General features: G+C 44.1%; 1 long non-coding RNA gene across 2 annotated transcripts; it reads left to right on the top strand.

The window, feature by feature from the left end:
* The first annotated feature begins 12,108 nt into the window (after window positions 1-12,108).
* Window positions 12,109-35,316, top strand: LOC115296557. 2 transcript variants are annotated; one of them, XR_003910929.1, is made up of 3 exons: window positions 12,109-12,367; window positions 17,978-18,118; window positions 33,397-35,316. It is a non-coding gene; the product is annotated as an uncharacterized LOC115296557 (long non-coding RNA). The 2 variants fall into 2 exon arrangements; XR_003910928.1 differs by having other exon boundaries at window positions 17,978-18,122.
* The last annotated feature ends 26,158 nt before the right edge of the window (window positions 35,317-61,474 follow it).

Here is a 61,474-nt window from a genome sequence, read left to right as displayed (position 1 = left end):
GGTCGGCCCCGGGTCGCGCTCCAGAAGGAAGTTCCAGGGCCAGCGTCCACTCGCGGGGCGCGTCGGGGGTCCCCGAGGGCAGCAAGGGGGCGGGCGGAACGAACGAACGACGCGCGCTCCGGTCCGGCGCCCCGGGCCCCTGGACACTCCCCACCTCCCCCAACGCCGGACCCTCCAGCCCTCGGCGCTCAGAGGCCGCTCCGCGCGACCCGCTGCCGGAGGGAGGCGGGATTGGAGTTTGGCGACGTCTCAGAGATGGTCCAGCTTTCAAAAAGGCAGCTAGCTGGACGGTCTACCGAGTTCAGGCGGCTCGTTCAGGTTCCTCAAGTTCAAAGTGGGAAAGGACCTCGGGCTGCATATCGGTCTCCTTAAGCCGGGGCCTTCGGACCTACTCTCGCTTCCCGAAAGCTCCCGGAGAGGGTGTTGGTTGCTCTGAACGTTTTTACCTTCTTTATTCACGCCCGGAGGTCCGCAGAGCTGTGTCCGCATTGGACCCCGGCCTCCTGGGCCCTGGGCTGCCGGGTCCCGTGCCCGCTGGGGCTTCACGCGCCAGCTTTTCAGACCCCCGCAGGTTGCAGCCTCCGGCGGTGCTGACCACCTGCCCTCACACCCCCCAAGCCACACTGCAGAGACAGTGCGCTCCCTGACCCGGCCTAGCCTCCTCTATCTTGTCATATGTTTTCTGAGAATTTCTCTAGCTCTTCTCCCCAGACTCCCTGCATCCTCAAAAAAAAAAAAAAAAAAGCTTTGTATCCTCATCTTGCTTTTCTGGAAGCTCCCAGAGACTGATAGAACACAGACAGGTTTTGCCTTCCGAGCAAGGACCCTGGAGACAGCATCCTGCCTTCATGCAGCTAGCTTCATCCCCTCACTAGCTCTTGACCTTGGGCAACTCACTGGCCAGCCCAGTATTCTCACCTGTCAAGTGAGGCTGATACCTTCCTAGGGTCTCGGTAAAGACTGAAAAAATATATAAAGTGCCAGGAAAGTGCCTGATGCACAGAGCATACCCTTTCATGTGTTGGCTACTGCTACTGTTCTTTGTGCTGAGTTAAAGCTATGGAGGGTGGGGGGATGTCCTTAGGATGACAGATACTGTGTAGGACAGAGCATCCGTTAGTGGGTAGGGGACCCTGATGGGCGGTTTTTATTGTTCTCATATTCCTTGATCTCAGCTACCAAATAAAGCATTATCTACCACCGAGTTAGCGATGATTTCTGTGCCCACGTGTCTCCTGCTCCAGGCTCTAGCCCATATATATATATATATTTTTTTAAACTAACGTTTATTTATTTTTGAGAAAGAGAGAGAGAGACAGAGTATGAACAGGGGAGGGGAAGAGAGAGAGGGAGACACAGACAGAATCCAAAGCAGGCTCCAGGTTCCAAGCTGTCGGTACAGGGCCCCAGGCAGGGCTTGAACTCAGGAACGGGGAAATTATGACCTGAGCCAAAGTTGGACGCTTAGCCTACTGAACTATCCAGGCGCCCCGCTAGCCGCAGATTTAACCAGCTCCCGGACCCCGACTCAATCTGTCTTCCTCCCACCCAGATCTTCCTTCTAACCTCCTTTTTGGCATGTCCGAGGCCCAGCTCAGACTTTGAATCTCTGGATCACCTCCACACCCCTCACTTTTGCAGGCTTTTCTTCAAATGTCACCTTAGCTCGCTCTGCCCGGGCCATTCAGCCTTGCCCACAACACCCAATACACACGTGTACACGTTCATGGGCAATCCATCCTTCCAGCTTCCTTCCCTGCTTTATCCAGCTAACACATGCATACTTGTATTCCCTTGTCTACGGGAAGCCTCCCCTATTCATTTATCCTGTGTTCCTCTGCTAGACTTGGAGGATAGAAATTTCAGTTTTGTTCCCCCTGTGTCACCACCACCTACAACTGTGCCTGCTTCCCAGTAGGTGTGGGTACCTGGGTGCTTCTAGACAGCATCCCCTTTACACACACAGGTATTTCCTCCTTTCCTCTCCTCCACCACCATCTTTCTCTGCCTGCAGTGGCCCTGGGGTTCCTCGCCTGTGGCCCCGTGCTGTCCTGCGGTCCCACCCATGCTGCCCACCAGCTGCCCACAGTGCAGCTCGAGACCCACCTTTCTTCCAAATCAAATCCTCCTGTCTCGCCCTTCCTTTCAAGGTCCTCACCCATGTTCCTCACCAAGTTGTCCCCTCATGTGACAGCCAACCACAGTTGTCTTGCTAATCCTCAAATCCTTCTTGAACTTTCCTAAACCCATCCTGGTATGCACAAATTTCCCTCTTCCTGGTGGTTCACTCTCCTGCCCCTTCCTGGCCCACTGCTGAGCAAGGCCTGGGCTAAAAGGTGGCCCCAGGTTTGTGCAGCTGTCCCCACCACCATTGTCCCCACCACCATGAATGCCTTCCTTCCCAGGGAATGCCCTCTTCGTTTGTGCCCCTAACACAGCCAAGAAACTTCTTCTGGAATTTCACTACCTTTTTCTGTGTATTGTACTTGGTATTTTAATTTTAAGTTTTTAAATGACATATATAGTCAAGTAGAACTAGAATATTGCTAAGATTAAGGACTTTGGAGTCAGACCTAGTGGATTCAAATCCCCTTCTATTTTTTGCAGTGAGTGGCCTTGGGCAAGCTCTTTAGTTGTCTTCAGCAAAACTGAGTAATAATGAACCTTCTCGTTTTTAATGCAAATCACTTAGAATAGTAATTAAAACATAGTAAGTGCTATATGTGAGTCGACTAATAAAAAAAAAAAAAAGCACTGAATGGGGTGCCTGGGTGGCACAGTCGATTAAGCATCTGACTCTTGATTCCGGCTAAGGTCATGATCTCATGTTTCATGGGATCAAGCCCCACGTCAGGCTCTATGCTAACAGTGCAGAGCCTGCTTGGGATTCTCTCTCTCACTCTCTCTCTGCCCTTAACCCTGCTCTCTCTCTTTCCCTCTTTCAAAATAAATAAATAAACTTAAAAAAAAGGTTTTTAGAAAAAGAACAATGAAAAAAATACCACCCACCCTGAGAATTAGCAAATATCATGTGGTTATGTTTGTTTTAGGTATATTGTTATAAAAAACTAATATTCATAGACACAGTTGAAGTCTCCTTCATATGCCTTCAGATCCTGTTCCCAATCACCTCCCTCCCTCCCCTAGGCAGCCACCAGGTCATTTCTTCAGAAGATGGGCCATAGGAAAAGGCCCACCCAGGCCCAGGAAGAGGACTTAGGACCCTTGGGCAGGGAATCTTAAGTTGCCAGCTCCTAGAGCAGGGGGAACTGGAGAGACAGAGTGGGGATAGGCCTCCGGTGGGTACAATCTCTTGGCCCTGGGGCTGGAGCAGACAGAGGAAGGCCAGAGCTCCTCCCCCAAAGGCACAGACCTTTCTTGCCCAGGTGTAGCCATTGTGAAATTGTTAATATGCATCTTATCCAGTTTTCATCCCTTTAATACACAAGCATTTCATACAAACAGTATCTAGTACTCAGGGTGCTTTGATATTTACATAAGTGGTACCACACTCCACATATTTTTCCGTCACTTCTCTTTCCACTCCACATTATATTTTTGAGACCCATTAGCCTGGATAAACATGGATCTAGCTCGTTTACTCCAGATGCTATGGATCATTCTTTCAAATGACCATACTGCGATTTATCCATTCCCCTACCAAGAGACATTTAGCCCATTTTTAATTTTCCATAATTACAAGTAACACTGCAGTGAACGTGCTGTGCACATTCCCTTGTGCAATCTGTGCAAGCGTTGATGGAAGGTAAGTGCCTAGAAATAGATTAGCAGGGCTGTAGAGCATACTAATTTGGAGTACACTCCAAATCCTCTCAGTCTGTTAACTTTGTTTACAATGTCTTGCAAACTATATAAAGTTTAAGTTCAGTTGTAGTAAAATTTACCAACTTTCTTGATAGATTCTGCTTTCTGCCCTTTGCTAAAAAAAAAAAAATCCTTCATGAATTGGCGGGCCCGTCGTTGTGGCCTCCTCCCCTCAGGAGATTACCACAATGAATGTGTTTCTGAGTTCTTCATTCTGTTTTACTGTGCTGGCTCCATATCAATATTTCCTTGTTAATTATGATAGCTCTGTACAAAGTCTTAATATCTGGTAGGGCAAACGCTACCTCCGCTCCCTAACCTTGTTCCTTTTTGGAATTATCTTGGTGATTTGGGGGCTTTTATCTTTCATATAAAATTTATATTTATTAATTTCTGTAAAAATTCAGTTGAAATTTTGATGCAAAATTCTGTATGCATTTCCACTACTTTGTAAGTTTTCAAGAGAAAAGCCAAATCACATTCATTTTCTATCTCAACACATTGATATCTACTTTATATCTGAACATGAGGCTGTTTAAATTTAACTTAATTAAAATTTAGTAAAACAAAGAATCCTGTTCCTCATGAGTCATATTTCAAGTAGTCACTAGTCAATGTGGCTAATGGCTAAGATATTGACTAAGCAGACACAGAACATTTCCATTCTCCACAGGGAATTCTCTTTGTCAGTCTTGATGGAGAAACCGTGATCATTAAATGTTTGCTGAATTGAAATGATAAGAATCAATTGGTTCACAACCTTCGGCCTTTGTAAAACATAATGACTTTATTCTTCCTGAAAAGGTAATTTTTCAGGTTTATTCATCTAAAATTTTATAGCTGGTATTTTTTATTGTATTTAGGGATTGATGTGCCAAGTATTAGGGTATATTCACCACATATTGAGTTACCAAAAGATATCATAGTGACATTTTTGCAGTTTGTAAATCACCAAAAAAGATTAGTTTGCTGGGGAATAAATAATAAACCTTGAAATGTTTCAAAAAGATCCACTGAAAACAAACTGGGCAAGTGAACTGGTGCATGTGCTCAGGCCTTAGGGAAAAAATTAGGAATTGGATTTTCTTCTTTGTTCTTTAATGAATGGGTAAGAATATTCAAAATTCTCATTCTTACCATCTTTGGTATGGAGCAACTATTTTGTCCCTTAGTATATGAATGTAGTAAATGCTACAGGGCACTTTCATCATTAAGTGGCCTAATACTAGACCCTAACATTGAGTTAGACTGGCCAGTATTCATCATCAACTTTTTCTGACCCATTCTCTTGCTAGTTGATTACAATGTGGACTTCCCTTTAGGAAACTTTCTGGTTTTCGGGAGAAACATTATAGATACAATTATCTTTTTGAAATCAATGCTCACTCTATACTTGGAAAATCAAGGAACTTAGACTTAAAGTCATCTTTGGAGAGGGTGTAGCCAAGCAGACAATATGATGAAATATTCCAGAGTTGAATTTTGACAAGGTAGGAAAACTTAGTGATGCTTCTAAGAGCCTTGTAGAGTTCTGTTTACTCTGCTAAAGTATACAGTAGCAAGCTTTTTACTGCTTCTCTTCCAATATTTGTGGGTTTTGTGCTGTTCTAACAAGTGCAAGGTAAAGTGTGTTGCAACTCTTGGAAAGATTTTCCTGGCAAATGGTTTAGGCCAGCAGGTTTCTTCTTATGTCCCACCCTGTGATTTGGCAGAATTTCTCTAGAGGATATCCTTTATCGAGGATAACTTTGAGGTTGAGTCCAAAACAGCCCATGATTGATTAATAATGTCAGATGGGGGGGGCAGCAGGATAAGTGTAAAATAGTGGTCATCCTTCTGTTGGTCAGCACAGCCTGGCCAGTGCCAGATTGCCATACTGTGTCCTCTGGGTCTCCAACACTCAGAACACCAATTACTTTGCAGATTTATAAAGGTCTTGGTGAAAGGCCAGTGTTGCTAAAATATTGCCCAGAGATTGCTGCTATTGGATCTCAATTGTCGATGGAACTGTCTTTTAGTGAGATGCCTTCAATAGTTTGGCAGCGGTTCCCCTGGGCGGAGCATTCAAGAGAGATGTACGTTTCTGAATCTCAGTGCCATTGTACCTAAGTCCCGTTAATGCAGTCTTCGAATGGGAGCCGACAGTCTTGGGAAAGAGGCTGGCATCAATCACAACTTGCGTCACCTCTCAATTCATTGACCATAAAGACTGAAGAATAACACTGTCACTGAAAATTATGTTATAGGGGGTCCTGGGTGGCTCAGTCTATTAAGCATCAACTCTTGATTTTGGCTCAGGTCATGATCTCACAGTCGTGAAATCGAGTCTCGAGACGGGCTCACACTGAGCAGGGAGCCTGCTTGGGATTCTCTGCCTCTCTCTGTGTCTCCTCAGCTTGCATGCTTGTTCATGCTCGCTCTCTCTTTCCCTCTAAAAAAGCAAATAAAATTACGTTATTGACACATAGTTACTGAAATACAAAGATGCTCACTACCTGCTCTGTAAAAGAAACAGGTAACAAAGACTGCATTCGATATCAATGATTCCCAACCAATCTGTGGTAAAGGAGATGAGTTCGTCTGCCCAATTTCTATCAATTGCAGACCAATACGTGGTTTTACTGGGCATGAATATAGCTTGAAGTTCACAACACATACAGCAGCAAGGTGAATTCAACAGCATCGGAACTGGCCTACATCCTACTCAAGGAGACCCGTCTACCAACCCATACTTCATGGTGATGTCAGATTGTATACAAGTTTCTAAAGGCTTACCCCCAATTTCTGCACCTACCTGATTGCAAACAGGGGACAGCAAGTCACAGATCAGCTCTAATAGTGCATCCTATACAACCTAATTTTTTGTATAATAACATATATATTTCCAGACAAATTCTTTATTGTAACCAGGACACAAGTAGATGTAGCAGACCCTCAACAAGTTATGTGTGGAGTGAACGACATCTCCAGAGTCTATATATGTATGACAGGTGGTCTAGAGGGATCATCTCCATGTTAGCAAAGTCACACCGAAGACGTTTGAATGCTTAGTTGATTTTATGAGCTAAAAAGGCTTTCTCTCTTTTTTTTATTAACCATTTTTTAATGTTTATTTTTGAGAGAAAGAGAGAGAGAGAGCATGCGCAAGCAGGGGAGGAGCAGAGAGAGAGAGGGAGACACAAAATTCGAAGCAGGATCCAGGCTCTGAGCTGTCAGCACAGAGCCCAACATGGGGATCAAACTCATGAATCAGGAGATCATGACCTGAGCCAAGTCAGATGCTTAACTGACTGAGCTCTGAAAGGCTTTCTACTTGTAGATTGTTTTCCTTTTGGAATTAATTTTTGTTTGTATTTTGTAAATCAGAGATGTGTACTTTTTCAGTCTACATTGGAGTCAAAGAGTAATTTCTAGTTCTGGTTGGCCAATAAATAATTTCTTTCTAAAAGTATTATAAAATTAAGATTATTAGATAATTTCTTGGCTACAAATGCAATGAGTTCAAGTTCTCTTTTTCTTTAAATACAGAGACAAAATGTATGAAGTTTTACAGTAACTCAGGTCATTTTTATTGTGGTTTGTATATATGTATGAACACAAACTTTCTAATGTGGGTTGTAGAAAGCTGGTAGATGGAATATTCAATTTTGCGAGATTTTTTAAAGCAATGTGTTAGCATGAGGATGTGATAACAATCTAAAAAATTCAAAAGGAACCCTTTTAAAAATGTGGCCTGAAAAAATAGAATAAAATAAAAAATTAAAATGTGACCTGAGGTAATAGTAAAAGGAGTATAAGATTATCCGTTCTGCAATTTTGATATAAATAGCAGTGACCCATGACTGCTGAGCAGGAGTATACATAAATATCCGTGTTTTATTTTTTTCTATAGTTTTATCAAATAAATTGTGGTCTAGATGAATTTACCATTTATCTCGAGTGTAGCCATTGGAAGGCTATGTTTGAGACACCACTATAAATATTAGGAGAAAAGGCCACACAGCAAAGAAGATGTTTATGACCGGAAATGAGGATGCGCAGGAAGATGGGGAGAGAATAATAAATCTTTCTTTCGTTTTCTTAGTAAGATGCCTTGGACTCTGGAACACAGAGTCTAAATCCTAATCTCAAATTTACAGTGAGATCAAAAGTACGTGGGACATGTTTACTTGTCCTGAAAACAGATTCGAACCGTCTGTGTTTCTCACTTCTGCCTCTCTGCCCGTTCGGGGCCACCAAGACCATGAGTCTCTCTTGTGCATCATGGGGGAGGTCACGTCACCTTCCTCAGCACAGCCTGAGGCTTCAGGAAGTGGCCAGGGTGACCAACCCATCTGAGCCCGTTCTCTTCCAGAAGAGTCCTCAGAGAACAGAGGCTCCCCGCTGCAGCTGACTGCTCCTTCCCGCCCTATTGTCTAAATGAAAACTGCCTCCTAGCCTGTCTTGCACACTCCCTTCACCCTGACACTCAGGCTCTCTGGTAATCGTCAGGGACCCAGACCCTGCCTGGGACTCCTGTGTGCTTTACCCACTACCTCCCTTCTAGTCCTCAGAACCACACTTCCCGAAAATATGGTCCTTTTGCAGAGTAGAAGAAACACAGGCTTGGAAAGGTTAACATCATTTGTCCGAATGTCACACGATTTCAGTGGCTTATGGGGAATGCAGACTGTGCTGTTCCTGGCCACCTGCAGGTGGGTCTCCTCATGGCCCCCGATGCCGCCACCATTGCGTTTTCTCTTGTACTTTTCCCATGACCTTCATGCGAGTACAAGACATTTTTTTTGCTTTTGCTTTAGACCTGGGACCATTTTTGGTTTGGTTGTTTTAAATAAAACCGTCTTACACTTTTTATAATGATCTCTATGCAGTACTTTTGACAAAAGCTATAGTAGGACTTCTTTTTTAACCAAAAGACATTTTAGAAGTCATGTAGTCTGGTTCCCTTATTTTGCAATCAAGTAATTAAGGGCCAAAGAGATCAAGTAACTCAGCTAAAAGGGCTTCACTCAGTTCGTGGCACATTGGGAACAGGCCAGCCCACACTATTACCAAGTGTCCACTCATTATCTTGCCAAGTTGTCATTTCATAAGTTATTTTTTTTACTACAAATATAGCATATTCCAGAAACTTTTAAAATCTTTGCCTTTTGCTGTCATTAAAGTAATTTGTATGAATCGAAAGCCTACTTGTTCTTCATGCAAATAACATAGTTATAATTTTTTATAGTAAAGCCTGGGAGATTTTGTTGCAGAAGTAAAGATTTTTAGCATCTGTAACACTGGAGAAATAAGATGATCTAATAAGTCTAAAGCATTATATTTGTCTGGGGGAAAAATGTAACTGGGCAATTCCGAGTAAGCTCCCTAACTGGGTAAAAAGTATCATGACAACATGGTTTCCTGGTATGACAGCACGCCAGGGTTACGTAAGATACGATCACGGGACAGAGCGGGAGAAGGGTGCACAGAAACTCTCTGTACTATTTTTACAACTTCTTGTGAGTCTTAAACTATTTCAAAATAAAAAGTTATTTTTGGAAAAGTATTGATATATCACTATGACAACCAGTCCTGAAAATTTTGTGCCCAAAATCACTGGGCCACTGAGTTCTTCCTTTCAAGGACAGGACAGTCCCACCTCCCTGGACCTGCCCCATCTTCTGTCTCCCAGGTGCCTGGTGATTCTTGGCACCAGCCTCGGACCTCAAGGGGTTAACCAGAGTTTTCCAGGCTGTCCTGAGAGCCGAGCAGCCCTTCTTGTGATTGTGTCCTTGGGGAAATGCTTCAAGTGTTCCAGGAACCAGTTTATAAGTGTACTCTTGGGGCCCCACCCATTTGTAAATTGAGGATTGTTCTCTGTGTGTATGTGTGTGTGTGTGCTGCCTTGAGTGTGACCTTGAGTTTAACAGAGTACAAGTGAAACTAAAGCCACAAGCTATAGATTTCTTCTGCTTTGAAATAAGCATTCATCTTTGGTTGGCAAAGAAAGAAGTTTTACCGTTAAGTGATCAATTATGTTTTTCCAAAGCCAAGGTCTTCTAAGAAGCCTACGATCAAAAGAAAAGAAAAGAAAGGAAAAAAAGAAAGAAGAGAAAAGAAAAGGAAAGAAAAGGTATTTTTGTTTCTTCTACTCTTTTACTGTTTCAGCCATTGGTGTTTGCCATCTTGGTGTCTTGCTTACACGTGCGGTGCATAGGTCTTGTGTGCACATCCCGCACCGCACCTGAATACACACCAGAACAGCTTGTACGTGACACGCTGGCTCTCTTGGGCACCTGCAGCCTGTGCTCACCGAAGCAGCCACTCCGGGATTACTGGGTGAATCTCAGCAGTTTAACGCCCCCATTTCTGCAGAAGGCTGCGTACCCAAGCATTTCTGGGAATCCCTGGGGATTGTCCTTTATGTGTATCCCACAGGCTGTACTAGCAGTTTGGGGACTTGCCCATTCTTGTACCTCCCAAGGATGTCTACGGTAGGATGGGTGGCAGTTCTCCTGTGCATTTACTCATGTGTTTGGTTCTCAAGGCAGAGCACGTGGAGAAAAGAGTGTGTGGTCAGAAATCTGGTGGAGTGACCGGGGGATCACCTTGCTTGAAACTACAGAAGGAGAAAGGGGCCCCTGGGGGGCTTGCCAAGGCCAGGGCAGAGCAGATCTACCGCACTCGTTCGGACTCCCTAGGGGCCTCTGTCCCCTGCATGGGGGTTGGGAGGACTGGATGGGACTCCTCTTCAAGCCTCAGCCCCCAAGTTCCCACTGCTTCCCACCTCTGGTTTATCCCTCGGGTCTGCATGTATTTCACCCCCCAGAACGGTCAGGGTTTCATCTCTTTGCCACAGGTCTCTTATGCTCAGATCGGGGGGCTTGCCCGAGTGGGTGTCCCTAAACATTATGTCCATGTGTCCAAAGCACATGGTGGTGACCTATTTGGGCAGTCAGTGCACCCCTGAATTTCAGTTCCAGACCAGCCCAAACTCCCTGTCACATGCTAACACTGGCCTGCCCACTGTGTCTTCCATAAGCCAACCCCTTATCATCGAACCCTTCCCAAGGTAACCAAGGTAAGCCCTCCTTCCAGTTACTCAGGGAAGTGTCGTCTTTGACCCCTACTCAAACTCATGACAACTACTACTACAGCTGTGCTTAATCCTCCTCTCACCTCTGAAATGCTCTCTCCCAGTGCTGTCTTCTGCCTCTATCACATCCTATATATACATATATGTATATACACACACACACACACTATATATATATATATATGCACAATCCAATATTTATATGCAAGGTGTGTTGTTTATATACATCATGTTCATTTATATCCATATAAATATGTTCCTATCTACATTCGTAGCTTTATCCATTTATCTTTTACAACAACACAGCCAGCTACTATAGCGACGTGGTTAACTTCTGGAAACAGATCTGGAATTCCTCCTCCCTCACTTATTTGCTGGCTGTCTTAGACACATCACAGAACCCCTAGTGAATCTAAGTTTCTTCTTTACTGAAATGACGGTAAATAACAGTATGAAGCCCAGAGAACTGAAGGGAGCAGTAAATAAAACGCTGTAAGTTGACTGGTTGCCACAGTATCAGACGGAAAAGAAGGGTTCAGTGTTAACTGTTCTTCAGAATTGCGTTCCATTTCCGGGCTGCGCTTAATCCCATCTCCCCTGTGCCTTTTCCCCACATTTGTCTCTCTTCACTCTTGAGTATTTATGCCCGTGTCACACCACTTACCCTCGGTCCAAACCACTTAGCAGGAGGTACCTTTTCTAATTGTGCCGTACAAGTTATTAGCGTCTTAGCCTTCCTAACACCCAGGACTGCGTTATGTACTTCTCTTGTATGTCTTTCCCAATATAATGCTGGAAATTTCACAAGATATTTTACAATCAATCCATAGGATCTCTGTGTCACTTTAAGGGGAACTTAATGACTCATGGGGTTAGTAGTTTAAAATATTCATTTTTCTGAAATTTTTTAATGCTTTGGTCTAATAATACATTCCCCTATATACAAATGAGAAAAAGAAATTAAGTCCTCTGTGGCTTCCAGAAACCCATTCTTCACCTTCATCCAAGAGCAGGAACACCATGATCTCACATTATCAAAATGGGCCCAGATGCGTGATGCAGTTGCTAATTATTGTTCCACTGACGTTTTTCTGATGTGCTTCTGATCTGCCTGTCATGAGTTGGTAACGCCAAAAAAGAAGTTACGGAGGAAACTTGGCAGGGCACTGGGTGATTTATGCCTTATCGTCCTTGTAGGTGTGATAGAGACACAATCTAAAAGATGTTCTGCGCTGTTGGTAGAACTTTGCTGAAAGGAGTGCATTTTATGCACCAGAGAGAGTTATAGACAAACTAACTGATTTTGAAAGAAATCTTCCCACTTGGATATTTTATGACTGTGAAATCTCCATTAGAAAACATCAAACAACTTTCCGCAGATGTTTCCCTGAAGTGATTAGCATAATCCTCACTCGGATGTGAAATAGCCTGGGAATCATAATTCTAAGTACTATCTTTCAGACGGTAAGTCCCTTCTTTATGATATTAATTAATCCAAATATTTAGGAGATTTGGCTTGGAAACAAAAAGTGAAATTGAGCTTTTAAATACTGGCTCTGAGATAAGATTTGAGATTCACGCTATCCTTTCAGGAAAAATGGGAGCGGTGGAGAATGTTCCAGATGTTTCGTGAATGAACTGCATGAGTATTCCCTGCTCACAAGGCAGTTCCCTAAACCTCACATAGCGGACAGTCCAAAGTGTTGTGACATTAAAGAAAGATCATTTAACACAGTACAAACTCACTTGTAGAAGTCAACTAGACAAGTGCATGTTTTAAATGATGATGTACTTCTTAACTTTTTAAAAAGTGTATTTATTAATTTAGAGAAAGAGAGAGAGAGAGAGAGAGAGAGAGAGAGAGAGAGAGAGCGCATTACTGGAGGAGGGGCAGAGAAAGAGGGAGAGAGACAGAATCCCAAGTTGGATCTGTGCTGTCAGCCCAGAGCCTGATGCAGGGTTTGAACTCATAAACCATAAGATTGTGACTTGAGCTGAAATCAAGAGTCAGCTGCTTTCTGGTCAGGATCGAATATAGGGAGGGGAAGGAGGAAAGAGAGCTGGGGAGAGGGAGGGACACAAATCATGAGAGACTATTGAATACTGAAAATGAACCATGGACTGAAGGGGGAGGGGGAGGGAGGGAAGGGGGTGATGGTAATGGTGGGGGGCACTTGTGGGGAGAAGCGCTGGGTATTATATGGAAACAATTTGACAATAAACTATTATTAAAAAAAAAAAAGAGTCAGCTGCTTAACCGAGTGAGCTATCCAGGTGCCCCAAGGTACCTTTTAACTTTCAAACAGGAAAAGTATGAATTTCAGTCTAGGAGACATGTGGAGATAGACCCTAAGTTTCTGAAATCTCAAATTTAAAAACATGAAATAATTAGGTTAAAACTCACCATCCAGAGTATGTTCAAAATAATTCTTGCTTTTCTTTATGGAGTCTGGAGTGAAGCTCCAAAGGAAACAAGAACCTTATTTTAACCCAGTTACATTTCAAATAAATCAAAATGGTAACTTTGTATATCTTATTTCATTTAATCCCCAAGCCATTAGGAAGAACAGAAAGTCTTGTACAAAACAAATGCATATCTCATAAGATAAGTGGAATCTTTCAGAGAGGCATTGAGTTTTCTTTCTTTTTGTTTTAGAACCTTCTTAATTGAGGAAGAAGCATTAATTTCTAAAACATGCCATAAACTCAAAATACATTATTATTAGAAAACTGCCATATGCCATTTTGTTTTTGGAAGATGGCACCAAAAATCACTGCACTGGACTCATACAGGACTCAAGTTCACACTTGTTGGAAGAATAACCCTGATGTGTTGGTAAATTGTAAGACTATCTTAGGCAAGCTTTAAAAGATATTAAAACTCTAAGGTATGATTTTAAGGAAAAATGAAGTAAATAAGTCTGGGTAGACTTTTCAACCCGATTTTGCTTTTTTACTATAAAACTCTCAGGTCCTCGAAGTGCATTGTACATTCCCAGACAGGAATGTGGTACACACTGTTTTTGAAAGTTGACCATGGAATCCTTCTCTCACAGCTCATCTTAAAGGACTGAGGTGTCCTGGCAGCACATTTTGGGAAAAATATGCAATGCAGCAAATGATGTCTGTGATGGTCTCCTGTGGGTAGAGAAGTGTGGCTGGATGGTGATGATATGACTTGGTAGTTTTATGTCTAGTTCAAGAACTGAGCCCAAAAAGTGTGACAAGGACTCAGTTCCACAAAATCACGTTTTGCCCTGTCTTCATTTTCATTCATTCATTCATTCATTCATTAATTCATTCAGTCAGTCAGTCAGTCAGTCCTGCTATTGGGCCAGGTGCTGGAGGTATGGAGATTAATACAATACTAACCTTTTCTTTAAAAAGCTTACTCTCTACAGTAGAAAGGGTGAGAGGCATGTGACATCAAACCAGAGGCTGGAACAGAGGTGGTCAGTTCTTCCTGGGAGTCAGGCGACCCCTGGAGCTGGGTCTGATACCTGGGGCAAAGGGTATACAGGACTGAGGAGGATGAAGGGACAAAGGCAATGACAAGGAAGTCACATTTGGAAGACTGCAATGCTCTTCCTACAGCTGGGTTTCAAAATGAAGAAATTCCTTGGAAAGATGAGGTTGCTAAATTGAGGAAATCCCCTTTGAGGATATGAGACATGAGGCAAGGTGGTGGCCATTTGGTCCAAGGAAGAGTGACAACTAGCTGCATGTAGGAGTGACAGTGGGGACAAAGGAGACTGATGGATGGGAGGGATGTTTAGGGGATCGTAGGACGCTGCTGGGGATCCAGGGTGACCACAGGTATCTGACCTGGCTGCTCAGGGGATGGAAGGGGGTGCCAGTAAAGAGCCGACAAAGAGCAGAAAGCTAGGAGTAAAGGGGAAAATCAGTTTTAGGCTTGTTGAACTTCAAGCACCCAGGGAATATCCAGATGGAATTGTTTGAATGGCAACCTGTTGGTTATATGAGAAACTCATCTGGGCAGCAGATAAGAGATCTGGAAGTTGCTTGCCTGTGTCTTCCATTTCTTTTTTCATTATTATTTAAGCATGCTTAAGTCTCTCTACTCAAAGAAGGAAAAGAAGGGAGGGAGATGGGAAGGAACAAAGGGAAGGAGGATTAAAAGAAAGGAAAGAGAGGAGGAAGAAGGAAGAAGCCCAGCTCCCCCATTCTTCCAGGGTGCCCCCCACCCCTTCTCTGGTTACCAGCCTCTCCTCCACCACTATCATTTGACTTGTACTCAATATTCCTCTAAGACTATCATGGCAAGTTCATTAAGGATGACCCTTTGGCTTGCCATTTGCAACAACATGGATAGATCTGGAAAGTATAATGTTAAGCAAAATAAACCAGTCAGAGAAAGACAAACACCATATGCTTTCACTCAGATATAGAATTTAAGAAATGAAACAAATGAACAAATTGGAGGCAGGGAGACAAATCAAGAAAGAGAGTTTTGGGTCACCTGGGTGGCTCAGTTGGCTAAGTGCCTGACTTCAGCTCAGGTCATGATCTCATGGTCTGTGGGTTCGAGCCCTACATTGGGCTCTATGCTGACAGCTTGGAGCCTGGAGTTGTTTCAGATTCTGTGTCTCCCTCTCTCACTGGCCCTCCTACTCTGTCTCTGTCTCTCTCTTTCAAAAATAAATAAACATCTAAAAATTTTTAATAATAATGTTGAAAGTTAAAAAAAAAAAAGTCTTAACTCTAGAGAACAAACAGATGGTTACCAGAGGGGAGGTGGGTGGGGGATGGGAGACATCAGTGACAGGGATGAAGAGGACACTTATCACAAAGAGCACTGAGTAATGTATGCAAGTATTGAATCACTATATTGTACACCTGAAACTAAGATAACACTGTATGTTAACTACACTGGAAATTAAAAAAAAATCTTTTTGGCTAAATCCAATTGATAAGAACTCTGTTCGTCTTAGACTTCCTGGTCACCTGCAATGTTACTGAATTCTTCCTCTTCCCAAAGCACTTCTTTCCCTTGGATTCTGTGAGGCCCCAAAGCCCAACCCTCAGTCCTCTTGGTGGTTTTTTCTTCCTGTCCGCTCCCTCCACATGGGCGTACCACGAGGTTCCTCACAAATTGCTCTCCTCCTATTTTACAAACTTTCCTTGGGCAACCTCAACCACCCAGTAGTTTCAGTTATTCATATTAAAGAGGTAGCTGTCATAGCAAATGTTCCCCAAATATATAATGCCTCAAAGTTACCAGCTGCTTATCTTTGCTCATTCAAGGAGAAACTCAGAGCCTGGTCACCTTGTGTCCTCAAATTTGTCCCTCTCTTACTCTTACCCTCTCTTCCTCCTTCTCCTACCTCATTTCAGGAGGCAGAATTTTTATTTGTTTGTTTGCTTGTTTATACTTCACCTCTTTTGGTGAAATAGAAACTGGAATGTTCCAGACATTTATCACATACTTCATCTCATTTAAACTGTTAAGCTATTTTTTAACAGACATAAACCAAGATTGGAGAGAGTGAATTCACCCCAAATATAGCAAGGACAGAATTAAAATCCAAGCTTGTAAATCTTAAACGGGATGGTTTTCTCACCTGGTCATGCAGCTTTTTTTCTCTTTCAGAAATAGTGAAGTTTAAACAAGAACAAATCAACCGTCAGTAGGAGATTTGAGATTCAGACCTGAGTGTCTAAGCCTGCAATCAGGGCTCAAGTCCTTTTTATATTAGTCTATTCTATATCTTTTCCAACATTGCGATGGATTTCCCAAGTTTCTGACTCTACATCGGCCAAGAAATTGGCATTTGACCAAAAGGCGATACGGTAGAGTGCCAAGGAAAGCCCATGGATCAGGGTAGAGTGCCAAGGAAAGCCCATGGATCACTGCTGGTGTCATCCACGCTCCAGTGGCTCCCAAGTCTGTCTTAGAAAAGCCCTCCTGGTAAATGGCCACTGCCTGAATTCTCGAGTCAGCCTGGCCAGGAATATAGGAAATAGAATTTTCACCCCAAAAAGTGTTGAACAGCATGCACTTCTAGGCATGGGCTTCCCCAGCCTCTGCTGGAAAGGACCATTCGTTTTCGGGTTTGATAGGCACTGTTACATAGCTCCCAAAGAATTAAAATTATGTCCCCAAATCCATCTTTGAAAGCAATTCTCAGTGAAGTGGGAGAGAGAAAATTGGATGGAACCAGATGGAAATGACTATTTTCTGAACAAATTCAAAAGCCTTCTCAAAGCTGAAAACATTCAGGGTCCTCTGGTGTCTTGCAAGCAGATGAATGCTGGCAACGTGCTATGCCCCTTGCTACAGATACCAGTGCTAGTGGTACCTTCTCAAATGAAATCAGGAGCAGCGTAGCTATGCCTGTATAAAAGCATCCCAGATGGTTCAAGTGCTGCTTTCGTCAATCTAAATTTTCCCATTGTTTCTGTCTTCACAGCTTAGTGATTCAGGCCTGGGCTTTGCACAGATGTAGCCTGGAGCTGCCAAAGGTGGCTGTATGAGATGTGGGTTCTCAGGGATGAGCACAACCAGGGGCTCTATGACACTGGAGACCTTCCAAGAATTCTTGAGCCCCTGAGAAGTTGTCCTTTCTGGGGACAGACAACTGATCCCTAGGACTGGGAGGGAGGGCCATGGGGCCTGACTCATGACTGTATTGCCTCTCTTGCCTGACTTTCTTCACTCTCCCCCAACTTCTACCTCGAACATACACTTTAATGCTGGAATATTTTATTTCAAAAAATTTAGTTAAAATAATACATGCACATGAAAAAAACTAAAGATACAGAAGGGAATATGAGTAAACAACAATCTTTCAAGACATGACTCTTCCACATTCCCCAGAACTGACCAGTTTTTAATGGTTTCCATTTTCAGTCCTACTGGACATTACCACTGTAATGTGCAACTATAAGCCTTTGCTTCCATTTCTTGTTTAGCAATTCTTGACATTGCAGAAGGACCCTCTTCTGCAAAAGACAAAGTACTCCTTTCCTATAATCCTCTAAGTAATTTATGACTACAGAATAATTTATAGTTTTCCCTATTTAAATAATATGCATCTCCATTTCTTGTCCTAGAATCCTGGACAGCATCTCCTGGCTCAACCACAGAAGAATACTGGCATCCCTCCATCCCTAATGTTCCACCATTTTTTTTTACCACCCTCTATCAAGAGTGATAAGACCTCCAGTGTGGACGATGAAGTGAACAACTCCTAAGTAGGTAATAAATCTCGCTGACTCTCATGTGCACTCCCTCGCAAGTCCATTGTCAACAGAATCTGTTCTGTGGGCTGCTAGCATTTGAAAATGAGAAAGACTCTCTTATTCCACCTCCAGTAATCATTATTTCACATTCGTATTAGTCTGCTTTGAGGTACAGTCACAAAGGAAGACCTGAGAAGGCTTTTATTTTATTTTTTTAATAGTTTATTTTCACATTAGTTTCCATATAACACTCAGTGCTTCTCCCCACAAGTGCCCTCCACCATGACCATCATCCTCTTCCCTCTCTCCCCCTCCCCCCTCAGTCCATGGTTTGTTTTCAGCATTCAACAGTCTTTCATGATTTGTGTCCCTTACTCTCCCCAGCTCTCTTTCCCCCTTCCTCTTCCTATGGCCCTCTGTTAGGTTTCTCCTGCTAGACCTATGAGTGCAAACATATGGTATCTATCCTTGAGAAGGCTTTTAAACTCTCCCAAACAGTACTAAAAGTCAGAGGTAGAAAGAAGGAAGAGTATATGCTAAACGTAAAGAGGACCCAGTTCCTTTAATGTTGTGTATCAGTTTCTCATGTCTGCTGTAACAATTACCACAAAATGTGTGGCTCAAAACAATGGAAATGTATTCTCATGGCTTTGGAGAGCAGAAGTCCAAAGTCAAAGTGTTGGCAGAGTCATGCTCCCTCGTGAGGCTCTAGGGGAGAATCCAGTCCTACCACATCCATATTCTGGTGGCTGCAGGCATTCTCTGACAGTGGCTGCACCCTTCCATTCTCAGCCTCTGTCTCAACATGACCCTCACCCCTTCTCCCTGTGTGACTCTCCTCTGTGTGTCTCTTGGAAGGACACTTTGTCTGTGGATCTCGGGCCCATCCAGATAATCCAGGATTATCACATCTTGAGATACTTACCTTAATTATCTCTGCCAAGATTCCTTGTTAAATAAGGTTGCATTTACAGCTTCTAAGGGTAGGGTATGGACACATCTTTTGTGGGAGACTATTATTCAACCCACCACGCTGCACCTGGAAAAGTATGTTTTGATATAAAAGTGAAGAAAAGGTCATTTTTCCCCTTTGTCCTCTAAAAATAAGACAAGGAAGTAAGCTGGCCCTGTGGTGGCCATTGACAGAGGCTGACTGGTATCACTTGGCCTAGTCATTCTGTTTCTGTGGTTGCTGGTCCCTCTTCCATGATGGGTACTTTTTAGTGAGCATAAAATGTACAATGTGAAGATATTCATGCTCCCATAGCTGCCTCAGATCTCTTTGTCCCCAGTCTTCCAATTGTTTGCTGACCAGTCAGCGAAGTCATTTGCCACTGTGCATGTGTCTGCTTGTATTCTAACTCAGGGCACTTACCATTCTATACAAATTGCATGACCACGTACTACCTAAAGTTCTCACCACAGCCTTCCGAGCCCCCACTAAGAGGGATTGTGGGTCTATTCCTGCCAACTCACGGCTTGCATTCACATATCAGCCCAGCCTACCCATAAACCAACTTGGGCCCTTTCCTCTTTGGCTGGCCACTGAGGATGCTCCCTACGGCCACAGATGTAAGGCAAGTGACAGCCACTGTGCAACAACGGTGGATCACGTGGCCACAGCCTCTGGCTCAGCTCCTATTCAACCCCAAGTGTACTCATTCCATCACACAAGGGCCCACCGCCTGATCTCGTGGCTTGCCTGGTCTGACAGAACCCAGACTGTGGTGGATGGTTGTCATGCCAGCATCTGGTACCTCACAGACAGGGGTTCTCATCCCAGGCTCAGTAGAATGCCAGTTGTTTTCCAGAAGGCATCTAGTTCTTATTGCAAATGGCATGACCGAGTCCCAGAAATCTAGGGGTCAGTGTTATGAGTCTCTCATTAAAATGTGTGTTTTAAACTCTACATGGCACTTTTTCCCACCACTGACAGCACTAATACCACAATATCAGCCAGGCTGTATGGCCCAAGTGGCAAAGGCTGAACTTGCTCCTGAGCCCTCTCCTGCTTTGGATACCACTCCAACATCACCATCTTTGTGCGACCCAGTGTATGGGTTGACATTATGCTTCTTTCTTTATGGTGGGAGATATAAGACACAATAATTTGTCCTGTTCTTTGGATGGGATGGATGTTACAGCATATCCCTGACCACTGGATCCCTAAAAATTTTACTAACATGGCCAGTCTCTGAATCTTCATGGGGTTTATGTGACATCTCCTGGAATACACATGCCATACCAAAACTTCCAAAGTGCTTGGGACATTTTGTCATCCAGCCACATTAGCATGATGTCATTGACATAGTAGATCAATGTGCAGGATGTTCTAACCATCCAGATTGCCTTGGACTGTATTATGACAGAGAGTGGGAGTTAGCATAAGTCTGCGACAAACTGAAAATTTATACTACGGACCACTTCACATGAATGCAAAAACTTCCTGACCCTCTTTCCTGCAAAGGATGTAAAAGAACCTATTTGCCAAATGAATGGCCGTACACCATGTACCTGTGGCTGTGCAAATTTGTTTCAGCAAATTTTAACAAACATAACACATTTTTCATGGCAGCTGTAAGTTGAGCTACTATTCAATTAAGTTTGTGGTCATCTATTGTCCTTCTTCACCTGGGTTTTTCAGGGCCCAGAGTGGTGAATTAAATAAAGGTATGTTGGAAAACATGGTCACTACACCCCTTAGCTCTTTAAGGGGGGCACTAATATCCAGCACTCTTCCAAAGATACAATATTGTTTTTTATTTACTATCTTCGTGGAGACAAGATGTGGGACAAGAACACTTCAAAGGCTTTTACTTGGGCTCTTACCCCATAATCCAAGGACCTAATGTGGAGGTCATGCCAATCATCAAGGATGTCTATTCCAATTATAATGTCCAATCCAATTCCAAATATAATTATTTGGGGAATAGGAAAATGATCATTGGACTCTGTGAACCTAACCTTGGCCACTACTCAATTTATTACCCACCCCCAATGTGCCCACTCTCTAACATAGGGACCATGATAACGCTTTGAGTTCCTGTGTATCTGTGTCAGCTTTGATTCCATGTTCAACAATCCTTGAAATATTGGGTATTCTCCTTCTCCAGTGCACAGTTACCTGAGTAAATAGCCATAGTCCTTTTGGGGAAAGACTGGGGTAATTGTTATCTTGCACACTTGCTGTGAGGTTACAGAATCCTTCCTCCTGGACACCCAACCATTTTTTAATAGATGAATTTCAGGTCAAAAAATTGGTTCAGGTTCAGCAATTTCTTAAAGGATCATGACAGTTAATATTGTTAGAAAGGCAATACTCCCCAAATTGATCTATAGATTCCATTCAATCCCTATCAGAATTCCAATATATTTTTTGCAGAAATGGGTAGGATGATCCTAAACTTCATGTGGAAATGCAAGTGACCACAAATAGCCAAAAAAAAAAAAAAAAGACCCTTAAAAAAGAGGAACTAAGTAGTAGGACTCACACTTCCCAGTTTCAAAACATATTAAAAAGTTACAGTTTTTAAAAGTGTGGTACTGGGGTGCGTGGGTGGCTTGGTCAGTTAAGCCACTGACTTCAACTCGGGTCATGTTCATGTGTTCGAGCCCACGTCAGGCTCTGTGCTAACAGCTGGGAGCCTGGAGCCTGCTTCAGGTTCTGTGTCTCCCTCTCTCTCTTCCCCTGTTTTGCCACCCCCTTTCTCTACCAGAGAAGGTTTAAATTGTTAGACTATTGCCTTCTACCAGGGACTAGGATGGGTCCTCATTACCAACCAGACTAGTAAGAGTGCCCACTCCAAGCTCCATTTTTTTTGTCTGGTGTTTCAGCACATTCCTGCTACCCGTTATTGCAGACTGGATTCCCCGGGAAAGTCTCTGCGATGGGATTCAGCACGCACAGTGCTTGCTCAGGAGTGCCCTTGGGGCAAAGCCTGGGGAACGGAAGAGAAAGAGGGAGAATGGGCAGAGGGAAAGGTTGACCTGCACTGCATGTCCAACATTAGCCTCAGAAGACCCCACAGAAACTTCTAGAACCATACTGGTTCTTCAGAGTGGTCCTGATTGGGCTGAAATAGCCTGACCTTTATACTTTTAAATTGATCGGTCATTTCCTGTGTGCAGCCCAAGGCAGGGGAGGGAGAGATGGCTGTTTATAGCTCACCTTTGCCAAGAGCCCGTCAAAGGGGCACACAGGAAGCAGAGCTCAGCATCTCTCAGGTCCCGCATTGGATTTCATTCTTCTAGCTGTTCCGGTAGGGATTCCTGTACTAATCCTAAATTCCGCACAGTCTACTCAGAGTCCATATCCCTCCACTTCTCAGAAGGCATAAGAATCTTGCAGCAATATGGTTCCATTCATCACCAGTCTTGATTCTACTGCTGCCACATATCTCTATGCACTTTATAACTCCACCCGCCCACAAACACAGTGTTACACATGTTAAGTCTTTTTTTACTTTATTATTTATTTATTTATTTGAAAAATATAACTTATTGTCAAGTTGGCTAACATACAGTGTATACAGTGTGTTCTCAGTTTTGGGGGTAGAGTCCTATGATTCATCACTTACATACAACACCCAGTGCTCATCCCAACAAGTGCCCTCCTCAGTGCCCATCCTGCATTTTCCTCTTCCCTCCACCCATTCACCCTCAGTTTGTTCTCTGTATTTAAGAGTCTCTTATGTTCTGCTCCCCTCTCTGTTTGAAACTATTTTTCCCCTCCCTTCCCCCATGGTTTTCTGTCAACACACACAGCGTTATACATATTAAGTCTTTTTTTAAAAATTAAGAGAATAAAAACTATGTACTCTTCTATACTTGCCCACATATTTACTATTCTTGATGCTTCCTCAGTCTCTCTCTCTCTCTCTCTCTCTCTCTCTCTCTCTCTCTCCTTCTCCCCCCCCCCTTTTCTTCCCCTGTAGAACTAAATTTTCATTTGGTGTCAGTTTCTTCAGCCTGTAGAACTTTAATTTCTTTTTTTTTTAATGTTTTATTTATTTTTGATACAGAGAGAGACAGAGCATGAGAGAGGGAGGGGCAGAGAGAGAAGGAGACACAGAACCAGAAGTAGGCTCCAGGCTCTGAGCTAGCTGTGAGCACAGAGCCCGACACGGGGCTCGAACCCATGAACGTGAGATCATGACCTGAGCCGAAGCCGGACGCTCAACCGACTGAGCCACCCAGGCGCCCTGAGCTTTTATTTCTAATTATGTGAATCTGTTGGTAACAAGTTCTGTCCATTGTCAGACATCTGGAAAGGTCTTCTCCATTTATGAAGGGTCATAACTCATGCATTCATTCTAGGTTGGCAGATCTTTTTTTTTCTGTACTTTACAGACATTGTTCCATAGTATTCTCATCTCCGTGTTTACTGCTGTGAGGTCAGAAATTTTTCATATTTTTGCCTCTCTGTAGTTATTGTGAGCTTGCTTAGTTTTTGTGTTTTGCCATTTCCAAGATTTTCCCTTTCTCTCTGATTTTCAGCAGTGTGAGTAGGACATGCCGAGGTGTGGGCTTCTTTGTATATATTCATCTTAGGTTCACTGAGCTATTTGGATGTATAAAATTATGCGTTTTCATCAAATTTGGAAAAGTTTAAATCATTAGTTTTTCAAGTAATATTTTTTGCCCCACTTTTCTCCTTCTGAGACTTTAGTCACACGCTTTTAGATCGCTTGATGTTGTCTCACAGATCAATATCTTTTCAAATCATTTCTTCTTGTTTTTCAGAACTGATTATTTCCATTAATCAATCTGCAAGATTATTGACCATTTATTTTGTCATACGTGGTCTGCTGTTAGGCCTATCCAGTTTTCATTTCAGATATTTTACTTTTTAGTTGTATAATGTCTATTTCGTTCTTACGGTTTCCATTACTCTACTGAAATATTATTTTTCTATGTATAGTTCATTGTCAAGTTGGTTTCCGTATAACACCCAGTGCTCTTCCCTACAAGTGCCCTCCTCCATGCCCACCACCCCCCTTCCCCTTTCCCCCTCCTACTGAAATATTATAACTGTCCTTTTATCATAGACATTTTTGCCTTTAATTCCTTAATATCTTTATAAGGCTCTTTAAAATTCCTTGTCTCCTTCTAGTTATCACATTTGGATTTTCAGGGTAATTTTCTGTTGATTTTTCTTATCTGGATTATGGGTCACATTTTCCTGCTTGTCACACGTTCATTGATGGGTGATTTTGTGCCGGAAGTCTGAATGCTGCTTGGTTGAGAGTCCACGTTGTAATGTCTTCATCTAGCAGCCATCTATTTTGTGCCAACAGGCAGTTTCTTCGTACATCAGGCTGCTTCTAATGAGGCTCGATTTTAAACTTCACCAGGGTGAGTCTCGAGACACCCTTACGCTAACCAGAGTAGCTGTGCTTGTAAGTGTGGCCTTTCCCTTATGTGAGCTGAAAGCTGGAGTGTTCAGCGAGGTCTCTCTCTTCTGGCTGGCTGGATGTCCATGACACTGGGCACTGGACACTTTCCATCATCTTCCATCATCTCAGCAGCTGCTCAGCCAGCCTCACAGATTCTACTCTGTTCATAGCAAGTCGTTGTTTGGTCAAAGACTTTGTGGCTCCGAAGGGGTGAAGGCTGCCATATGCCACCCAGAGCCCTGTACACAATGAGCTTCCAAGAGAGGTTCATGGAATGAATACATGTTATTTACATCCATTAGACACTCAGGGCTGACCCAGTTACTATTAGCAAACATCTCCATTCGCTTTAGATACCTCCTTTCCTTTGACCCTCCTTCCCCTCTTTCCTCACATGTCTTGAGTCCTAGGAGAAATATCTGTACTGTGGAATGATTTCTGGAAGGATAGTATTTAAAGTTAAACTAAAGAATAAGGTCACAGGAATCCTATCTTCTCTACTCAAAAGGACAAATTGAAATACTAAGCAGTCCTATCAAGGGACCACTGATTTGATTGTTGGCTGAAGAATCCCCCTCTGTGCCAATAAGGCCACAGGGCAGGAGAGGCCGGCAGGACACTTCTGAAGTGGTGGCAGTATGCACCCCAGGGCTCCTGCAGCCTTCTCTCCCCAGCACCTCCCGCACCCCTCCATGTTCTCCTGAGGCCGAGGCTGGGCAGAGTGGGTCTCAGGCATCAGCAAGAGAAAACTTCTGGGAGACACCCAGGAGGGACATTAGAGGCAGAAGATGGAGACCGAAAAAAGTATCAGGTCATGAAGACCCTGATTATGTCCTTGAGAAAACTGTGGCCTGTAGAGGGGCAGCGCTTGGCAGGACACACCATGCGTCTGTGCTATAGAGTGGACATACCCCGAAATCCTTTGGTCACATCACACAGCCACCTTGTTGCTCTATCTCAGACATCTCCTGGGGCTGCTGGCCCCCTGTGCACTTTACAGAGGCAGAACCTTACCCCCTTTACAGCCATCAGTCCAAGACCTAGAACCCCGTGGGCTAATCCACTTTTAAAAGATCACCCCAACGGCATCTGTCAGCAAAGAGCTAAGAGACACTGGAAGGGTCCTGGGAAGGAAGACCACTAGCCCAGGAGTCCGCAGCACCCCCACCTCACCAATCAGTAGTGTCACGTTGGGTAAATCCCTTTCTCCCTGAGCTGTTTTCTCCTCCGTAAAATCAAGACCACCGGTACCTTCAACTCCCTCCTTCCCTTCCTTCCATGCTTTCTTTCTTTATTCAAGCATTAGCTGAACTCCTCCCAGATACCTGGCCCAGAGACGAGTGAATCTCTCTCCTGGATAGCTTCTACACCTCTGTCACTTCTGTCGGGTCGTTGTGGGGATCAAACAAGAAGGCAGACGTGATGGTGTTTGGTAGAGCAGAGGTACTTTCCATGCACGGGGAGTGACTGCTATTTTTAAAGCGTTCCTACTTTAAAGTTCGGGCTTCCTTTAGCAGCATGCGGTGTGAGTAACAATTGCCAGGCCATGGGGAAGTGGTAGCATGGTCCCCCGGTTCTTGTGAAAGCGCGAAAGCTGCTGGCTGGCTGCGGGCTGGTATGAGCCAGCCGGGCACCCCGGTGGAGCCCCCGGCCTGCCCCCACTGTCCAGAGTCCTCCTCCCGTCCCGGGGGAGCGCACAGCAGGTGAGCTGGAGAGCGTCCAGGCTCCGTGTGCCAACTCCATCAGAAAGTGAGCAAATCACCCTGATATGCGGGAGTTTACTTTAGAGTTCTTCCGCAGACAGCAACGTGCTGCTGGACCAATTTTAAACTATCTCCTGTTTAACGTGTTCCTGCAATAAATGTTCACATAGGAAAGTTCCAATCTGGGGTGCCTCCCCGACCCCACAGCGGGATCACTGGAACCCAGCTGGGTGGTCAGCATACAGCTTGCAGGTTTCCTTGTGGGCCCGTGGGCCCAGCTCCACATCCAGCACGAAGCTGAACCGGGCACAAGTCCCTGTCCGCAGCCTCTGTCTGCTGAACGGGATACAAACCGGACCTGCGAGTCTCGCCTCGCGCCCTTCTATAGTCACACAGTTCTGATGCTAAAGGTTCTGAGTTTATTGCATGCTCGGGGGTTAGAGCTAACAAGACAGTATAAAATCCTGGTTTCTTGCTAAGTCCCTCTCCATGATCCCCTGCAAATAAAAGCAAGACACAACCTTCCTCTGTTTTCAGAGATCTTGCTAAAGTGCTTTGTAAGTTGAGAGGCCATGAAAGTGAAGGTACATCGTGTGTGATTTTATCTCCCAGGCTCAGTTTGTCTGTAAAATGGGTCAGTTACATCACAGTGCTTTCGCTGCTCTGACAGCTTTTGCTGACTTCTGTCAAAATGGTGGAAAGATATGAAAATATAATGTCATTCAGATTTTTTAAAACTACATTTATTCCATTTCTACATTCTGCAGTGGTGCCTATAATTTCTAGTCTCTGTGTGTCCTTTTGTTTTTTAAGTCAGAGCAATAGAAGAAATTTGTTGCTCTTATTGCTTCGGTTTGTGCTTTGCCTTTGAGTTTCTTGCTGGCAGCCCCGTGTCAGTCAATACAGGTTTTAAACGCACTCTCCTGGTCAATAAAGCACAACCAACTAGAACTGAATAGAGTGTGGATTTCTCTTTTAAGTCCACTGTTCTTGTTGCCAAAAAGTCTGCATGTTATATATTTCAGCAAATTAATTAAAGCTTTTCCACCATGATCTCAGTCCCTCAATCTTTCTCTTGTCCCTCAAACCCTAGCGCCCCCTCTTCATTCCAGCGGCTGCTCTTCCAAGGCACCAGATAAGCCAATCTCTGCCTGGAGCATCCGGCACATTCCGGGCTAGGCTCCTCCCGCCCCTCTCTGTTCAAGTGAAGACTTGCCTATTATCACAGACCTTTCCTGAATTGCTCCCCTCTGTTCCAGTCACTGTCCTCTAAGTGATTACAGCCTGAGAACATTAATGCAGAGAAATGGGACCCGCTCATGATGAAAAACAACAACTGTATTGCATATGCGTTTCTCTGGTTCTCATCGGCAATGCCTTTCTCTGCCCAGTACAACTTATCTACCTCCAGAAAGTGGATACATTGGAACATTTACGATGGAAAAAGTCTTGGAGGCTAAGTGACATGCCCCAGGTCACCAAGCTGATTCCGGGAAGAGCAGGGACTGGACCCAGCCGCCTGTCTCGTACTGCCAGTCACATTGGACATGCCCCCCTCCCATCATGATTCCAGATTCCCTGGGAGAAACTTCACTGGTTTCAATGCACCAATTTAACCCCTTCTGGGTGTTTTCAGAGTCTAACCAGGTGACACCTTTTAGGTAAAGACACCTTCCTAGGAAAAAAAAGACTCAGTTGGTTGAACCTCTGACTCTTGATTTCGGTTCAGATCGTGATCCCAGGGTCGTGGGATGAAGCCCTGCATCAGGCTCTGCACTGAGCATTGAACCTGCTTAATATTTTCTCTTTCTCTCTCCTCTGCCCCTCCCCTCTCAATTAAAAAAAATGAAGTTTAATAGTCCTTGTAGAGCCTGGCTACTAGGCATGATAGTTTCCTACAAACTGCCTCTTTCCAGAGGGGCTCAAACTTCCCTGAGCTTGCCATATCTAAGGCAGGTCCTTGACTGGATCCTTGAAGTCACAGCCCCTTACACACACACACACACACACACACACACACACACACACACACACACTCTCTCTCTCACACTTCACATCCGCTAATGGTCTGCACTCTAGATAGAACAGACCTTTGATCTCTAATAATTTCAGGAAGCTCATTAATCATTTCAAACCACAGTACCCCAGGCGTACACACTTCTGAGCCTAAGCCGTTTATCCCTTAATATGCTGTGACTTCCTCCACCAAATTGGACTTTATTTTAGTTATTTCAATTTGAGAGAAAGAGCAACTTCTGTTTCAACTATAAAATGCTGACCATAGAAAGTGGCCTCTCACGATCACCTCTACTGACAAGTTTAGTAACTCTTTCAAAGCAAAGGCCTCAAACCTGCCAGTCGACTCTGTATTGGCAGCACAGGTGGCCTCAGCGGCTGATCAGATGACCACGAGATGCTGGAAGCACAGCAGCTGCCCGCACTGCACAGGGAAGTTTCCAGAACCTGGAGGGGCCCAGCAGTGGGGTTGCTTGTGACCCCAGGCCTCCTCCACTTCGCAGTTCAGAGGTGCACTGAACTGCTTCTGATCTACCTGAAGGTCCCCTGAGCCAAATACTGAAGCCAAACTCCCAGCTCTCAAGAGACAGGGATTAATTACTCAGTTGGCCAATATTTGGTCCCTTCGTGCCTTGGTGGGAAGAGAACCCGTGAAGGAAAAGGGCTGTTTCCTTCCATGGCTGTGCTGTTGCGTTCCCCCCGCCCCCACCACCAGCCCTTCAGATGGAAAGGTGGACAGTGGACCACTGCAAACCACAGAGGCTGGAGGAGGGTCTTGCCTGTGGGTACATATCCCAGCACAGCCTCCGACGGGGTGGAGGGTTCTCGGCGGCGGATGAGGCCTCTGCAACGTCTCCGGGCGGCTGAACCGGGCTGCTCCTTCTCAGCACCCGGCCAGCAGAGCCCAGTACAGCGGCCTGTCAGCGAGCTAGCTAGTTGGGGAGCGGGAACCTGGAACCCGGTCCGCAGCACTGGAGTGCTCCCGTCAGTGAGTCCCACGGGGATTATTTGATAAACACCAAGTGCCCTGCACGGGGGGGGGGCTTGCTGCTCCGGGGTCAAGAGATAAGTATGACTAGCAGCAGCCAGGAAAAGCTTCGCCTGTGAGCTGGGAGCCAAGTCTTTGGAGAGTGGTGTTGTTCGGGAAGAAAGGCCCGGAGGGTGTAGCAGGGAAGACGTGAGGCTGAGGAGCCCGTGCTGCACGGAGTGTCCGGCCAGGCGGGGTGAGATCTGGAGGAGGCAGAGGCCCTCAGCGGAGGGTGTGCACCTTGCTTCCCGCAGAGACACCGCTCCCTCTCACCTGTTTCCTCTGAGGGACACGCCCTGCCTCCCCTTTGCCCAGCTGGTACCTCCCCGACCTTCGGACCAGGGTCATGCGTCACTCTTCTGGGAAGCACTTGCTGGCCTCCCGGCTGGCATCTATATCCTAGTCACTCCGTCCTGTGTCCCCACAGCCTTCTTAGCTCATGTGGGGACAAGGACTGGCTTGCTGGTCAACCTCCCCAGTAGGCAATGAGCATGTAGGTCTGTCCCCCAGTGCCTGGCTCCATGCCCAGCATTCAGTCAGCATTCAAATCACTGTCTGCTGAATGTTGGAAGAGGGGTCACTGTACCCTCTAATGAGGACCTACAAGGATTAGAGGGAGCTTTGGCTGGCTTGGCTGATGGAGAAATTTCCAGTATCTCCAGGCTTATGCACCTGCCAAGGCCCAGTGGCTACTAAGGATCTCAGATGTCTCAGCACGGCCGTTTCCCCACGTGAGAGCCAAAGCCTCAGTTTCTCAGACACTGTCACAGGGTCACCAGACATTATAAAAATCTTCATTTTTGATCCAGAAGTCTTGTCCCCAAAAATAAAAGTACATTTCAATGTGTAAGTCATATACAAGGATGTTTGTTGCAGCTTTGTTCATGGTGGTAAAACACTGGAGACAACGAGAATGCCATCGAGGGGCACACACGTGGCTGTTGTGACATGCTCACACCGTGGAACGTGTGTGCTATTGGGAAGGGGGAACTGCCCACCTCTGCAAAGTGACTGGGAATGATTTGCCAGAGGTCTTGCTGAGTGAGAGCAGCAAGGTGTGGCTCTCCCTTGCCCTGCCCTTCCCATCCTTTCCAGAACAACTCAGCCCTAGGCTAAGCAGGGTGGACAGTCACACATGGGATTAGGGGCCTGGTCAGGGGGAGGACGGCATCCTTGTAAAACAAGTCAGATTCTGAACACGGCGTGGAGGGGGCCTGTGCACAGGGGACCTGGAGCAGAGAGAGGAGGGTAAAAAGGGTGCGGCCCAATGCGATTTCAGAGCCTAAGGGAGTGAGAAGGGAGTCTATTTCTAGAGGTTGCTCTGGCAAGATATGCCAGGGGCTCAGCGGAGGAGACAGGTGTTCAGAGGCCCGGAGGGTAGGGGAGGGGCTCACATGGAGGTGTCCCAGCATGGGGTGACTGGTCCAGGAGGGCTAAGAGGGACTCTTCCTGGGGGAACAGCCCCAGCTGGGTGGGGGGGAGCAGGGGCATAGAGTGGGGTGCAGGCGGCAAGTGAAGAGGGCATCCACATAGGAGATGATGGAAGGCGCAGTGGAAGGCTGTTTGTATGCACGAGGATCCATCACATAAGCAGAATATTAAGAATAATAGAGCCAGATTCCTCCCTGAAAGAGATGGGACTGACAGATAAGAACACTCAAAAACTAGTATAAACTCAGCAATTTTAAATTGGAAGCAGATGTATCAATGTGAGTTCATGGTTGTCATTACATGCGATTATAATATATATGATATATAATAGATATTAAAATGTATGTTACATATACATTAGACTATGTGATATATAGTATATTATATATGTATCTAATCAGATGCACATATATGTGAATACATATATGTGTGTGTGAACATGTATATAAAATCTCTAACTCTGCTGACTGGGGGAGAGAATACTTAAGAAACAGCAGATTCGATGCTGGGGCAGGGAAAATGCATGACAGGCAAGAAGGTGTTCAAATACCGATGGACGCCACAAGGATGCGCGCATGGGCATCAAAATACATAACGATAGTTAATAGAGTATAACCTACTAAATACAACAAACAAGTATGAGTCCATGTGATATAAATAAATGAGCAAATGAAAAATTTGATGAGGAAAAGATATTTGCAGAGAGTTACGATGCCTTCCCAAAAACTCTTAATTATAAAGGGAAAAGGAGTAACTGTATAGCAAAAAAAAAATAAATAAATAAATATCCTGGCAGATACCATCTTGATCAAGGTGAACACCACAAGCTTTGGTAAATGAAACTGTGCACCGCCAATGGGGGTCCACACGAAAAGCCAGCATCCTTTCTGTAATATTCAGGCTAACGATGCCAACCAGTGCGTAGGAAATACAAATCAAAGTACTCAGAGGGAAGGAGGCAGCACGTCCTCACCTTGGCCCACGTAGAACAGGGCTTAAAAACAACAATAAAAACAGGTATTTTGAATTATACTCGCAACTTTTCTGTAAGTTTGAAATTGTTTCAAAATGTAAAATATGTAAAGAGTAGCGCAAAGCAAGAAGTTGAGAACTATGTGAAATATGATCCTAATTATGTAAAACAATGACCTGCCATCACATAAAATATACATGTATGTGGCAAGGGTGGGGAGGGGTAAATGGCTCTTTGATTACATGACGATACAAAGAAATACGGACTTCAGTGTGATGGGTTATATACAGGTGACCTTGGGTGAGAGAGGAGAAGGGGTCAAGCATAAAAATAATTTAAAAAAGACTACATTAAAAATTTTTTAATTTTTATATGTCTTTATTTTATTTAAAAAAATTTTTTTAACATTTATTTTTGAGACAGAGAGACACAGAGTGTGAGCGGGGTAGGGTCAGAGAGAGAGGGAGACACAGAATCTGAAGCAGGCTTCATGCTCTGAGCTAGCTGTCAACACAGAACCCGACGCAGGGCTCAAACCCACAAACAGTGAGATCATGACCTGAGTTGAAGCTGAACGCTTAACCGACTGAGCCACCCAGGTGTCTCAAGACTACATTAAAATTTTGAACTGGGCAGGGTGTCTGGGTGTTTCAGTCGGTTAAGCATCCACCTTCAGCTCAGGTCATGATCTCATGGTTCATGGGTTCGAGCCCTGTGCCAGACTCTGCGCTGAGCAGTGTAGAGCCTGCTTTGGATTCTGTGTCATCCTCTCTCTCTACCCCTCCCTGCTGTGCTCTGCTTCTCTCTCTCTCTCTCTCTCTCAAAAATAAATAAACATAAAAATAAAATAAAATACTCTACTTCCAAATATAATCACATTCTGTACTAAGAGTTAGGACTTCCCAATACAAATTTGAAGACAAGATCCCACCCAAATCAGTATGACTATGTGTGAGTGTGTGTGTGTGAGTGTGTGTGAGTGTGTGTGTGCACGCATGTGCACACACACGCCTTCACCCTGATCATCCCATATGTTCCCCGTCCACACAAACATCCATTATGACTTGTTCTGGACTTCTTGTTGACAAAGATTTGGTGACTTTCGCTCTTCTAAAATAAATGTTTGTATAAGGTTGTGTGTTTCCGGAGTTTTCTTAATTCTGGTTGAAAGCCACAGTGCACCTGCTTCATTTTAGGTAAACCGGGACTTGGTAAATGATGAGGGAGGGGCAGGGTAGTCCTCCCTGATAACTGGGTGTTTATGAAATGACACAGAGAGTGCCCTTTGCTTTGGGGTGGAATGGGCAGAGATCACAATCCTGGATCCACTGGTCCGGACGTTTATACCTTTGCTCCTACCAGGTCTTTGTCTTGTATCACTCTGTGACGTCTTTGAGACAGCTTCATCCTCCCTCCCCTCCGCCAACATAGATTCCTTTCCCGGGCACATTTTGATTCCATCTAATTCAGTTCCATGCCTTTGGAACCGTCTTCTCCCAAAACAAAGTCCTACGTACACTCGTGCTGAAGTCCAACACAACCCAAAGAACAAAAATACACAGTTTCCAAAGCCTGGCTTATTAAAAAAAAAAAAATCTATGTTTTCTTTGGAAGGCTCGTGTGGATCTGGTGTTCTGGCATCTCGATTCCCTGTCTTGCCATGCTCACAGCGACGTGGGAAGTGTTTTGCGTGCTCTAGAAATGCCTCCAGTAAGTCTGCAGATCTCTGCTTTTCCTTCTTGCAGTCTCTCTCACGGGATGTGCGGACCCGAGGTGATGGAAGATGCTCCCCCGCGGAGCTCTGCCAAGTACACCCAGTGGAACCACTTACACGTTGTACCATCCTTCAAACCGAGTGCGGGTTGGAAGGACCAAGGTCTGCCGGCAGCTGGAACGGATGGGTCCTGAGCGCCTCACCTCTGCCCTCCACCGAGTCCAGCAGGGTCTCACCCTGCGGTTTACTCGCTGCATGACCTCACCTGACCAGCTCCTCCACTGTGTCGGGGACAGGACATTCCCGCTTATGTCTCCACCAGACGACCAGCTAGGCTGTGGACCACACACGAACCTGCCCGTCGATGGCGGAGCCCCGTGCCAACAGGAGGGGAGAGGCGGTGTCAGTGTGACGGGGATGTGACGGCTGCCTTGCGGGCAGGGGTCTGAGTGCAGGTCTCTCCCTCGGCACTTTCCTCTGACCCTTAGATGACTCACTGGGAAGACAAGGCTACGAGAGCCACCCTCTCGGCTGTCCATTCCACAGCCAGACTCTCCAGGGGACATCAGATAGCATTTTCCCAGGACGAGTTACTATCCTGTTTGAACGGGTCCCTAAGGACACCGCTCTGTGAGCAGGGGGCGGGGGGGCAGAGCCCACAACTCCTGGGAGCTCCTCCTCGAGGGTCTTCCTCCCTGGGAAGCGGGTCGGTGAGTGGCCGGGCGCTGTGTGTGTGTGGCTGGCTCAGCAGCTGGCCTCTGCTGGCTTCCTGTCGGGTTCCTGAGGACTCGGGAAACACCACAAGGTGGAGTCAACAGCCCAGCCTCCCACGAAAGAGCATAGCTGTGGAGCTCTGCCCCAGATCGGAGCGCGATCTCCCTGCTGGGGGTGACCATCTCCCTCGAGCACACTGCAGAGAGTGGGGTGTCAGGGACCCCCGCCCTGCTCCCCCATCAGCCCGGACCGCCCTCGTAAAGCTACCCCAACAAGCACTGCCCGGTCCTCACCAGCTCACAATAGACAAGAACTTGCCATATGTTTCTTCTATTTTCTCCTCCTGCTAGGGGCTCATTCACTCACTCATACCTTTATGGAAACCTATCGTTTTCCAGGCACAGTGTTAGGGACAGAGCACACGCACGTGAACGGCATCATCCTTGCGCAGTTCACGATCTAGCAAGAGGTGAGCAGACAGGAGGCGTGGGCATTCAACAAATACTTGATCGGTGCATAAATATAAAACCACCGCCCACACTTTAGATGTCCCTCCACATTCATGTGGAATATTAACATATGCATCGCAAATATTTTGAGGTACAGGCTAAGGAACAGTTTGATCTAACGGACCCAGATGAGGAGACAGTTCTTGATTTTGAGCCCTGAAGGCCAGGTCTCTGATCATCCATGAAACAAGTTACTGAAGTTTTGAAATTTGTAAGTAAGAAGGGTTACATACCAGTAGTGACTAATAATCACGCTTGGGGTTCCCTGTTTTCATCGGAAAACACTTTTCTTCCTCCTTCCTAAATGAAGACAGTGATGGCCCAGTACCTGTAGCTTTAAAGGGGATCTGTTTTTCCCATGTCCATGGAATGAATCGTCACCAGGACACTGACTCATCTTAGAGTGCCAAGGGCACTGTTACCCCAAGAACAAAGTAGAAAAGCTCCTGGTGAGAGTATGTGTGGCTCAGGCTTCCTCCTGGCTCTGTCCCCTTTCGGCAATGCCAGAAACCGCTTCTCCCGGCCAGTCTTCCTGACTCATCCTACTTACATAACCCACTTGAAGCCTCTTGGCACATACAGTTTGTATATGCTTTTACAGACATCCGCCAACCTCCAAATTAATCACTTTTCCCCTCTAAGCCCTCAAATCAAAGGTTTACCCAACTGATATGTGCTCTTTTGGGGAAATTGTTATTTAGCCTGCAGAATAAAGGTTATATATATATACACGCTCCAGGCTTGTGAAATAAACATGTATTTAATCATAATCTTATTCTGTGGTTAGAAAAATAGACTGTCACGAACGTTCATGATACTAATTGCTCATTGTACATTTCCATTAGCTTCACTATGGTATTAGCACTGTGGTCGCAAATGTTGATGAATTTGAACTAAACTTTCTACCAAAACCTACCACCCAAAGCTATATTTGTGGAGGACTTTCTATTTACAAAAATCTTACACACACGTTTTCTCAACAAATGTCTCCACAGCATTATGACATAGATACAACTATTTCCATCTTTCAGGAAATAGACATTTGGGGCACTCCAGACCGCAGAGGTGATAAGAGCACAGAGGGGAGCCCCGGGTTCTGATATAACTATTTTACCCATTACAACTCCCCCAAGTGATACGCATCTACAAGAGCCACTGAACTCACTGACGACCTACTCCCTTCTAACTATTCCTTGCCTTGTGTGTCTGGCTCAGTCCCTGACACTTACAGGGGAGAGGAATAATCCCCTGTAGTTGACTGTGGAGGTCCCTCCCGACTTCCTGCCCACACTTCAGTAATGATTTCCCCAATGCCCGTGACCAGATTGTCTGCATTCTCTGTAACCCAGTCTTGGGCACATAATAACAAGCTCTCTCTGGATCTGTTGAAGAAGTTAATGAGTGTTTTCTAGGGAGCTAGAGATCCAGTTCCCATCCCTTTTTTGGCGAACATCAGAGGTTATGCTGCAGAAAATTAGTTGTCCTCAGCTCTCTGGGAACCTGGCTCCACCTGACCCTTGGGGTCAAGCTCATTTCTCCCTCCAGGGAATTTTTTTCACAGGGCTTTCAAGCCAAGACAGGAGGAAAGAGTTGCGAATCACTTTGAAAAGCTGGCCCCCTCCAGGGGATCCGAATAGCCGTGTCTTTCAGGGTGTGTGCTTGCAGAGCTTTTTAAAGCCTTTTTCGTGGTTTTAAGGATGCAAGTTCCCGTCGGGGTATCTATTCCTGGGGCGCCGCCCTGAGTGCCAGCACCCCCTCAACCTCCCAGATAAACGTGACTCTAGAGCAGCGACTTTCTATTTGAAAGTTCACAGTTTGTTTGGATTGGCCGTGACAGACACTCCCTGAGATACGGCCAGTGCCATACTGTAACCCGCGGCATGCTGCTTACTTAGAAAACAGCCTAGAAGAGCAGTTGGGGAGCTCGTGGAATCTTCCTTTCTGTTTCTGTTCTGAAATAAAGTGCATCATTTTGAGACAAAAGGGGACTATGCTGAAATCTCTTGCTGAGAAAAATACAGGTAGCATTAAAAGTGTAACTTTACTAGGATGTGTCGGAACCTTGATGTCTGCTCATTACAAGGAGGTCGCTAATGTTTCTTTCTCCGCCCTGCCCCCAGCACCTGACGGTACAACAGTTACGTATCAGTGACTCTTTTATTCTCTGAAAAAGAGTTTGGTGTGTTATACCTAAAGTTCTATTGATCCCTAAGGAATTCTAGGAATTTTATAGCAAAATACACCATAGAATAAGGGGGTTTCCAAAAGTTTGCTGTTAGTAGTCCCCCCTCTCCAACTCAGCGTTTCATAGAGCTTTCTCGTGTCGTTACACAGACTCTAAGTAAGAGAATATTAGGAATTGCAGTACCCAAAGGATACAAAAATGAAGATTTGAAGAGCTACATGCACCCCAGTATTTATGGCAGCATTATCAACAACAGCCAAACTATGGAGAGAGTCAAAATACCCATCAACTGATTAATGGATAAAGATGAGGTATGGATATATCTGCTGGTGGGAATGCACACTGGTGCCGCCACTCTGGAAAACATTATGGAGGTTCCTCCAAAAATTAACAATAGAACTACCCTATGATCCAGCAATTGCACTACTAGGTATTTATCCAAGGGATACAGGTGTGCTGTTTCAAAGGGGCACATGCACCCCAATGTTTATAGCAACACTATCAGCAATAGCCAAAGTATGGAAAGAGCCCAAATGTCCATCGACAGATGAATGGATAAAGAAAATGTGGTATGTGTATACAGTGGAGTATTACTCAGCGATCAAAAAGAATGAAATCTTGCCATTTGCAACTATGTGGATGGAACTAGAGAGTATTATGCTAAAGATATTATGGAAATCTTACCATTTACATATCAAATAAGTCAGTCAGAGAAAGACAAATATCATGACTTTACTTATATGAGAACTTTAAGATACAAAACAGATGAACATAAAAGAAGGAAAGCAAAAATAATATAAAAACAGGGAGGGGGACAAAACCTAAGAGACTCTTAAATATGGAGAACAAACAGAGGGTTGTAGAAGGGATTGTGGGGGGATGGGCTAAATGGGTAAGGGGCTTTAAGGAATCTACTCCTTTTTTAAAAAAACATTTATTTATTATTGAGAAACAAAGAGAGATAGAGCATGAGCATGGGAAAGGCAGAGAGAGGGGGAGACACAGAATCCAAAGCAGGCTCCAGGCTCTGAGCTGTCAGTGCAGAGCCTGATGCAGGGCTTGAACTCATGAGCAGTGAGATCATGACCTGAGCTAAAGTCGGGCGCTCAACTGACTTAGCCACCCAGGTGCCCCGGAATCTACTCCTGAAATCATTATTGCACCATGCGCTAACTTCAGTGTAAATTAAAAAAAAATGAGGTGATACACACACACACACACACACACACACACACACACACAATGGAATACTACTCAGCGATCAAAATGAATGAAATCTTGTCATTTGCAACAATGTGAATGGAGGTAGAATGTATTATGCTAAGTGAAATAAGTCAACTAGAAAAAGACAAATACCATATGATTTCACTCATGTGGAGTTTAGGAAGCAAAACAGATGAACATAGGGGGAAGAGGGGAAGAGAAAAGAAGGAAACAAACCGCAAGAGATTCTTAATGATAGAGAACAAACCGATGGTTGATGGAGGGGAGGTAGATGGAAGATGGGCTAAGTTGGGGATGGGCATTCAGGAGGGCGCTTGTTGTGATGAGCATTGGGTGATGTATGCACATGATGAATCACTGAATTCTGCTCCTGGAACCAATATTACGCTCTATGTTAACTAATTAAAATGTACTTAAAATAAATAAAAATTAAAAAAAGAGTTGCCAAGTAACCTGTTCATTAAGAAAAACATCATACAAAACCTACTGAAATTTAGAGGAAACTATTAAAGTAGTTGGATGGAAAATGTCCAAACATCAAGATCTTTCTTTCCTATCAACCAGCAAAAATAAGTTAGAAAGCCCAAAATTCCCAACCACAATATCAATAATAAAAAAACAACATGAGAAAAAATTATTAAAAAATGGACAAGAAATATACTCAGATCTCAGTAAATATAAAGATATTTTTTGATATTTTTGTAACTGAGTTGCACAAATTCCGAGAGAAAATACTTCTGAATGGAATGATTGAGAAGATTAAAGTACTGTCAAATGACAGTTCTTCTAAAGAGTTGAAGTGTTCTATTTAATCCCAAGGAAAATTTAGTGGTGGTTTGTTTTTTGAGCCTTAAAAAGCTAACAAAATTTTATGTGGAGGGTAGATTTGAAGGAATAAGAATAATCAGTGAATAAGAAGAATACAGGTCTTTTCTACAGAAGACCTTTTCTATAATTTAGAGTAGCATTATACTTGTAGAAGACAGAAAAAGAAATAGAGCTGAGAGTCCACAAACATATCTTAGTATATATATAAGAAGTCTATATTTTACAAAAATGGCATTGCAAATCAACAAGGATGAGTAGTTTTAAAGAAATGGTGCTGGGAAAATTTCTTGACATTTTGGAAAATATAATATTGTTTTCTTATCTCACACCCCTAATAAAAGAACATGACATAAAAGCAATGGAAGAAATAAAAGAAAAATACCTATTTAAATTTCAATCTCCTTTGGAAGTTAAAACTCCTTAAGACAAAAAGACCAAACTGGGAAAAAATCATTGGCACAAAGTTTCAGCTTCCTAAAATGTACTGACTTTGCCTTGCTCTCCATTTCTGCAGAGAACAGGCTATTTCTATGCTGGTAGAGACTGTCTTGCTACTATTTCTGCTTTTAAGATCTCAGTGCCTGTGTACCCTCTGGAGACACAGGTGCACCTTGCTTGGAAATCTAACCATTTACACATCAACTATTTACTTGTTGAACATCTTTGTAAAATATTGAGGCATTTCCATGCCTGAGGATTTCATCATGGTACCTATATTTTTAGAAGTTGTATTACTTTAGGCTTAGATTTTTAAAACTAGAAATGTGCTCTGATCCCTTTAGGAGAAGTCAGTTCATAAAATTCTCAAGAGAGCAAAAACTGAGATTTGAAAGAGTGAATGTAACTGGACTTCAAGTGGGTAGTTAATAGGACCAAAGACCTTCACTGAGAAGGGAATAATTCCCTTTATGTGAAAAGAGGTTTCTGAAAGCAAATCAGTGACAGGCAGATACATGAGGGCAGGAAGACTCTAAGGCAGTCAGTTCCTGGAAGGAGTAATTTATCTAGCAAGCAAAACCCATGATCTGTTCAGTTCCAGTATAAAACTAGGATCAAACTTGCTTAAGATAATAGCTATTAAATACATCCCCAGTGTAGCCACATGCATACATGTTCGTAAGAAGAAAGTAAAAATTGGCTTCTTTGTACCTTCTGCTTCTGACAAACAGACTGCCTCCTGAAACAATCATACACACCAAAGGGAATATATCAAACAGCAGGTTTCAAGACACTGGACACCAGACAATGAGGGACAGTGATCCTGGGAGATGGGAAATAGACCAGGTGAGTCCTACGATCACCCCAGCTCACTGTCATGAGAGTTTCCAGAACACCGTACAGGGATGGGGAATCAAGGTGGTGCCTGGTTGACTCCCTGGGTAAACAGAGTGATACTAAACAAACAGAGCTGGAAGTGTAAGAGATCAAGGTGCCTCGAGTTTGCAGAATAAAGTGCTAGAGAGGAGAGAGCTGCATGGAGAGAGAATTCCTGAGAACTGTGGAGGGAACCCCTCAGGAATCCAGCAGAATAGTGGTAGGCACATACACTTGAGGATACCCTGAGGCATGAGAAAGAACTGTCTGAGAGGCTAGAGAGAAGAGGGCAAGCACTCACACAGGACCAGAAGAAGTGCCTGTCCCCACAGCAAGAGGCAAGCTTCATAATTAATGGTCATTGGATAGGGTACTCAAAGTAGTCTTTTATCAGTAGTGTCGAATAATTAGCCTGAGACTGAATGCTGCTCTGTTCCAGCTAATTCTTAAAAGAAAGATCCAGAAGGATCAAACTTTTCCAGGCAGTTTAACTTCATCCCAAAACAAAGCTTAAGAATGTTTATAAATGTACTGCATACTCAGCACCAAAGTAAATTTCACCAAGCAGGCAAAGAAACAGGAAGCAAACTATAATGATGAGAAAAGCCAACTGGTCCAAACCAACCCAGACTTGATCAAATGTTAGAATTCACAGACAAGGACATAAAACATTATGACAACTACATAACTACATTTGAGATGTTCGAAAAGTTAAGTAGACCCAAATCAGGCTTCTGGAGATGAAAACTACAAATTATTCAATGAAAAATATACTAGATGTGATTAACAGATGATTAGATATAGCAAAAGAAAAAGAGAAGTGACTAAAAGCATAGCAATAGACACTATCTAACATAAAATACAAAGAAAAAAAGAACTTAAAAAATTATAAATTCAGTGAACTACAGTCAACTTCAAATAGCCCAATATACATATATTTGGAGTTCCTAAAGAAGAGAGGGGGACAACAGAAAAACTATTTCAAAAAATAATAGATAAAAATTTTCCTAATTTGGTGAAAAGTATAAATCCACAGATTCAATATGCTTATCTAATCCTGAGAGTGAGAAACGTTTAAAAATCATACAAAGACACTTCATATTCAAATAGTACAAACCACTGATAAAATCTGAAGAGCAACCAAAGAAGGACACAATAGGTATTCAGGAGCAAAGATAAGGATGACAGCAGATTTCTTTTTGGAAATAATGTAAACAAGAAGATAGTGGAATATATCGTTAGAGTACTAAGATTTAAAAAAATATAATCTAAAATTCTATGCAGTATTTTTAAAAATGAAGCCCAAATAAAGACCAAATTCTGAACAAGGTGAAAGAATTTCCCACCAGCAGAGCCACATTATAAAAAATGTTAAAGGAAGCCTTTTAGGCTAAAGAAAAGTGAAACCAAATGAAAATATGGATTCACACCAGCATTTTTTCAAGCTTGCCGCTGGTGATGTTGGGAGCTGGACAACTCTTTATCCAGACACTGCCGAATGTCTCCAGTGGTCAAAATCACACCCAGCTGAGAATCACATTCAGCCAAGAATCACTGATATACACACAGAAATAAAAGGCACCCTGAGTGCTATTACATTTGTAAGTATGTCAGATTTTTTTTCTTATCATTAGTGCCCAGGTGGTTCAGTAGGTTGAGTGTCCAACACTTGATTTCAACATGAGGTCATGATCTGACATTTTGTGAGTTCAAGCCCCATGCCGGGCTCTGTGCTGACAATGTGGAGACTGCTTGAGATGCTTTCTCCCTCTCCTGCTCTTTCCCCACTCACACTCGCTCTCTCTGTTTCAAAATAAATATTTAAATTAAAAAATTAAAATTAAATAAACAATAGCTAACTTTTGGGGGTACCTGGCTGGCTCAGTTGGAAGAGGATGTGACTCTTGATCTTGGAGTGGTGAGTTTGAGCCAGACGTTGGGCATAGAGATTACTTAAAATGAAAAAAAGAAGTATCCTAAAAAATAGCCAACTTTTTAGGCAAAAATATTTTAAACTTTAGGTTTTCAAGTTTTTAAACAAAAATCTTTTTAACTTTTAAAGCTTTTTAACAATAACCAAAAAGACTGTTTTTATTTTATTTAATGTTTGTGAGGATTTAGTAAAAAGGTATGTTAACAATACCATGAAAGCAAGAAGAAAATAGAGTTTTACTACTGTATATATATTATATATGTAATATATATACACACACACATATACAGTATATACAATAGTATACAGTGTAGGATATATGGAAGTCACATAATACCTCTTGAAGTATGATAACTGTAAACTCTAAAGCAACATAGCAAAACAAACAGTTTTAGGTAAGAAGTCAACAAAAGAGACTAAATGGAATAATAATAAATAATCCAGAAGAAGAAAGAACATAGGAAAAAAAGAACAAAAAGATAAGTAGCAAGATGAAAGACTTAAATCTAACCTTGTAAATCTTCACATTAAATGTAAATGATCTAAAGAGCTCAGTTAAGAGTTTTAAAAGGCACATGTTGTCAGAGTGTATAAAGGAAGCAACATCCAACTAAACGCTGCTTACAAGAAACACACTATACATAAGAAACCAGAACGTGAAACAAAAGGGATGAAAAATGATATGACTTGCTATCAGGAGTCAAAAGAAAGCTACAGTGGATTCTAATATCAAACAAAGTAAATTATAGAGCAAATAATATTTCCAGAGATTAAAGGTTATTTCAATAAGATAAATGATTAATTTATCAAGAGGATATAATAATCCTAAATGTTTATATAACTGACAACAGAACTTTGAGAAACATGAATAAAAAACTGATAGATATAGAAGGAGAAATGGATGAATTGATATTTATAGTCAGAGATATAAATATCCCTCTCTCAATAACCAATTAAACAAGCAGTCAGAAAAGACAGGCTATATAGACATGAAAACACTACCAGCCAAAATGACCTAATTGCCATTTATTGAACCCTCTACCCAACAATAGCAGAATACACATGCCTGTCAAGTGTATACCAAACATTTACCAAGACTGTCATAGTCTAGTCCATAAAATATGTCTCAACGACTTTAAAAAGATTCAAGTCACACAAAATATGTTCTTTGACCAAAATGAAATTAAATTGGAAATCAATAACAGAAAGATCACTGGAAAATCCTCAAATATTTAGAAATTAAATAAGATATTTTTGAATAATCCATGGAACAGTAAGGAAATTGAAAGGAAAATTAGAAACAACTTTGAATTTAATAAAAATTAACACATCAGAAGCCAAATTCTGTGGAATAACACCAAAGCTATAGTTAGAGGAAAATTTATAACACTAAATTCCTATATTTGAAAGGACAAAAGTCCCAAGTCAATAACCTCAGACCTCATCTTAAGAGACTAGGAAAACTAACCCAAACTAAACTCAACATAAGCCAAGGAAATAAAATACACTAATCAGAACAATAACAACAACAACAAAAACCCAATGAATATAGAACAGTCAAAAAAATAGGGAAAATTAATGAAACCAAATCTGGTCTTTTGATTTCCGCTCAAGTCATGATCTTGGGGTTGTGAGAACAAACCCTGCATCAAACTCCATGCTGAGTGTGGAGCCTGATCGGGATTCTCTCTCTCCCTGTCTCCCTACCCCCGCTACATCTCAAAATAAATTAAGTAAACAGTTAAAAAAGTTGACCATATACCTACTGTATGACCCAGCCACCTCCCTCCTACGTATTTACCCAGAAGAAATGAAACCACATGTTCACACAAAGACTCACGCATGACTGTTGACAACAGCTTTCTTAGTCATAACCCCAGATTGGAAATCACCCAAGGGTCTGTCAACAGCTGTAAAAAGGAAAGAAGTACTGATCTACACAACATAGACGGTTCTCAAAATAATACGCTGAGTGAACAATGCTGGAAAAAGAACAGAATGTGTGATCTCATTTACACAAAGCTCTAGAAAATGTAGACTACCTCTAGTGACAGCAGATGGGTGGCTGTATGGAGAGGGGTGGGGCTGGACCACCAGGGATGATTGCAAATGGCAGGAGGAAATTTGGGGAGATGAGCGATGCCTTCATTATCTTGACTGTAGTAACGGTTTTGCAGGTGAGCATGTCAAACTTTACACTTGAAGTACGTGCAGTTTATGGTACACCAATTATACCTAAATAAACAAATTAATTAAATAAAGAAGGTCCTACAATATTAAGTTTGAGAAACTCCTTCCACGGTTGCAGGGTTGGGAGGCTGCTGGAGCCAAGGTTTGATTTATGTATCTATGTTAGGGACAGTCACTTCAAAGCAAGCCAATTTCTACAGCAAAGTACAGAATGTGGGTACTACCCCGGGGAAGACTCATTCGTGAGTGGGGGCCAGGGCGAGGCGCTCCTCTGGGCAGGTGACAGAGCAGGGAGCGAGGGACATAAATCCCCAACCTCAGGAATCTGCACTGTGATGGGAGAGATAAAAATGAAACATAGGAACTATGTAAAATATGCTTTAAAGAGCAAAGGAAAGGAAAGGAAAACTAGATAGAGCAGGAGCTGTGTGTCTGCACCCTGCGTTGGGGTGGGGGAGGCTCTGACAAGGTGAGCACCCACTGAGTCCTGAAGGAGGTGGGGAGGGGTTATAAGGAGGCGGGTCCTGCGGGAGAGGCTGGCCTATAGGCAAGAGGCCAGGGTGCCAGAGACCGGGGGAGGGGAGATGACACACATCTTCTTCTAGAGTCAGTAACGAGACCCTAGTGGAGAAATGCTGGGCTGGAAATCAAGGTCTTTATCCTGAGCTACTGGAAGAATGGAGTTGCTATTAATCCACAGTTCAGGAGTCTCGTCTTGCAAACTTGGCCGCTTCATTTTTTTCCCCAAAAGTTGAAAATATGAACTCAGGTTTTTTTGTTTGTTTGTTTAAAGGCTATTAACAGAAATATTTCTAGCTTAAAAATAAAATGAATTCATTCGCTACTAGATCAGCTGCCCACTTGAATATTGGGAACAGCCATATGAGTCAAAGAAAAAAAATGTGCTAGAGAAAAAATCTGACATTGAGAAGCTCTTTTCTGGTCATTCACAGAGAGGCGGGTGAGAGACAGAATCTGGTTTTAACTGCAGCTGAAACGAATCCAGTTCGGGCCAGCACTGTACTTTGCAGGAATATATTTTGAGGGGCCCTGCATCGTATAACTGAATATTAACTCGCTTATGGCTTCTGCCACGGAAGACCGATCAGCAGAGCTGCAAAGGAAAATAGGCTCTACCATCTCTGGGATCGGATGGGAGCAGCTGAGAGAGGGAGCAAGGCGGGGGGTTGGGCGGGGGGGGGGGGAAGAGCACCTGCCTTCGAGGGGGAGGGGCAAGGACTGTCGGACTCAGGGTGCTTCCCTGCACTGTGGACATTCAGGTAGGCCGAGGGCCTCTCTTTAGCAGATGGAGGAGAGAGAGGTGTTGCAGCAGATTTTCTGCCTGTCGAGGATTAGTAAAGGCAGTGGCAGAGGGCTAGTGGTCCACAGTCCCGGCCGCTTGCACCTAGTCCCGCGGTAACCGGGTTGTGTGTGCGTGTGCGCGTGCGTGCCGGGGGACTGAAGGAGTCGGAAATGGGCGCCCAGATGGGTGAGCAGACACCGAGACTGAAGCCTGCACAACCTACAGGAGCGGCCCGCGGTCTTCAGGGCTGGACCAGGACGTGGGGTTTTCAGTTAAGAGCCCCAGAATGCGGGGCGCCTGAGTCGCTCAGTCAGTTGAGCATCTGACTTCAGCTCAGGTTATGAGCTGGCGTTCATGGGTTCGAGCCCCGCGTGCTGACAGCTCAGAGCCTGGAGCCTGCTTCGGATTCTGTGTCTCCCTGTCTCTCTGCCCCTCTCCCTCTCATGCTCTGTCTCTCTCTGTCTTAAAAATAAAAACATTAAAAAAAAAAAAAAAAAGGAGTTCCAGGCTTGGGGCACCTGGATGGCTCAGTCAGTTAAGCAGCCAGCTCTTGATTACGGCTCAGGTCATGATCTCGGGGTTGTGAGTTTGAGCCCTGCATCTGGCTCTATGCTGACAGCTCGGATCCTCCCTCTCAGAATAAATAAATGTAAAAAACAAACAAAAAAAGAGCTCCAGGCTTGAGTCAGCTGACAACTGCAGGCCCCTGGGGAAGCCTGAGGGAGAGGATTTCTAACCGATGTCCAATATGATCGTGGCTAACCACACATGTCTGTAACTTTATTTTTTTAGTAGTTTATTGTCAAACTGGTTTCCATATAACACCCAGTGCTTCTCCCCACCAGGGCCCCCCACCATGACCATCACCCCCTCCCTCTCTCCCCCTCCCCCTTCAGTCCACAGTTCGTCTCTAGTATTCAGTAGTCTCCCTTGATCTGTGTCCCTTACTCTTCCCCGCTCTCTTTCCCCCTTCCTCTCCCCATGGTCCCCTGCCAGGTCTCTCCTGTTAGACCTATGAATGCAAACATATGGTATCTATCCTTCTCCGCCTGACTTATTTCGCTTAGCATGACACCCTCAAGGTCCATCCACTTTCCTACAATGGTCAGATTCATTCTTCCTCATTGCCATGTAGTACTCCAATGTATATATATACCACATCTTCGTGTAACTTAAAATTTATTAATTTAAATTTAAAGTGTCGTACCTCAGGTGCATTTGCTGTATCTCAAAGCTCAATAGCTACTCGTGGCCACTTGCTGTCAGACTGAACAGTACACCGAACACTTCAGTCCTTGCGAAAATTTCCATCGCACAGTGTATCTCTGGATCTCTGCTGTCCTCTCTCCTGGGGCAGAGGCCGGCTGCCCGATTCCAAATACTTTTAAGTGACCTCAGTGATATCTGATCAGGTGCCGTCCAAGCCAAAACACATCACCACAAAGGACGTGCGGGGAGAATGCGAGAGTCTCAAAGAGATTACCAGTCAGGCCTCATTGTCCTCACCGTGCGTTCCCAGAAATCAGGGAAGGGATCCTGCTCCTGAGTCCCCAGAAAATACATCATTTTACCAAAAATGTTTGCATTTTCTCCATCTTGGTTCACAATGAAGTTATTACGAAGTGTTTTTCATGTTTCTACACTACTAACATATACACACGCATGTGCATACGTGGGCATATGTCATGTACAAACGGAAAGGCTCTGTGCAACAACAGTGTGGGCTCTTCACGAAATGTGTGATGTGGCCCTAAACGGGCATCAGAGAAAGCAGCTACATTACAGTCTTAGGAACCGGCGCGTCAGAGCTAACCACATTTTCGGAAGCCTCATCAGTGACTTTAACTTCGGCCAGATGCTCAGGGACGAGTGTGCAGCCCCGTGAACTAGGACACTCAACTCTCAGAAGCGGTGGGAAACCACAGTGCCAGCCGGTTGAGAGGAAGCCCGGCCCCCAGCAACCGAGCCCTTTACCCGAGCTCATAAAACTGTCAGAGCGTGACTGGCATCCAGATATTAGACTCAATTAGTGATCTTCCTGCTCTCCCACGCTGCCACATCAGACACTGTGCTATGCATGAAAAGAGACCAGGAGATAGGCTTCGGCTCCCTGGACTTCAACACAACCCAATTCTGGGAACAGCGCAGAGGTGGTAGGAATTCAGAGGAAAGAGGTGGGGGCTCTGAGGGCCTCCATATCGGTGTCCTGACTGTGCAGCGTTGACCTGGTTTTGTTTCCACCCCCAGACTTCAGGCTGACTGTGAGTGTTTCCGGGTTCTGCACAAAGCCAGCGCGGAAGTCATCACCGGCGCGGTGCGTCCGTCACACAGTCTGGAGACACTGGCAGATGCAGCGTAAGCAGGTGAGGGTGCTGAGCCCCGGATGACGCCAGCAGCATTCCTGAGCTGTCTCCCGGCGCTGCGGTCATCTCGGCCAAGGGCAAGAGACAGCTGCTGTGGCCCTTGGCACCGGCTGTCGGTGAGGATGTGCCCTGCCAGACAGATCCCCGCAGCACCGAGAAAAAGTTGTGAATTTTGTCCCTGGCACACTGACATAAATTGGAGTGGAGCTAGAATATCACTGGTGGTCATTTCTAGGCACAAGTCTCCAGAGTCGATGACAACAGGACGGCAGTGTCAGAATCCAAGCTGGGCCAGCCGAGTGACCCTGAACCACTTGTAAGTGAGGGAGCTTCTCACCAGCCACGGAGGGCTGCCCCGCAGAGATACAGTCTTCTAAGGATAAGGCAAAACATTCTGGAGCCTGCTTTCCTTCACCCTTTGCTGACTCCTTTACTTATTCGTCAATATGATAGGAAGAGGCGAATGACAGGACCAGAGGGCTTCAAAATGTGAATTTGGGGTTTTTCCCCCTAGGCATCTGAATGTACCGACTAGAAGAAATAATGAAACGAGGTGTTTTCGTGAAGCAGACTCTAAATTTGCATATATTACAACCTATTATCAAATGAACAAAAGCGGTATAAGGATTTATTTACAGTTTGGCAAACATCTGATCACCCAGTCCCTGGTACCACAGAGAATGATCAGGTCTACAGAAATCCTCCAAGACTGGCTCAAGGCATGTGTTTTTTCCCCCCCACAAGTAAAGGAGGTAGGAAGAGATATTTGCTCAAAAAGTAACCATGACCTTGGAAAGAACATCTTGGTTACACAGAATCCCATCAAGGAGCATCACTGAAATTTCACAGAAATCTAGGTTCTTAAGTAAATGGCGGGCAACTCAAATAGCTTGCTGAACCTGAGTTTTTCAGTAGAAGTGATGTTATTTTGAGGGTCTGAACCCAGGGCTCTATTACAAACAGGATGCTTGGTTAACTGATGGAAGCCAGCCGCTCTTATTGCAATTTCTGTGGAAACAGCCTGAGGGCAGGCAATGGAAGACCAGGGTGGCTATCCCATGGTCTGTTTCCATCGAGCTGCATAGTCTAAGGCTCATCACTTACCCTCTCTGGGTCCCCATTTCTTATGTCTAAAATAAAGAATTGGGATTCAGGCACCTGGGTGGCTCAGTTGGCTAAGCACTGACTTCGGCTCAGGTTATGATCTCATGGTTCATGGGTTCGAGCCCTGCGTCGGGCTCTGTGCTGACATCTCGGAGCCTGGATCCTGCTTCAGATTCTGGCTTCGTCTCTCTCTCTCTCTCTCTCTCTCTCTCTCTCTCTCTCTCTCTCTCTCCCCCCCCCCCCTCAAAAATAAATAAACATTAAGAAAATTTTTTAAAAAAGAATTAGGATTCTAGAGACATCTGGAGACACACAGCACTGTCTGGAACATTTAGTCATGACTTACAGTCTGGGTGATGCTAAGAGCATCTAGTAGGTAAGAGACCAGGGAAGCTGCTAGATTAAGAAATCCTGGTAACAACTAGATTGGACTGGATTTCCAACAGAATAATATCCAGGGCGAACATCCTGTGTCAGCACTTTTTTAATGGTTAACAACAACAACAATGGAATTAAGCTTCTTATTCATTGGGAACTTCTTCCTAAGAAAAATATTTACAATGACAGCTGGCAATGATTCAAAGTCTTCCAGGATATACAATCTATGTCCCAGCAGTAAAACTAATCTTTGAGGAAGTTACCTTAACAGTTGTTGGGATGATGTCTGCCAAATAAATGATTCACCAAATAACCTCTTGTGCTGAAAGAAACAGGAAGCTAGTGAAAATCTAGGCTTTGGGATCTAGGGAGGCAAGACCTTCCGTGTGTGAGTGTGGGTGTTGGGCCCACACATAGATTCTAAAATAAAGTAAAGCCAAAAATGTTTTCCCCACCAAATTCCCTTTCACATTCATCTTTTCCAATGGAGGCTTTGTTTTGAAGAATAGGCGTTTTCTTTGCCTACCCTCACCCTTCCCCTAAACCTGAGTCAGATGTCCCCCACACTAGTATACCTTGGGACACTTGCACCACCACTAGACCTCTTGTATTTAGTATAAGTGTTTCATTCATCCATCTGGATCTCTGGACTCTACTTGCCCTGAGGAAGAAGCTTGTGCCTTATTTCTCATTCTCTGCACCTAGCTACAGTAGATATGCAGCAGACACATCATAAGTATTGGTTGACGCTAGACAGTACATAGATGTAACAGATCTCACTGCCTCTTGCTCAGAGAAATGCCGGATAGAATCATTGTTAGATAGAGAGCCAAACTCAGTAGCAAGAAAAGGATATCCCCAGAGGCTTGAGTCACAGAAGGAATTCAAAATCAGAGAGATGGCTCTTGAATGTCAACATGAGTTGAGCCCATTGGGTGCCTTGTCACTGGAAATTACTGCCCCAGGAAGAACAGAAGTCTGGAACTTCAGCCCTACGTGTGATGCGCAGCTAGAACTTGAGCTCCCAAAATAAACCTAAAGATGGGAGATAACTCACTCCCAGAAATGCAAAAATAAGGGAATCTGAAAAATATTTCTAAATGAGTAGGTTTTTAAAGTTTGAATATGTAAATATATGAATAGTTGAATATATAATGCAAAAATGCAGAATTACCTTAAAAAGGACAAAGTGATTGAAAAGGTGCCAAATAGCCATCAACATAAAACTCTACACACAGGTTGAACTGTAGGCTAAATGCAGCAGAAGAGGGAACTAATCAGTTGAAAATACATCTAAGAATCAAGCAAGAAATAAGGAGATGGAAAAAATAGAAAGTTTTTTTTTAAATGAATGAAAGAATGAAAAACTCCAACTTATTTATGAAAAGACTCCAGTTGGGAGAATGGAACAGAAATAATATTTGAAGGAGGGGAAAAAAGAAGTACTATTTGAAGGAAAAAAAGTTACAGAATTTTCTAGAATAAGGACCCCCAGCAGACTTCTCCCCTCACTTTGATAGGGCTGTTTTTCTTCAATGAAATGGGAAAATCTGATTGTTGATTGCATTTTTACAATCTCCAAAACTTAAAGTCTTGGGAGAGTCTAGAAGAAAGTTGCTCTGCTATGAGATCTAGATTTTTCCTGATGATTTTTTTTAATGAGGTCAGAAGATCACACCCCCAAACATGATATTATATATTATTTTCTGAGACTACAACCCATCACGTTGTTCTGTCTCCCCAACTCATGCCAATTTGGTTTCTTTGCACAGAGCAGCTAACGCTTATTCTAACAGATGACTGATTTGTGAGAGACAGAAAATATAAACACACAGACTGACTGCGGCAATCATTCCAAAAAGCCAAATAACCACTTGTATCCATCAAACTAAAATGGACCTGATTAATAATTGAGAGATTTCTTCATTTTTAGCCCTGTTTCCAATTTAGGAGCAACCAGGAAAAGCCAGCTCTGTACCCCTATGCAATCACATGGGTGCCCCACCCCTGGTCAGCGGCCCCCAGTCTCCCAGTGCCCACAACCTCCGCCACCACAAACCTACACACCGGAAGCCATTCCTTTCTTCCCTAAGAGCCTTCCCACCCTGCCCGCCTTTGCATCTCTGCCAGGACACAGGTGATGGGGGCTGACTCCCTGGTTACACCAAGTGCCAAATAAACGTCATTTACTTCTTTTCATTGGGTGGTTTTTGTTCATTTACACATTTGTTAATTTTAGATTTTAGGACAACTCATTCTTTTCCCTAAAGAGTGAATTATTTCACCCATTAATATGAAGAAAAGAAGTAAAATTTAAAAGATTTTAAATCTCAAGTATACACTTGACGTCGTATCCCTTTCTTGCCTGCTCTGGGTAAATGAATGCGGCTTGCTGGTCTCTTAATTTACTTCCAATCCTATGAAAACTGTGACCTTAGGCTCTCTGTTCTTGCTAGTCCTGAATCTATGAAACCTAAGACTTGGAGACCTGATCTTGAGGGAATCTCAAATATAAACACAACACTTCAGTGACTTCCCATCGTCTCTTGTTTCAGTAGGAAGTCCACAGATCTTTCCAAGACTTCTACTTAAATTTATCCTTTTTAAAAAATGAAAAATTTCTGGAGGAAGTGATTATATAAGTGATATACTTGATAGTTTTTCTCTTAATTAGTGAGGGTGATAATCCAAGGAAATGAAGAGGACGTGGGTAGCTATTTACCCAGGAACCACACACCTCACACAAACGAACGTGGCTCTACACATACTAAAGTGGAAGTTTGAGAGAAAGAGGGAAATGTTTATATATATTTATGCTGTGATAATAGATCCATAGCATAATAAGTGTTATGAGTCTATCTGTACATGATATAACAGATTGGATTTACCGCCAGCAAATCTCAAAGTCCTTAAACCCTAGAGATTTGGTTCATTCCCTTCTATTATGGATGAGGAAGTTGAGACTCATTACGTGACTAGCTTACAGTAACTGGATGAGCTATAGGCCATCTAAGACAAAGTACAGATTCTTTTCTAGTCTGGTTCATGTTCCATTATACCACCCAATGATCACTGGGCTCCTGGTTGGCACCAAAGCTGGGCACTGACTTTTATATCTCTAATTTCGAGATCAGCAAATCATTTACATAACTTCAAAAAGATTTTGAAGTTTGATGCCCAAACTGTATAATGAATTAATCTGATACTGATTAGAATTTTCTCTCAAATGCACGTTTTCACTGTGGGAAGCTGAATTGGTATTTACATGATAAATAAGTAGCCAAGTCATCTGGAATTTTCTGAGTGATAGGAGTTTCTATTAAGATTAGGTTCCAGGGCACCTGGGTGCCTCAGTCAGTCAGGCGTCTGACTCTTGATTTTGGTTCAGGTCATCATCTCATGGTTTGTGGGATCAAGCCCTATGTTGAGCTCAGGGCTCACAGCACGGAGCCTGCTTGAGATTCTCTCTCTCCCTCTCTTTCTCTCTGCCTCTCCCCTGCTCGTGTGCTATTGTCTATTTCCAAATAAATAAATATTTTTTAAAAAGATTAGATTCCACTGCAAGATAATACAGATCCAAAGCAACAATAATTTAAATAGACATTTATTTGTTACTTTCTCATGAAAAATCCCAGGAACCACCACAGGACCTACAAGGTGTCTCTATGCCATGAAGCCACCATGGAATTTGTCCCTTTCAGTTGGGTTCAGGCATTGTCACCTTCAATTTCATGGTCCACAGTGGAGGTGGGAGCATCAAAATGCTGCTGGCAGAAAAAGCAAGGAAGGACAAAGAAGGAGCAAAAGACATGTACCAGGTGTCAGCTGCCTTTCCCATCCTTCCTTCCTTCCTTCTTTCCTTCTTTCCTTCCTTCTTTCCTTCCTTCCTTCCTTCTTTCCTTCCCTCTCTCCCTCCTTCCTTCCTTCCTTCCTTCCTTCCTTCCTTCCTTCCTTCCTTCCTTCCTTCTTTTCTTTCTTGGTAGATTAGTTTTAAGTGTGAATTTTTTAAATTTATTACTAAGTATGGCTAACATATAATGTTGTATTAGTTTTAGGCATACAACATTGTGACTCAAGAACTAGGCATTCCTCAGGGCTCATCATGATGCATATGTCCCTATCTGTCACAAGTTGTCTTTTACAAAATCATCTCAGAAGCTCTTATTTCCTAATTGGTCAAATTGAATCATGGGGCCACACTTAGCTCAGAGTGGCTGCAAGTGTTGTCTGCATTCTGGGTGGCCATGCTCCCAGCTAAAAGTTAGGGCTCTATTACTATCAAAGAGACAAAAACGGCCAACAAAGGACGACTGACCTATAGCCTCAGCCTCATTGCCATGGCTTCAGGGTCCTGGAAAATGTCTATTTACACTTGTGTTTCACTTTCATAAATGTTTCTACAAAGACCTTTATCTCAAAATCTTTCTCATTTGCACATGCTTGGCCACTTCAGATTCTCCTTTATTTTATTTTTGTTTTTTTAAATGTTTATTTATTTTGAGAGTGGCAGAGTGAGTAGGGGAGAGAGGCAGACAGAGAGAGAAAGAGAGAGTCCCAAACAGGTTCCACACTCAGGACAGAGCCTAATGCAGGGCTTGATCCCACAACCCTGAGCTGAAATCAAGAGTAGCTACTCAACCAACTGAGCCACCCAGGGGCCCCTAGGTTGTGTTTTAATACAAAAAGGTATCTGAGAGCAAGAGCACTGTGCTATAAAGGAGAGAACAGTAGCTGGAAATTAGAAATGCCACATTTAGTACAGTATGGGTTTCCCCACTGTTCCTATGTGCTCAAGCTCTCTGGACTTTGGGTTTTTATTCATTCAGTTAGTCAGTCAATAAACACTTACTGAACCCTTACTGTATGACCCCTGGGTTAAGTACAGGACCTCATGTAAAGATAGAGAATTTTGCAAAAGTCTCTCATTAATTTTCCAATAAAGTCATCATATTAGATCTATGAATTTCTAAAAAAAAATTTATATTGGAAAATTCAGTGAACTCAAGATTGCAGAATTAGCAAGAATACCAAACAGCAGAGTGAAAATACACAAAGAAAAATTTGAAAATGTTATAAATAAAGTGTGTGAAATGCTTCAGAATAAAGGTGTTTGGAATAAACTTTCTTTTTTTTTTTTGGCTTTCAGAATTTACCATTATGAAATAATTAGACAAATAGTTCAAGGAAAATGAAACTGACTAGCTTCCCACTGTTAACCTCAAAATATGTGAGTTCTTCAAAAACTGCTGACAGATTCTATGGTTTTTATTTTTCTTATTCTCAAGTGTTTTGTGGTTTTATTCAACACTTTCTAATAAGATAGGCCACATCACCCAAAATTTAGTGTGCTTTTTTACTCACTACTTAATTCTATGAGATCAGATACTTCAATGAGCATCTATGGAGTATAGATAAAAGAATGGTCCACACTCTATCCCAAATTGGAAATTCTTCCCTTAAACGGAATTCAACTGGTTTGGGTACATTTCTTACTTACTTACTTTCTTTCTTTTTAGTTTATTTATTTATTTTGAGAGAGAGAGAGAGAGAGAGAGACAATGAGCAGGGAAGGAGCAGAGAAAGGAGGAGAGAGAATCCCAAGCAGGTTCTGCAGTGACAGCATGGAGCCTAGTGTGGGGCTTGAAATCACGAACTGTGAGATCATGACCTGAGCCAAAACCAGAGTTGGACGCTTAACTGACTGAGCCACCCAAGCGCCCCTTTAATTTTTTTAATGTTTATGTATTTTTGAGAGAGACGGAGAGACAGAGAGAGAGTGGGGGAGGGGCAGAGAGAGAGGGAGATATCAGATCCAAAGCAGGCTCCAAGCTCTGTGCTGTCTGCACAGAGCCTAACGTGGGGCTTGAACCCACGAACTGTGAGCTCATGAACTGAGCCAAATTTGGACACTTAACCGTCTGAGCCACCCGGGCGCCCCTGGTTGGGGTACCTTTCTAAGCCCTGGGGTGTGTGTAGGGGTCGGGTGGAGGACGGTGAAGGAGAGCGGACGGAGCAGGCCTGCCTGGTGCTGGAAGACAGGAGGGCATGGCTCAGAAAGTGTCCTGACGTTTATGTCATCTCGGTCAGCCTAGGGCCACTGGTCACCCCGAGTCTCTCGTTCAATTCTTTAACCAGAGAGAGACGGCTAAAGGCAGAAGTGGAGCAAACCAAAGAAGGAAGAGTTTGGGCTCCATCACTAGAAAGAGAGACAGTATAGCCATGAGAGTCCAGAAGACTTCTGAGAAGCCAGTCAGAAAAGAAGGTCCTCGCGTAGATGAAGTAGACCTTTGGACGCTACCTCCCCCTTTGCGGTTGTGAGTTCGCTGGAGTTGACATAACAAGGTGCCACCAGCTGGGTGGCCTAAATGGACAGATACGTATTCCCTCACAGCCCTGGAGACGGGAAGTCTGAATTCAGGGTGTCAGCACAGCCATGTCGTCTGTGAACCCCGCAAGAGAGAACTCTTCCTCGCTCTTCTAGCTTCTGGGGACGGCTGACAGTCCTTGGCTGGCGGCTACAGCACCCAGCCCCTGCCTCAGTCTCCCCACGGCTTCCCCCTGTGGCTCCTCTCATTAGGACACCAGTCGTCTGGGATTAAGGGCCTGCCCTACACCTGTACAACCTCACCTTAACTGATTTTATTGTCCTCTCTAACCAGATTCCTCTGACCTCAGGCACCAGTGTCAAAGCTTATGGCTTTGCTGTGAATTAAAAGATCTGTTTCTGATGTGAGTGTTTTACTCAGTCAGAGCGCTAATGTCAAAATCCCTTGACATTAGTGTTCCGTAGGCCCTTTGACTCTGGCTCATGCTTCTGTGTCACGTCTAAGCAGATGAGAGGTTGCAAACACTGTTATCCTCTCTGCTCTGGATAAATGTTTTTTTTTTAATTTTTAATGTTTTATTTATTTTTGAGAGAGAGAGAGTATGAGCAGGGGAGGGGCAGAGAGAGAGGACACAGAATCCGAAGCAAGCTCCAGGCTCTGAGCTGTCAGCCCAGAGCCTAATGTGGGGCTCAAACTCGTAAACCACGAGATCATGACCCAAGCGTAAGTCACATGCTTAACCCGCTGAGCCACACAGGCACCCTTCTGGATAAGTGGTTTTAAGCAACAATAACATCGTCAAGGAAGAAACTGGTTACGAATCTGAAGTTTAAAAATAATAAGAAAATCTGAGAATTATGGAAATGAAAATCTTTTAAAAAATTTTTTAATGTTTTATTTTTGAGAGAGAAAGAGGGAGGGAGCATAAGTAGGGGAGGGGCAGCGAGAGGGAGACCCAGAATCCGAAGCTTGAACTCAGAACCTGAGCCAAGGCTCTCAGCACGGATCCACTGCGTTGGTGACGTCTCTGAGCCCAAGCTTATACGCCCGTAATAATAATAAAGCCCTTTGCTTCTGCACACGTGAAAAAAAAACAACAACCTGAGCCGAAGTCAGACAATTAACCAAGTGAACCACCCAGGCGCCCCATGGAAATTGAAATCTCAAAGATTCTTCTCTTCTCGTTCTCCAATAACTCTCCAGGCCACACTTCACTGTCTCCTGGATTCACTATCTCTTGGAAGAAAGCAGTCCAACCACGTTCACCCTTTCCTGGATCCTGGAGAGGTTAAACACCCATGACGGTTCAAGTCGCATTTGGATACCAATCAGGTGTTTGCTTTGGCATACAGAACTGTGTGGAGGTGCTGAGCTGCCAGATCGAGGAGCTCTGAATACAGAAGCCCAGGTGTGACGCCGCACGTTCAACGGGACCAGGAAGCCTGAGGCCAAACCTGTCCTCCACAGTTAATTTTACATGGGAAACCAAAATCTTTATTTTATTTTTGCTTTTTTAAGTGTATGTATTTATTTTGAAAGAGAGAGCAAGTGGAATAAGGGCAGAGAGAGAGAAGAGAGAGAGAATCCCAAGCAGGCTTTGCACTGTCCAGAGCCCAATAGGAGGCTCGAACTCACAAAATGTGAGATCATAACTGAACTGAAATTAAGAGTTGAATTCTTAACAGACTGAGCCACCCAAATGCCCTGTAAATAAAACAATCTTTAAATATAAGAGCAGGGGCACCTGGGTGGCTCAGTCAGTTAAGCGTCCAACTTCTGCTCAGGTCATGATCTTGAGGTTCATGGGTTCCAACCCCGTATCAGGCTTTGTGCGACAGCTCAGAGCCCAGAGCCTGCTTCAGATTCTGTGACTCCATCTCTCTCTTCCACTCTCCCATTTACACACACACTCTCTCTCTCTCAAAAATAAATAAACATTAAAAAAATAAAATAAAAAATAAAGGTAAGTGTTGTCTATAAGGAAGGAAACTGAGCACGTAACCATCTGTGTGTTTTACACAATGATTGTCCCTAAGGCTCTTTAAATGAAGCCTGGGAAATCTGCTGGTGGCCTTTGTGAGTTGGTGTCATGCATGTGTCTTATATTTTATTTACTTCTTTTTAATTTAAATTTTTTTAAGTTTATTTATTTGTTTTGAGAAAGAGAGCATGTGAGTGAGTAGGGGAGGAGCAGGGAGAGAGAGAGGGAAAGAGAGAGAGAGAATCTCAAGCAGGCTCCGCACTGTCAGTACAGAGCCCAACATGGGGCTCAGTGACACAAACTATGAGATCATGACCTGAGCCAAAATCAAGGCTTGGACGCTTTACCAACTGAGCCACCCATGCACCCCTGTGTGTCTTGTACTTTAAAGCTCAGAGTCCAGGCCGACAGCTCCCAGGCTGGGTGTGGAGGCAGACATGTAAGGGGAGGGAGAAGGTGCTACTTCAGGGAAGGGACTTTGAACCAGCAACATGACCCTCAAGCCTCTCCCTCCTGGCAAAGGCCTCCTGATCTCATGCCTGTCTGACTCTGACTTCCATGCTTAAAAGAAATGAGCACAGAGCCATCATTTTGTAGGGAAAAGAGAACCAGTAAACAAAGAAAAAGATGTCCTTATTGAAGGAAGCTCAAAGGGAGTTCCCGCCAGCCCTTCGACCTCTAGCCTCAACAGGAAAGTAAATACAGTGGCTGATTGAGAAGCGGCCTCCTCCCCTGTGGCCCTAGCCATGCTTGGAAGGTAACCAGCAGGCTGTGTAGTGGACTAGGAGCTCCCACAGGCGTGGTGTGTGGGGTCCTGGATTCAGCTCATTAAGGGAAGAAAAAGCCACCTTGCATATCAGGGCTGTCCCTGGGGGTAGGGACAATTGAACACCTGTCCTGAAGGATGGTCTACTCCAGAAGAGAGACCAAGGTCAAAGAAAGTCATCTTCAAACGTCTAAAGTTCTGCATAGGAAAGTTTGAACTTAACTTACCTGACCCCAAAAGGGAGAATAATGTCCAAGTGTGTGGAAGATTCTGGAAGACAAATTCTGATACAATATGAGGGAGATCTTTCCAGCAATCTGCAATATCCAATAGTGGACTGTGCTCACCTGACTTATGAAGCATTTGTGTGTAACCATCTGGGACAGATTTCTGTGAGGAATTTAAGCACGGTGCTATTCTGATGTCCTCTGAGGTTCTTTCCAGCCAGATGTTCTGGGTCAAATAGATCTCTTGCCACTATGGCTAGCCAGAGGGCCCTATGCCTAACCAGCTGGCAGTGCCACATGTGGGCAGCAGGAAATTGCAGAAGACACCAGCAAGTGCAAGATGAGGTGGGAGACAAGGAGGAAGGAAAAGGGAGGTCTCATGAATGACTATGGACCAGTGTGAGCTGCACAGGGTAGTCCTGTGTCTTCCTGCACATCAGCTCTCTGACTTGGGTACAGTCTCCAGTTCATAAGTTAGGAGACGCCCAGGTGGTGCTGATTCTCTAGGACAAGGCTGGCCTAACCCCTCCTGGCCCCAGCTGGCCTCCCGCCATTATCCTTGTGAACCACATGGAGAACACACAGCATGCGTCACTGGGAGGCCGCCTGTCCTCAGTCGTCCTTTCTTAGGTAGACTTCGACGTACCCAAGGGCCAGCACCGACCCAGGGCCACCTCTTGCTTTTTCAGTATGTGAGACATCTAGTGTTAAAGCCATCCTGCATGACACAAGACTGGAGAGCCCCCTCTCCCTTGCTGATGGGTCACCTGGCTCTGCTCTGTCGTCCTTCAACCCGACTGGCTAGTTGCTGAAACTGCCACCTGCACCAGTCCCTGTGCTCCAGTGGGAGAGCTGAGAACATTCATCTAGACACAGCCAGCCTCCCTCTGCGCCTCCAGAAATTAGCAGCCTGGGGACAATAATTATTTACATTGCAAAGGAACCTGATGAAAGATTGAGAAATACTTCTGATATTAATTATAATAATCATCAGATTATGTGGATTAAGTGATCATTTACCATAGGATCAGATTAGCCCCTTATCATACTTGTGAGTATGTAAACATCCCCCCAACACACCCGGAAGTGATAAGTGCACAGAGACCAGATTCAAATTGTGAATTGAGTTTACTCTGTCTTACGTCCCGCATCTCCCTCTGTGGTTTCCCTTGTCCTGCTGCTCAGCTGCCTGGGGCTTTGCAGTGGGGGCCAGTCTGTCCCCTGTCAAGGGTGGGTGTCACCGCAGCCATGCTGTGGGCTTCGTGCCTGTGCTACTAGTCAATGGAAAAGGGTGGGTGACAGGCAAACCAATGCTGTAAGTGATCTAAGGTCTTTCCTTCGCCTTATCTGATCATTCACTCGAAGTAATTCATAGTGGATTTCAACATCATTTCTCCTTGGCAAACAACACTCATCTTGCCTCTCACCTGGTGCCCTGATGTTCCCAATATGAAGATCTGGTGTCTTGAAATGGATCGTCTCAATGAGTCAAATCCAGGGTGCAGGTGTCTATGAAATTTCCTAGTAAAAGGCAGTCAGGACCACCTCTGGGTTCCTGGGACTAGAGTCAAGGGTCTTGACCTTGGTCACTTCGTAAAGTAGCCCACTCTGACAGCATTTCTGGGGAATGACGGGAGGCAGGGGAAGTGCAGGACACCCTAGCCTCCAGTTCTGACCCATCCAGACTGACTAGCTGACCCTGAGGAAGTCCCCACACTGCTCTGATCCTCAGCGTCCTCATCTGTGAAAAGGGAGCATTCACGTCCAGCACACAGGGGTGTTCTGCAGATGGCGGGAGAGGGGTCACATGAACGCAGCGCCTTGCAGGCCATGCAGAGCAGGGCACATGCTCCAGATGTTTCCATCTCTTCCATTCCCTCCCCCCTCTCCATGCATACACTCGGTCACAGGCTGTGGCACTCTGTAAGTCCACCTCCGGTTTCTTCATTGGCCCCTGGGGTCAGAGAAGAGGCTGGAAGGGGAGGGCATGGTCCTAAGATCAAAGTGACAGGTGGCCATGTTTGACTCTGAGGAAAAACGACAGACCCCCTGAGTCTCTTTATGTCAGCCACAGCAGTGGTACATGTCTCTACTGTGTGATGGGTGTCACCTCAAAGAGGAAGAAGTCCTGATTCTGGTCATCTGGACTGGAGAACTCGGTCCAGGAGGTAGAGGTTGGCCAGGGACAGGCACCAGAATTATGTAAGATGGCACTTTTCCGTTTACTAGAAATTTTGAGTAGCAAAGCTAGCAGCCTCCAAGGTTGGGTATCTTCTTGAGGGATCCACACATCTGTCAGAGGCTTGTCTAGGTGACAGCCAGTCTCTGCCAGTTGTTCCCAGCTAGGGAATAATGTCCAAGGTGCTCAGCACATTTGTTCAGACGACTAAATCACACTGCAGAATTGCAGACAGCAGCTTTGAAAGGAAGGCTACATCTCATGGTGTTTGGACATTCTTTTAGGACCATTTGAAGAGACAAAAATGATCTGAAGTTAGTAAGATACTGACCAAAACACTTAAAAGAGGAAAGAGATGTCCACAGGAGTCATAAAAAAAAAAAAGCTCTAACTTATTCCCGGGAATCTAAAGAGAGCAGGCTTTTGTTGGGGCTCTGGATGTGTGAACCTTTTGGAATTTCTGGTTGGCAGGCTTCTCCAGCACCCAGTCTGGTTTATGTGAAGTGGAAAGAAAACGCAGGAAGAAAACTTACCCACCACGTCTTTGGTCCCAGATGACCCTTGCCTTTCTTTCCTCTATTCAGT

This window comes from Suricata suricatta, chromosome 7 (genome assembly GCF_006229205.1).
Source record: "Suricata suricatta isolate VVHF042 chromosome 7, meerkat_22Aug2017_6uvM2_HiC, whole genome shotgun sequence".
Classification (NCBI taxonomy): Eukaryota; Metazoa; Chordata; class Mammalia; order Carnivora; family Herpestidae; genus Suricata; species Suricata suricatta.
The sequence above is the reverse complement of the archived record's forward strand: the minus strand, read 5'-3'. Positions and strand labels throughout refer to the sequence as shown.